Source organism: Nycticebus coucang, chromosome 1 (assembly GCF_027406575.1).
Source record: "Nycticebus coucang isolate mNycCou1 chromosome 1, mNycCou1.pri, whole genome shotgun sequence".
NCBI classification, from domain to species: Eukaryota; Metazoa; Chordata; class Mammalia; order Primates; family Lorisidae; genus Nycticebus; species Nycticebus coucang.
In genome coordinates this window covers 173,841,492-173,913,580 of record NC_069780.1, presented here as the reverse complement: position 1 = coordinate 173,913,580, position 72,089 = coordinate 173,841,492, and positions in this window count along the sequence as shown.

The following is a 72,089-nucleotide window of genomic DNA, read 5'->3' as shown; positions in this document are numbered from 1 at the left end:
CCCCTCGGACTCCTGCTAGAGGACATCGCAGCCACTCTGCAGATCCTGGTCTTAAGGGACTGTGAGATCACAGACATCCAACTGGGATACCTCCTGCCCGGCTTGAGCCGCTCCCACCAGCTGGTGACCTTAGACTTCTGTGGGAACCACCTCCACGCGGACTCCCTGGCCAGCCTGCTGCGCCACACCTGCGTGCTACACCAGCTCTGCTTGGAGATCTATCCTATCCCTCGGGACTATCTCGGGGATATCTATCCTATTCCTCGGGTGCGTCTCGGGTATGAGCATCCTCCTCCCGACGTTCATTATGTATCCTGGGAGTCATTTCTCAAGTGGCGGGTTGAGCTGATGGACATGCTGAGGAACTGGAGGACACCCAAGAAGGTCGTGTTCAAAACCCACTGCTGCTCCTTCTGTGGCGCGAGAGTGACCTGGGACCTGGACCGGATGCCCCATCCGTGCCTCTGTGGGTGAGTTAAAAATTAAGGGACCATCAGTGAAAAAAAAAAAAAAAATTGGAACTAGGAAATAGGACTCCTTGAATAGGGAAGAGCTCCTCAGTCAAATCTCTCACAAAGTGTAACATTTCCTCTGGTAGAAAACTTCAACCTTTAAGCTGAAGTTCTATTGATTTATTACAGCCATGTAAGATAATTTTTGTACTTGTTAAAGAAAGGTGAATTCCACATTCACCCCTATATGACATACATTTTATCCTGTACCACAAATCCGGCTGCGTCAGAATTGGAAAAACGGAAGTCAGTGAACAATTTATACTCAGTATAAGTTACAAAATTTTGGTAACCTCAAGACCTATTACACTGATTGACCACGAGAATTCATATAAAATGATACCGTCAGGGAACGGTTTGTGATGCGCATAGTGAAAATATGTGAAGTAAAAAGCTGGGCCATGTTAATTTCACGCATATTTTTATTTCTGTTTCAGATTACCTCAGACTTCAGGTTACAAGAACAACTATGTGGATGAGATACAAGTTGAACAGTAAGACCTAAGTGTTAAATTTGGGGGTTGCGTTTAGTTGAACATTTTTGGATGACTTTATAAATATTTGGGATGTGTGTATAGAGGTCACAGCCTCTGACGCTGTGAACTAACCGTGCGGCAAGGACAGGAAAGCTGTGTGCTTTATGGCCACGTGGCTCCTACTCCTGGGTGAGAACTTGGTCAAAAATTCAAACTCTTGGGCCCCTATTGAATTGAAAACAGGCCTAATAATGTGTGTGATGAGACACTTTTCAAGGGATTCTGGTCTGATGCACACTTAAAATTTTGGGAACAGGGGTTTCTAGGGTGGGGTTGTTGAATGACACATAGGGAGTTAATGTACGTCTTATAATTAGCGATAAAAAAAAAAGGAACACAACAAAACCCGTATAACTATACAATTATGTCAGTGAGAAGAAATCACGGAAGACAGGTTTAGGCAATCCTTAGCGTATTAAAGATCATGGTTTGTTTAACCATTGTACTTGAAGCCCAGGCGTATGATGAAGGACCTAGGGCTTTTTTCGTTGGAATAAGGCATTAAAGTGAATGTGCCAAATTTAATCAAAATGCACCCTTCCTGATTTTCATTGAGTACGGAAATATTTTGAAAATGTTAGCCAACCTGCTGACCATGTAATAAGTATACAAGAATGAAAATTGTGCTATTGAGAAAAACTGATGACTGATGGATATCTTAAGTAATGTCGGTATTGTTGGTCACTTCTGAATTGAGCTGGAAAAAGATCATGACCAGGAGACTATTTATAGCACCAACCTAGTAATGTGTTTGCTCTTTCATTAAAACAAGAACAACTAAATATGCTTATATTAATAAATATTTTAGTGGTTTAAATGGTTTTGTTTCAGTTATATAAATGTAGAATACAAAGCTAATTTTTTTCCATGTGGTAAAGACCAAGTCTGTATATAGTTTTATTTTTAACCCAGCATGTATCAGTGGATACAGACATATTTCAGTTTTCTAGTTCTTATATACTTAAATGAGTGCATTTACACATTTATTTGGGATTCTAAGTATTTATTCCTTGCTAAAAAGGTAGCAAGTTGAATAATGTGTTTCACATACTAATTTGAGAAATAATGCTTTTTGTTATTTATCAAAGTATGTGTAAGTCATAGATAAAAATTCCCCTGGGGCCATGGCTATTGATTCATAGTTAGAGTCTGATGTTTTAGTAATTTGAAGTACATCTCAGATTTTGAAAACTTAACATGAAAAATGAAAAATTTTCAATAAAATATTTTTGATACATTCAACTGAAAATAAAATATTAAAATTAAATAAACAATGTTTTGATAACTTTGTGATGGCTTACATATGGTAATCAAGTTATCATGTTAATATATCTCTCTGAATATAAAATTTTATTGATGACATTATATCCACCTGTATAATTTGTATACAATTTTTTAAAATCCATTTCAGAGGTTAAAGCATCTCAGAAAACAGGTGCTAAGTGTTTGAATTGGTCATATCTTATAAATGTTATACTAGTGGTAAAACCTTTATTATTTTGTCTTAGTTGATTTGCACTACTCTAACAAAATATCACACACTGGTTAATTTATTAGGATTAGAAATTTATTTCACACACTGGTTAATTTATTAGGATTAGAAATTTATTTCTCACTGTTTGGGGGGTTGAGACGTTCTTGAGAAGTTCAAGGTCAAGGAACTAGCTACTCCGTACCTGGTAAGGGCTGCTCTCTGCTTGCAAGATGTTGCCTTGTTGCAGCATCTTCTGGAGGAGATAAAGAATTGTGCTCTCATGTTACAAAAGGAACAAAGGTCAAGAGAACACTTGCTTTGACCTTAATTCCTTTTTTAAGGACACTAACCTGATTGATGAAAGTGAAGGCATTGTGACTTAGTCACATCTCAAAGTATATACCTTTTAATACTGTTGCATTGAGAGTTGATTTTAAATACAAATTTTGGAGCAGACATCATCATTTTAACCAGAGCAATAGGCATCATTTTTTTCTTGAGTCTTTCATTGAAAAAATCAAAAGTTTCCATGACCATTTACATTCAACTTGGACTTGGATTTCTCTTTAAGTATGTCCCTGTTAATGAGGGCATTAGGCTGTAACGCTAAGTCTTCATTCCATGGATAGTGTCTCCCAGCATTGACAATTCCTGTTAATCTCATATGAACATTCCGGACAAAAACAGAATTACCTGAGAAATCTCAGATCAGGTAAAAACTCATTTTTAATCAAGATATTTTAAATTTCTTCCTTTGGACAATATAATCTGCATTGTTTTAGCGCTGGAAATGCCATTTGACAAGGAAGTTTCTATATCCTTCATTAAAATACTTTATTCCTGCACATTTTATTGTATTATTTGAGCTCATAGAGACTGTTGTAAAGAAAGGGGACTCTGCCCTGAGAGAGTTAGTGCCAGGTTACTAAAAATATCCTCATGGAAATGAGGAAGAACAAAGCACATGAGCTGCAAGACTGTCAGGTGTCGGGGATTCCTGATTCGGATCCCCAATTGATTTACCACATTTTTCTCATGTTTAACTTGCTTCCCCAAAGTAGATCCTTTGGTTCCTTACTCCAGCTCTGCCTTAATCACTCTGTTTTTGATTCCTCAGCTTATGCTTGTCTGTGTTCAGTCCCCTTTTGAAGTGAATAACTTTATCTATTCTTTAATGTTGCTACTACGTGATCATGGCTTTCATGACCTGTGACCACTGAGGATGGCCTGTCAGTATCTGAGTTTGTGTGGTTCTGTGCACTCTGATCTGCACGTTTTATATACTCAGACTTCTGGAAGAGAGACTTAAAACTAATGCAGATTCTACCTGTTTTTCAGTTCTTCATGATAGTATATCTCAAATTATGTTCATAAGAAAATACATAAGAAAATATTGGAGCACATAAGCATTTCCAGTGAAGTACATATTTAACTTCAGATTCAACTTTAAAAATGGCAATGTAGCATTTTAACATATACTTAGAAATCAAAGATACTACGTGCAAAGTAAAATGCAAGAAGTAGAAAATGTTAAGGATGAAATAATATTAATTAAATATAAACTTATTCCTGTCTTTGAGTCTTAGCGTGTTACCAGAGTTAAATCATCTACCAAGCAAAACCTTCATTATCAAAAGGAAACATTAACATTAAATAAATATATCAGGGAAGATATTTTATAGGTATCATACTTGATGTTTTTAATTTGATTATTTCTTTGAAACTTCAATAAAAAATGGCAATTTTATGAAGGATTGAGCATGATAGAGCCTAAACATTACTCATTTTCACTGGGCATGGTAGAATTAACAAAAATGTTCTGGCAGTGTTTATGAGATAGTCTGGATGATTTTAGGATTTTAATGAACCGTGATTTCCTGCTGCTTCAACACCTCTTGTATCAAATCATAATTAGTGTGTGTCAAGATACATTTATTTCTATGTCTGCCAAGAGCATCTGACTGTAGAAAACAGTGTCATACAGTAAAAAAAGCATGTGTTTGGGATTTGAAATAAATTAGATTTGAATTCAGGCACTCACAGGCTACTCAGTCTTTCTCTCAAGCAAACCTGTTTGTTTTATTTTGGTTACCAGACATTTCTTGCACACAGCAACTATTTCGTGTCACTTAAAAATAATGTTTGAAAACATGCTTATTGCATTTCCTCTGCTCAGTCTGTGTTAACCTTAAGTATACCATCACCTCCAACAAGTATTTTAGAATTCGCTTGAGAAGAATAATGCCTACCTTCTCTATGTCACAACATTGTTCAAAGACACAAATGAGCCTCACTGCAGAGAAGAGAGAACCTTCAGATACATAATAGCAGTTCAACACTTAGAGCAAAAGCTGGTAGAGTCTCAGACAGGCAGAACCTTGAAACAGAAAGTCAGCAATAAAAAGAAAAGGCAAAAAGGAATTGAAGATTTTAAATGTAATTTCCCCCCTAATATTTATCAAAAATATAATGAGTATATATCTTGGTTGTAAATGAAAATTCTGGAGGACAAAAGTAGGAAAAAGTTGAAGTTGTTCATGGTAGAAAAATTAAAAAAAAAAAAAAAAGAGTAGGTGCATGTCAAAAAGTTACCTGTTAATTATTTTCAATAGACCTTAAAGAATTAGTCATTCAAATTTCAAAAAATAAGAAATGTGCTATGACATTCAGCAGCACACAGGGAAAAATGAAACAAATCACGAAAAAAGAAAAAAAAGAATATTCCCAATGTGTTGACTCCGTCGCTAGGTTGAACAAAAGATCTCCAAAGACCAATGAAAAACAGTTAAATTTTTGAAATACATTGTTGTATATTTAAAATTTGCATAAAAGTCAGAATAGCTGGTATTTGTGCAGGAGATTATGTACTATAAAAGCAACAGATACATAGAATTTGATAAGGAATGATAGTTAAGCTTTGAAAAATAGCCCACAAAGATAAAGTGTTATTTTAGTCCTAAAAAGCATTTCAAATAGATATTAAGAAGACATAGTTCCTGACAAATGAGAAAGCAAAATAAAATACAGTAAATTAGATAAAGTCAATGTTATAATTGAATGAACATCAAAGTAGTTATGCACTGAAAGAAAGTTGAGATATGATAAACATTTCTGATTTTTGCTGCCATCTAATATTAGTCTAGAGTGGAAAATAAAAGTGGGATATGAATAAACCTGGGAAGATGACGGATTTCTTTTTTTTAATAGGATGTTCAGTTAAACTACTTTCAGAGTTAGGTTAGAGTGGATATAGCACATATTTTGGATTTTCTGCACAGTCCTCTCTCTTCCAATTGCTAGCTTATTCCACATCTGAATATTAGGTGCTTTTAGGAGCTATTTTGTCTTGTGTGTTCCTTTGCCACATTTGAATGGAAAAAGTGCCAGCAGTCACATGATAGTTATGATTTCTTGTCTAAGGTGTCTGATATGAAGATTAAAGATTAATTTCTCCCACATGACTAATGTAAAGAGAAACTACCCAATTTTTTTTCTTACCTTCTAAGTGTTAAGGAGCTACGTCATGTGGAAAATTCTAGTCATAACTGAGAGAGTAGAAGGAAGAGAGAGAATGAAAAGAATGCCAGGGATTCTGCTGGATATTTGAATCTCTCATTTCTATGGCTTTGAATGAATTCCCATATCTCTTGTTATTTTTATTGTTTACTTGATTTTTGAGATGCCCTTATATCATAAGATTTTTTCATAATTTGGTTTATTGTTATTTTTTCTTCAGTGTAAATGTGTTTTGCTGTTGGTTTTGTCTTCCCAGCATTCATCCTCATCCCAGACATTTGATTCTGTGAAAACAGGATTTCATCCACTGGTCCTGAATACAACCTCTGACCTACTCTAAGCCAAGTTACACATTTTATATCCCTGCCACAGTGATTTATGACAGGAATAAGCTAGTAACCTGAGTCATTACAATTAGTGCTAATTATCTCTACTGGGACTAGAACAATACCCAGGACACCATCATGCTGGAGCAAAGGCCATTCTTGTTCAATGGGATAACGATAAACAAACATAAATGCTTCACAGTTTTGGGGAGTCCTGGTAGCTCTAAGGGGAGCCATGAATCTGATAGAAACAAGAAAGAGGAGAGAGAGACAGAAAGACTTGGTGGCAATGTTGAATCAATAGACCAAGGCTAAATCCTGCCCTGTTTTCAAGTTCGTGGGTCATTACTTATTTTTATTATTTAATACCATTTAAGTGGAGCTTTTTATTACTTACAATGTAATACATCTGAATTATATATTTATTCTGTGTTGGATTATACTCTCTGACAACAAAAATAACAATTGTAGGCTGTCCATAACCATTCTACATCAGTAGTTTTTTGGTGGGACATAAAATATTTTACATGGCACATACTTTGACATGGAATACATGGAATAATGACAAGAAAATTGATGTTTCAGGTAGGACCTCTTTGTAAAGCCAGTGTTGCATCCTACACTTGGCTTTGTATTGAGTCACACGGGCGTTTCCTTCTTGAGGTTGAGTTGTCAATTGCTGAGCCCAGTCTGGGAAGGTGAATACCTGTCTGAAGTTTACAAGATGTCTAGAGAGAACCAGCATTAAAATAGAGACATTCATATGCACTTATGTGGAAAAAAAGCACTTAATATGAATTAGAGAAAGTAATAAAGTTTACTGTGTGCAATATCATGAAAAATGTAAAAATAAATTTGCAAATAACTAAAAAGGAAAGAACACAGGGATTCCTAGGGATATTTATAGAAAGAAACTCTAAAATATTGAGAAAATCAAAATAAAATGAAATAAAAGCATTGGTTTATCAGTGATGTTATCCAGAACACCGGAACCAAGAGAACAAGAGGCTTTTGTTAAGGACTGTAGAGAATGGCAAGTCTGATATTTGCAGAGAAGGGTGGAAGTCTGGAAATAAGGCAGAACTTGATGCCATAGTCTTAAAGCAGAATATCTTCTGCTTCCAGAAACCTGTTTTGGTTTTTAAGCCTTCCACTGGTTGGATGAAGCCAATTTTTATTATCAAGGGTAATCTTTTTTCTTTCAATTCAACTGACTGTAGTAAAATACTACATCTACAACATACTTTTATTGCAACACCTATTAGTATTTGATCAAATAACTGAGTACTACAGCCCAGCCATACTGACATATAAAACTAATCATCACACTTGATAAAATACAAATGTAAAAGGTTGCATTCAGTGAAAACTGAGAACTTCACATTGATACATATGACTTTTTTTGTCACATTGTATATATTTACTTGGTGCCAACCAGATAAAGAGCAAAGTAAATGATCAAGGATAAGAACACAACAGGAACAATAAGAAGGAATGCAGAGCTCTGTCTCTGAAAACAGTGGAAGGCCACTGAAGTTTTTAGAAATAAATAGAACAAGTGATTTCAAACATATTTTCACATGACTACGTGGCTCTGTGCTTTCAAAAACCCATATAGGAATACTGAATTTCTCAGTGGGGGTTGGAGTCACAGTGGGTGAAGGGAGACAGGGGTGGGTTTGAAGGTAACCTTGTTTCCTGATGTATTGATCGTAGGTTGTGAGGGAAACAACGGAGTCAAGTACAAATCCAAGTTGATTGACCTCAGGGACAGCTGTGAGTGAAGGAGGTTAGAATGCACTTAGTATCCCCAGGATTTACCCTACTTCACCTACACTGCTCTCCTTTCTTCTCTATAGTTTTTAGGGCTGTGTAGATTCTTTACATCTGCTGGAAAATTCTTTCCTCGGTTATCTGCTGCTCAGTGAGAGCATCCTGGGCTTGATTGCTTACAGTTCATAATGCCTAGCACCTACATTCATCATCGCCCTTCCATGTCTCTTGATATTTTTTCCTAGCATTTATCTGTGGCAAAATGCAGCATTTCTTTTTTCTTTCTTTCTTTCTTTTTTTTGAGATAGAGTCTCAAGCTGTCACCCTGTGTAGAGTACTGTGACATCACAGCTTGCATCAACCTCCAACTCTTGGGCTCAAGTGATTCTCCTGCCTCTGCCACCCAAGTATCTGGGATTACAGGTGCCTGCCACAACACCTGGCTTTTTTTTTGGGGGGGGGTGCAGCCATCATTGTTGTTTGGTGGGCCCAGGCTGGATTTGAACCCGCCAGCTCAGGTGTATGTGGCTGGTGCCTTAGACACTTGAGCCACAGGCGCTGAGCCTGCAGCATTTCTTTTTAAGCTGTATATTGTTAGTAGAATCATAGAGCATACTGATTAAATTTGCTTGGGGTAGAATAATCCAACTTCCACTGCTTATAAATTGTACATTCCTGGATGAGTTTTTAAACCTTTCTCTACTTCAAATCTTACACATGTAAATTCGGGTTATTAACACTTAATAATGATGGTGTTGTTAAAAATGACTTAACTGTTGATTCATGTCAAACCTAACTAGCAAAGAGGGCTTAAAAAGAACTCAGAATAAAACGTTAAAAATCAAAGAAGGAAACTAAGAAGCTTGCAGCAAAGAAGTTGCAAATTTTGAAAATAATAACTCTAACTAAATATCCATGACAAGAATGGAGAAATGACGAAAATAAGGATAAAGTTTTAAATTTAACATTAGGGTTGAGCTGAGATTACAACATGGATCTTCTCCATAGGTCATACTCAGTAGCTGATCCACAGGGAAAAGAAGGCCTACATGGAGTCAGTGTTCAAAAAAAAAAAAAAAAAAAATCTTTAACACCTACTATGAGCCAGACGTAGTCTTAAACGCATTAAAGAAGAGGACTACGTTTTCTAGTCGCTCAATAACAGGACTGTAGGCATCATCACTACCAGTATGCAGATGATGAGACTGTTATTAGAGAAGGCAAATGATAGATAATTTGTATTCTTGTAGACTTGAAACTATCATTAGCCTAATCCCGAAGAGATTAACTTTATTTTATATAAGACTTCGTCAAATGAAATTGACTTGCATGCAGTTTTTCAACCTCTTATTTGTTGATGTTGGAATAATGTGAAATGTAAAGAAGTAAATCCCCTTATTGGTATTCTCAGAAATACAGGAAACGAAAGACGTGAAAGCAAATGGTACTGAAGAAATGTAAACACTCCTCTTCCTATTTTGCATATCATGAAAACAAGATTGTCACATGTGGAGGGCCCTTATACAATGTATTGATCAGGCACAAAAACAGGATGGCGGAGGCGTACTTTAGGAAACCTGCTTGCAGGCTGCACCCTGGCAACAACCTTGCCGCCCAGTGCCCTTTGCGCTCATTGGAGAGATATCTAAGTCAAGAAACTGACAACAGGAAGTGTCCTAGAGTATATATACAGAGTGCTGTAAACAAGGTTAGAGAGAGCTTTGCCATCCTGCTCTCCCCGGACAAGGTTAGGGCTTTTTCATCCTGCTCTCCCCGGACAAGGTTAGGGAGCTTTGCCATCCTGCTCTCCCTGGACAAGGTAGAGAGCTTTTCCATCCTGCTCTCCCCGAACAAGCTGCTTGTACCTGATAATAAACCTGCTGAAAGCTGTCTGCGTTGGTGTGTTCGTCCCTGCTGGTCGGCGGCCGAGCGACACCGACAGTCACATTATTTTATATTTTTTTCAAGCACAGAATTTATAATTAAGATAATGCTGGGAAAACACTGTGAGAATATTGAAGGATATTGAATTGGGGGAGGGGATTCGTGTTCTTTTAATTGAGGACCCTAAAGAAAAAACAAAAACTGACATTTAAAATTTGTAGCCTTAAGGCCAAAAGTTAATAAATGTGTTCTAAATGTTACTGACATTAAATACATTAAATATTTAATCTCAGAATTGAATGCAATCGGCACTTATCCTGAAAGATGTTTTAATTTAAGTCTTAATTTGGTCATTATCAAGTCACTTGTAAATATTTGGATCATGTCAATATAAAAGAAAATAACAAACTTTTATGCAAAAGTTATAGACTCATTTATATTAGTATTTCTATCTGGAAATATATTTTACAGTTTTTCTACCAACAAAGTTTTTAATATTTTGGAGGAAACTTAAACAAATTATATTAACTTTACTAAATGCAGCTAAGACCATACGTATTCTTTAAACAATACTCTTTTTCTTTTTTTTTTTTTTTTTTTTTGAGACAGAGTCTCACTATGTCACCCTCGGTAGAGTGCTATGGTGTCACAGCTCACAGAAACCTCACACTCTTGGGTTTAAGTGATTCTCTTGCCTCAGCCTCCCAACTAGCTGGGACTACAGGCGCCCACTAATTTTTTGTTGCTTGGTAGGCCTGGGCTGTGTTCGAACCCACCAGCTTTGGTGTACGTGGCTGATGCCCTAGCCAGTAAGCCACAGGCGCTGAGCCTAAACGCTACTTTTTAAATATACCCTGGATATTAAAATGGAGGTATATCTCTGAAAATCTCTTCCATAAAGTCAATAAAATAATTCAGAAAGATTTGTCTACATCAATCTTTTTAGAATTCCAAGAATTTACCAAAGGCTTCAAAAAATCCACAGAGTGTTTATTCAAGAAAAACTGAACCTTGGAATAAAATGGTGAGCTATGTGGTGTTTTCACATGCCCTATTTCCATCTCTCTCTCCTCAACTCCACAACAGCATTAAAAACCAAGAGCACTACATTCACAGTGAGATCCAGGCTGCTGGAGGACACAGAATGTATTAAAGAACAAGGTAACTAGAAGAGAAGAAGCTATATAAGATCAAATGTTTTATAAAATATGAAAAGTAAATTGGTATTAATATAAACTAGGTCCCTATAAGTTAATGTTAATTGTAATCTCTAAATTAACCTCTAAGAGATCGTCTAAAACATATGTGCGTATTAAACTTGACTACACCAAAATGAAATTAACAGCACAACTCAACATACAATATCATGGAAACATTTACAAACTTTAGAAAAAATTTCAACCAAAGAATTGAAAATCTTTTACTCCAAACCATGAAACATTATTGAAATTTAAAACATTACTATTGCTTCCCAAATTTATCTACAGATTCAAAGTTATCCCTGTCAAAATCCCAGGTGCCAGGTTTAATTTTTGCAGAAATTGACAAGCTGAAATTCCTTGTTCCTTTCTTCTCTCTCACTTTCTCTCGAATTTTTCATTTATAATTGACATATAATGATTGTACATATATATAAGGTACAAAATGATGTTTGAACTCACTTATACATAGTTAATGATGTAATTAGAATAACTCCGCATTTTATACATTTATCATTTCTTTCTGGTGACAACATTCAAAATATTCCTCTCTAGCTATGATGAAATGTATACTCTATGTTATTTGTTATAGGCACCCTTTTGTGTAATAGACACCGAAGCTTATTCTTCCTAACTGTAACTTTGTATCCACTGACCCCTCCTTTAAAGGTGGTATAACTATTTTTTCCCCAATTTTATTGGGTGCATTAAGTTTCTTTGTTCCAATATGTTTTCTTATGTACAAATTATATATCCCTTCGTGTTGCTTCAGAAATGAAAACTAAGTTTTAAGTTTAATATTTATTGTATAAATATTTTGGGTAGTATAAGTATATCCAGATGCTTATTTCAAGTTTTGGTAAGTAAATGAATGCAAATCTTCCAACTAGCAAAAGACCCTCTGATGTACCGTTCTCAGCTTCACTGCATCTGCCACCTGTTCAGTAGGCAGTTTTTGTGAAGGTCAATCTTATTGTGACCCCAGGATCAACATCCTTCTATTCACGCGTTGATACTTAAAGTTCCTCCAATTGTTTGCAAGTGCAAATCTCTATGAAGAAAAATTCCTATTTGAATAATTCTAAAAAAGAAATAGCTTCTTTATTGAACTGACGGAAAGCATTTAATATTCATTTCCCAAATAATATAAATAAAATCTAGTTTTACTTCTTTCGATCAATAACTTGTGAACTTTTATATTTCATATTGAATGCCTACTTAAAATGATGAAGGGATTGCCACTTAGAGGCCAGTTAAAACGAGAATAAGGAGATGATATATTCCAAACACTAAAATTCCATTTCTATATGCCATAAAGGCAAAATGATTTGCAATGTGACCTCTTTAGTACTTCTTTAGAATTCAGTATTTTAAATGTTGTAGATGGAGATGCACTAAAAAATGTGCATACTTTGCAGTCAAGTATATTTTTGTTTGGTTCTAATATTATGATTTCTCTGTATAAATATGTACTTATATTTTCTTTTTAGATTACCTTATACTTAGAGATTAACTTTAAAACAATTGTTCAAAATTTTAAATTATATATTCCTAACATAAAATGCTTTATAACACAGATAACCCTAAAGATGAGTACAATTTTGACCTTCTTCTGTCTTTAGGTAATTTTTATATTAGGGAAGAGTCTATAGCTCTGATATAAGATTAAAGAAAAATGAGGTGGTGAATGTACGTAATCCTAGCTCTCCTCACCTCCCTAGCTAATCTTAAATTACCTTAAGGTTTTCTATGATGAGTATGTGAGATCTCATGGTTTTCCTCCTAAATGATTCTTTACCTGCTTGAGTATCTTAGCTTTTAATGTTCTTAACTCATAAAATCATAAATATTATTACCAATTATTTAATTAATTAATTAATTTATTTATTTATTTTTGGTGACACAGATTTGCAGTCTGTTGCCCTGGCTACTGGCACCAGCCTAGCTCATAGCAACCTCAGACTCCTGGGTTCAAGCAATCCTCCATCCTCAGCCTCCCAAGTATATGGGACTACAGGTGCCCACCATGACACCCAGTTAACTTTTTATTTTTAGCAGGGACAGAGCACTCACTCTTGCTCAGGCTAGTTTTGAACTTCTGAGCTCAATGGATTCTCCCACCATTGCCAGGATTACATGCAGGAGCTACCACACCTGGCTGCCTTAAGTTATTTTCATTTCAACAATATTAAATATATGTACATTTTAAACTAGACATAAACCATTTATGCTAATAATTTGTACAATTTTTATGGCATTAAACTACCAAATAATGTCAAACTAATATAATAATATCAATTTTCTGTAAAAAATATATCTGAGAATTTCAAAAATTAATTTTTTATCTTAATATTAATGTGATATTGATGCATACATAAATAGTAAGTTTGACATATCTATTAAACCATCAATTACTTGCACAATTCAAAAATTTTCAATCATATTTATTTATTAATTAATATTATGTTATATGATTTTCCCCTTAACTCAAATAATAAGTTACTACTTACTGCAACTCAGTTATAAAATAAGACAAATACTTCAGCAATTGGGTAAGAGAATATGTTACAAATTTGTACGAGGTTGTATATAGATAAAATAAATTATTTTTTTAATTACATTTAAATCAAAATAGGCATATACCTCATAATTATATGCTCTGGTATTCAACAATGATAGGCACTATGATTGTTATTATCACATTAACATGAAAAGCTATCTTGTCAATAAGCATTCCTTTAATAATATTAACTTGAAAAATTTTTTTCTATCTACCTAGCATAATATGACAATAAAGTTAAAAATCCTTAACAGTGTTCAACAGCCCTTCAAATGATACAGTGAGAGAGATATTTTATTTAGGGATGTCTGTTATGTCATTGACATCACCCTGGAGCAATTGTGCAAATTCTCCACATAGCTAATTCTACATTAAGCATAGTAAGTATACACACTTCACTGTCTGGATGCACATCTTTTAAATATACAATTTTTATACCTACCCAAAATTTCATTTTTGTGGAAATAGGCAGCTATGTTGAAGTACAAAAACTCCATTTGCTATTTTGGCATATTTTATAAGGCAACCATAATTACATACATTAATATTTTTTAGAGCATCAGAAATGCTATCTATGACTTTATTTGTAGAACTCATATATGATAAATAGTGGAAAAATTTTGGTTTCAGAGGCTCATGGTTACAATGCCATCTAGTACCTACTTTGCAAATAATGTTTCTCAATTTTACTAGGATTATATTTTAATGTTTATGATTTATATGGAACATCTACACAGCCTACATCTAATTGAATATTATTATGGAACATTGTCTACTTATGCCTAACAATCAAATATTTTAAGATTAAATTGAAGTTTGGGTATAATGTCACTCTTTAAAGTAATTTGCACCCATGCTGGAGTTACTTAACAATTTAAAATATAACAGATTCATTTATTTGTGATGAAGTCCAGCTTGTACAGAACATTTCCAAAAGAACCTGGAAAATCTGTAGAAAATATTGTGAAAATTATTCCTGAAAGCATCAGAAGGCTCAAAAGCCAGTGTGGACTTGAAAGACTATGCTGACTGACTATAATTCCTGTGTCAAAAAAAGCCCAGAAATGGGAGTCCAACATTTGATGTCCATTTCCTCTGTTACAAAATTGCTAAGTCTAAATTGGAGGAAACCAGCCAGAGAAATTCAAAGGTTTGCAGACACAGGAGCACCAAAATCAAAGGTCAGGTCATATAGAGAAAGAATGCACCCTGGTAATGGTCTTTTAAAAATAGTTACATACACAAATACAGCAAAGCTGAGAGTCAAATAAAGAATTTATTTATAAAATCTGCAAAGATAATTAAATACCTAGGAATATGCCTAAGCAGGTAGGTGAAAGATCTCTACAAGGAGAACTACAAGGGAATGATGAAAGAAATCACATACCAAACAAAGAAAGGGAAAACACCTCATACTTATGGATTAGGAAAAATAATATTGCAATAATGACCATATTTCCCCCCAAATCTACAGATTCAATGCGTATTCTAATGAAATATCAATATAATTTCTCATAGAATTGGGGAACAAGCCTAACATTCATATGCAGCAACAAGAAAGAAAGCTCAAATAATCATGCAATCCAAATCATCAGGAACAAAGCTGGAAGCATCACATTACTTGACTTCAAATTATACTACAAAGCTACAGCTATGAAAACAGCATGGTACTCGTGTAAAAGTAGACACACAGACCAATGGAACAGAATAGAAAACTCACAAATACAGCCAAATACCTACAACCAACTGATCTTCTACATAGCAGACAAAAACCTACCCTGAGGAAAGGAAACCACATGCAGAAGAGCCACATGGAGAAGAATGAGACCGGTCCTTTTTCTCACTGTATACAAAAATTAACTTAACATGGGCTAAAGACCTGATGTAAGATTTGAAACCATAAAAATGCTAGGGAAAAACCTAAGAAAAACTCTCCTGGACATTGGCTTCTGTAAAATATCTGGTCAAGTCCCCAAAAGCAAATGTGACAAAACAAACAAACAAAAAATAAGTATGACTTAAACTAAAACATTTCTGCACAGAAAAAAGGTAACTCTAAGTCTTTCAAAGGACAATAACTAGAACATATAAGTAACTCAAATCAGCAAGAAAAACAACAAATAATCTCATTATAAAGTGGGCAAAACATATGAAAAAATGTTTTTCAAAAGAAGATTCACAAATAACCAACAAACATATGAAAAAAAAATACTCAACATCCCTAATCATCAGACAAATGCAAATTAAAACCACAATAAGATACCACTTTATTATCATAGTCAAGGTGGCCATTATTAAAACTTAAAAAACATAGATGCTGGTATCGATGCCATGAAAAGGGACCACTTGTTGTGATCAGCAGGAATGTAAATTAATACAACCTTTATAGAAATCAGTATCAAGATTCCTCAAAGAACTAAGAGAAGAAATACAATGCAATCCAGAAATCTCACTACTGCGTATCTATCCAAAGAAAAAGAAGTAAGTCTATTAAAAAGACACTTACATCTGAATATTTATCACAATGCAATTCACAATTTCAAAAATATGGAATCAACCATAGTTCCCATCAACTGATAAGCAGATAAAGGCAAATATGAGGTATCTATCTATCTATCTATCTATCTATCATCTATACACACACACACACACACACACACACACACACACACACACAGAAACACCATGGGCTACTACTTAGCCATAGAAGAGAAAGAAATAATGTCTTTTACAGTAACTTCGATGGAACTAAGGACCATTATCATAACTGAAAACAAATACCCTGTGTTCACACTCACAAGTGGGATTGGACCATGGGAAAGTATGATCCTACAACTTGCTATTTGGAAACTAAGAAGGGTGGAGGTTAGGAGGGCAGTGGGGGTTTAACAATTACTTATTGAATACAATGTACATCATTTAGATTATGAGTATCCTAAAAGCCCTGACTTCACCACATTACAATGCATCCACATAACAAAAAACAAACCAAAAAACACATGTATCCCCTAAATTTATTTAAATAAATAAATTTATTTAAATAAATAAATAAATTTATTTAAATAAATAAATAAATAAATTTATTTAAATAAATAAATTTAAAGAGTAATTACTTAAGACTACCTAGAAACAGAAGCAAGGACTCAAATCATTGTAATAATATAATCTTCCATCTTTACTATTACTCATAAGCAAGATGCATTCTCTCTTGAGATAGATAAAATTATCAAAATCTTATCAATAAAATATTCCATGCAAAATAAAAGGTAATAAAACACGATTAGTTTTTAACAGGCTTGACATACAACCTTAGGTAAAATTAGATGAAATAATAAATTGGTGCTACAATATGTGTGATTCGTATGTCCAAAAGGATTTTAGAACAGAAAATTAAAGCAGCTTATTCAGTAACACAAATTCATAATATGATGAGAATTTCAGAAATTCAAAAAATTCAGTAAATAGAATTAAAACTATAAATATTGGTTTAAGAACCCCTAAACAAATAATTAATGAACTGGAAAATTTATCAGAAAAGCCAGATTGAATCAAAAAGAGACAGAAATTTGGAAATTAGCCAGTAGTGTGTAAGAGATGTTGGAGTCAAATTATGAATAATCCTTTATTACTATAAAAGCACTCAAGTTATAAGCATAGCCACTAAGTTACCCACTTTATTTTTGAAACATTGAAATAGTGAATTTCACCCTGAAATATGATATCTCATCCCACTCCAGACCCAATCTTTGCATATCTTAGAACAAGTCATTAAAGAGACCTGTGCCTTCATGTCATCACTTGTATTGGTAATAAGAGAAAGTTGCTTGTAACTCCAAAATGTATTACCATAAGGCAAATTTTGTTTTGCATTTTGCCTTTTTAATAAGTTGCTTGGTTGGTATGGTGTTTTATATCCATTTATATATGTTTGCTATAATAAAATTGAACATTTAGTACTTCAACTTGCAAGGTATAAATTATAAAACTAAGTGAGCCACTCACTAAAAAAACAAATTATCTTTTTGATAACTGTTTATTTGTATCACCTGTAATTACTTACACGAGTGTCAGTATAAAAGCAAGCAGTACATTAACTCTAGGTAGAAAAGGTTTTTCAAAATCACAATTTGTATTTTGTGACTTGACAACTGTTACTGTGCTGACAGAAGATGTTGCCTGAAGATGAATTATGGCATCTGAAGCTTGATATCGTCTATGATAATGTCCAAAATGAAGGAACATTACATACCAGGTTTCTTATTGGAAGTGATGGCTTCCAACTTTTCTGAATCTAATTAGGATTATAGCTAGAACCAAAACTAATAAAAAGAGAAATCTCTCCGTTTCCATAAAATAATTACCAATGTATACCCAAGAGTAATGATAATCCAAAAAAAAATCCTTGTAAAATTTATAAAATATAAGCTATCAATCAACAAAAATCCAATAATACCTGGAAGTTTCTACCTCTGAAAATTTAAAGGAAAACATAATGCTAGAAATCACTCAACTGTCAACCACTCTGACTTTTAGATATCAACTTTTGAGTCATAGTGTTATTTTTAACCAGAAATGTTAACACAAAACCTTGAGATGGTTTTGAATTTGAAACCTACATTTATTTTGACCAACCCTAAAGTTGAAGCGTGAGATTCTACTTTAATAAACTGAAGAATATTTCATAGACGTGGCTTATTTTTTACTGATTATTCTGGTAACACCACAGTTTTGAATAAAATTTAAGCCTGTACTGGGTGGGAAAAAATAAACGAACAAATGCAATAAGAATACTATAATGACTTCAAGAGCATTGTACATTGTAAGTATATTGTACTTTCCAATTTAGAATTATCTGGTATTTGTTTTAAATATTATTAGTTAAGTGATTTTTTTTAAAGCTTTTCATGTGTCTGTTTACCCTGACTACTGTATTGGTGCTGGTTTGATACAGATCACAAATGGACCCTAAGAGTGTTATGCCAGAAATGGTGATGAAGGCTTGGCGCCTGTGGCTCAGCAGCTAGGGCGCCAGCCATATCCACCAGAGGTGGCGGGTTCGAACCCAGCCCAGGCCTGTCAAAACAATAATGACAACTACAACAAAAACACAGCTGGGAGTTGTAGCAGGTGCCTGTAGTCCCAGCTACTTGAGAGGCTGAGGCAGAAGAATCGCTTCAGGCCAAGAGTTTAAGGTTGCTGTGAGCTGTGATGCCATGGCAATCTACCGAGGGCAATATAGTGAGACTGTTCAAAAAAAAATAATAATAATAATAAAAAGAAAGAAATGGTGATTGAATCTTAAAAATAAAACAGGAAAAGGTATAGAATTTGAGACATAAAATTGTGTACAAAAGGCTAGATTGCTAAAACTATTGACCAAATATGAGTTTTTATTCTACACAATAACCTGCATATAAGCAATGCAAATCATAATTCAGGGATAAGATGATTAGACTTAAAATATTCCTGAGAAAGATCCAAATTTGTTTTATAATTCTGTAAGTAATGTATCTACAATTTATACCAAATTTTATCAGCACTTATTTTGCACACTGAATTTGTGTAACATTCAGTGTTGAAGAGCTTTTATTATCTACAAAGGTTGATAAGTCAATTACTCAAAGATATAAATAATTTAGTAATGATTTTAAATAACATGTTAGAGTTGAAATAGCTTAGTTGATTTTAAGGACACAGATGCCACATAATCCTAATGAGAAGAATGAGTGAATCAGGGTTTAGCAATTCATTGTCATGAAAATAGAATAATAAAGAATCCCAGATGCCTATCCTCTAGCACAGAGATATTTGACCCACTTTTATGAGAGTCTAATGTGATTGTAGCAGATATTGTTGATGTAATCCTTATATATTACTTACCTCTGAGTTCACCTACGGGGGTACGTTACATATTCTGGAAGGCAGACAGCTCCAAGTTTATTAAAGCATGTTTCTACTTTTCTCCTTGTGTATTTTCTCTGGCAACAAAGTAACTGGTGGTAGAAAATGCAACCTGGAAATCCAGAAGAGGCGATGATCTAAGGGTAACTAGCCCTCAACAGTGTGAGACAAGAGCTAAGTTGATAAATCTCCCAATCTCCTCATCTTAAAATAAGAATACTCTGTAAAGTGTCCTTCATGGTTTTTCAGAAGGCCCCTAACAGAGTTATGTCCAAATAACTCCCCTTCTCATTCCTGTCTCCTTATCTTATACCTCCTGAGATTACCTCTTAACAATCTTCATCCAAATCTTTGTTGTAGAGTCTACTTCAGAGAATTCAAATTAAGAAAGTATGGTTTGTATACAAAGGAAGGATTCACTTGTTTTGTTTCTTTGTTTTCATCAGTGCAATTAAGAGGTAGGAAAAAGTGGGAAATAATAGTATGTAATGAAAGGATTTTTTTTTTTTTTTACAACAACAGAAAAATATCTGGGCATTGTGGTGGGCACCTGTAGTCCCAAATACTTGGGAGGCTATATAGCAAGGGAATTTCTTGAGCCCGAGAGTTTAAGGTTGCTGTGAGCTATGATGCTATAGCACTCTACAGAAGGTGACATAGTGAGACTCTGTCTCAAAAAAAAAAAGACAAATAAAAACGAAATATTCTCAGCTTATATTTTATTTGAAAGCATAAGCATGTGTACATAAATTCAAAATGTGTGTTGTAAAGAAGTTTTGGGTATTTTTTTTAATGTTTATTTCAAAATATTGAGGGGTACAAGTGTTTTTGCTACATGGGTGAATTGTATAGTTCTCATGTAAGGGTTTCTAATGTGCCTGTCAGCAGAATAGTGTCCATTGTACCAGATAAGTAAGGTTTTATTCCCCATCCCCATCCTAACATCCCCTCTTTTTAGTTTCCAATGTCCTTTACATGATGTTAGGACCATGTGCACACGTCCTTTAGCTCCCACTCATTATTGAGAATATGTGGTATTTGTTTTATGATTTCAGATACTTCACTTAGAGTAATGTTCTCCAGATACATTCATGTTGCTGCAACTAATGTTATTTCTCCCTTTTTGTCCCTGAGTAGTACTCCACGGTCTATTTGTGTGTATGAGCACGTGTGTTGTGTGTGTGTGTGTGTATGTATGTGACTTTATTAGGTCAGATAATTAAGTTCATGGAGTCATCCTAGAAAACGTGTTACATGCTTCCTTGTTGAATATCACTACAGTCTCCTTTGAAGTATTCCCCTTGGCCATCTGGTGACCACAGTAATATTCAACAATGAGATCTGTAGCACTTTGGGAGGGATAAGTTTGCAAACTTAACTGTCAGACCTTGTATGACTTCAGCTCCGATGGCCAATCCAGAAGAGTTCCAAAACTGCTTTGAAGGGTGGATTAGGTGCTGGTGTCAGTACATCATTTCTCAAGGGGATTATGTACGTACACACATACCATCAACTGGCACTTAGGGGCTGATGGCCTATCTTTGCAGTTGTAAATTTTGCTGCAGTAAACATCCAGGTACAAGTGTCTTTTTGACTTCTGTTCCTATGTATAGATTGCCAATAGTGCAATTGTTCCAGTGAATGGTAGGTCTACCTTTAGTTCCTTGAGGCATCTTTATATTGTTCCTTACAGAGGTAAAACTAATTTACAGTTTCATTGACAGTGTATAAGTGTTCCCTTTTCATCATGTTCATTACAACACATATTGTTTTTCAACATTTTAATAATGACCATCCTGGGTAGGATATTGATTTAAACTTGTATTTTCTTTTGATGTTGAGCATTTTTTCATATGTGTTTTGGCCATTTGTCTATCTTCTTTAAAAACAACAACAACAAAATAAACTCTGTACATGTATTTTTTCCCTTCTTAATTAAGGTTGTTTTCTTTTTTTAACTTGCTGATTTAATTGCATTAATTGAGATATTTGTAGATCCTGGATAGTAATTCTTTGTTAGACTTATAGTTTGCAAACATTTCTTCCTTTCTGAAGGTTTTCTATTTATTCTATTGATTATTTCTCATGTGATGCAGAGACTTTTTAATTTAATTAAGTCCTATGTATTTATTTTGTTGTTGCTGTATTAGCCTTTGGAGTCTTAGTTATAAATAATTTGCCTATGCTATTGTCTAGAAGAGCTTTCCCTAGGAATTATTCTCAAATTTTTATGATGACAGCTCTTATATTAATATTTTAGTGAATTTTGTGTTGATCTTTCTATTTTGTGGGAGATAGGTATCTTGTTTTATTTTTTCTAAATGAGGTTCTTCAATTTGCCCAACATTTATTATTAGGGCATATTTTCCCCAGTGTATGTTTTCCTTTGCTTTGTCAAAAGTCAATTAAGAGTTAGCCAAGCCATGTGATTGAATCAGTAAATGATATAAGGGGCTATATGAGTTGTCCTCCCTGACAGTAAGTTGTATTTGAAGGAAAGAGCCAGCTACACTGATTTTTGTGGAACTGCTTCTGGCTTTAGTCCATTAGGAGAAAAACACAGATGTCCCACATGGTGGTGGGGCCCTAGAGCTCCCAGTGGACCTTTTGTTCTCCACTAACTGCTGAAGTGGTTGGTGGGATGAGACTGGGTGGGATGGGTCAGGAGAGCCTGTGTTTAGACTCCACAGTGGCGGGTGCATGAGCTGTCTCAGCAGGGGCTATGGGTCAAGTTCCAGGATTCTGGAGAAAGCCAGCAGGGAAGGGCTGAAATAGCTCTACTGAGCCAAAATGGTGGCCATGGGTTCATTCTTTGAATCTCCAAGACCAAGGACCTACTGAAGAACGAAATTCCAGTACCATATTTGAGGGCTTGTCCGGGATTGAAGATATGTGGTAAGCAATGGGACCACTTACCTTTATCCTGCTTTTCTCTATAGCTATAATAATGGAGACTAATAATTTTGATGCCCTTCAGCCAGTAAATGTGCATAGTGTGACTGCTGACCTCCTGGTCATGGGCAAGAGACTGGAAAGGAACTTTCAAATTGCCCTTGGCTCCAGAAGAAAGGAGTGGAAGGGAATGTTAGAAGGCTTGAGAGCCAAACAAGTAGAAGTAGCTCCCAGAGGTCCTGGAGTACTTACCAATGGTTCTGACCCCGTGGCATGGGACAGCCTTTGGAAAATCATGCTCTCCCAGCTCTAACTATCTTCTCTCCTCTTCCATGGCCCCAAACTTTTCCTATTTATCTCTATAGACCTCTTCTGCTTTTCTCTCTCTCCTTGTAGTTTACATGTTTGGTTTGAACATTGGTAAAGCATTACTTTATATACTAGTTAAGTTTGTATGGGCTCATTCTGGTATTTTTCAAATGTTATAAGTGTGCTTTGGATGTTGTAGGCATGTCATAAGGTCGGTTTACTGCCTTTCATTGTAGAATTAAATTCAATTGGCTCTCCATATATTTGAGAAAAAGCTGAACTATGTTAACAGAGGCCAAGAAGCTGGCTCCAAACAAAGAGCAAAATAACTCCTCTAAATGGCTTCTCTGGGTGACTAGGAGCCTATGAACGGAAGCCTGGGGGTAACTTCCCAAGGCAAGACTGGCCCTAAAACCTTGGCTACAGTCCAGTCTCTTGAAAATTAAGAAAGGCAGGAAAAATGACCCCAGCTATTTGATTTTCTGGTCTATTGGCATAAATGAAAGAGTTCAAAGTCATTCTGGGTTTCTCTAAGACTTCTCTTTTGCCTACTTATAGCTGGTTATAATGCAAATTTTAAAATGTCTCTCAATCCTCAGTTAAATTATTGTTGTTCTTCCAACTTTTTGGGAAAGAAAGGGAGGTTGGAAAGCACAGCATTTAAGACCTGCTCATGATAAAAAGCCTATTTTCCTTTGTTACTGGGAATTTAGAAGAAGCTTGTAGAAATAATGAAAGGTTAAATGTGCAAACAGTGCATATCCATTTTCTCCATGGCAGGGCTCATCCCCACTTTGATTGATACTCCAGAGCAGGTTCAGAAAGGGTCAAAACTTGCATCAGGTGGTACCAGGCTCCCTGATAACTGATTTCTCAGGCTGTGCTACCAGCAAGTAATAAGCACAGGAGAACCAGTAGGTACTAAGCACTACACTGGTAAGAGTGGCTAATTCTAGACAAGCAAGGGGCTGAGGAGGCCACTCTCCTCAGGAATTCTTTCCCAAGCATTAGAAGGATGCTTCCTTTCATTTGGCCAGAAGGTCTTTTTTGGGTTCGTCAGAGGATGCTTTGACAATCCAAGATTACTGGGTGGGATTGATTAATACACTGGACGTCTGTTCTTTCCCACATATGGGTAATGTTTTCTCTCTGAGAACACCCAGGTAACAAGTTCTCTTTCCAAGAGAACTGTCATCAGGTGGGACCAGGCTCCCAGATAGCTGAAATTTCGTCCTGTGCTGCCAGAATACTCTGCTGGGCTATGTTGGGACATGTAGGTCTGCAGACGTTAAAAAAAGAATGTATCGGAGGGAGGGGGGTTGGGCCTTAGTGTGTGTCACACTTTATGGGGGCAAGACATGATTGCAAGAGGGACTTTACCTAACAATTGCAATCAGTGTAACCTGGCTTACTGTACCCTCAATGAATCCCCAACAATAAAAAATAATAATAATGATGAAAAAAAAAAAAAAAGAATGTATCGATTTCTTCTGCACCCAGGCCTGGCCTCAGTATCAACTGTCCACTGGTGAACAATGGCCACCAAAGGGTACTGTAAATTATAACACCATTTTTCAGTTAGATATTTTTTGTAAACAAGAAGGAAAGTCGTCTGAAGTGCCATGTGTGCAAGCTTTCTTTTTCCTCAGGGACAACTCCCAACTGTGTAAGACCTGTCAGATAGATTCACCTCTCCTGGCTGTAGTAACTTCCCCAAATGGTCAGGGATTCCCTAGTGAGATGCTGTCACCAGCATAGTTCAAACCACCATCTACTTCTCCCACACCTTGCTCTGGGCATTCAGAAAACCCCAGGAGGGAGGCTGTTTCCAGAGTTTTTTCTGGTCCTACTGGGACCCCCAGAAGGCAACCATATTCTTCTTTGTGTCCCTTGGTTGAGACTGTGGATGGGAAAGGGGAAGTGCATGAGTATACACTCTTTTTTCTCTGGTAGATTTAAAGCAAATTAAGATTGAGTTAGGCAAGTTTTCTGATGACCCAGATAGGTATACAGATGTTATTCAGGGATTAGGACAAAGTTTTGACCTCTCTTGAAGAAATGTAATGCTACTACTAGACAAAACTTTAACTTTTAATGAGAAAAATGAAGTCTTAGATGAAGCTAGAAAGTAGGGTGATTTATGGTTCATGTCCAATACTGATGGCAGTATGTCTCCAGAAGAAAGGGACAGATATCCCATGGGAAGACTGGCAGTTCCCTTTGAGGATCCTGAATGGGACCCTGAGAATCAAGGTGACTGGTGGCATAAACTTTTTCTAACATGTATCCTGGAAGGTTTATGTTGATCCAAAGAAAAAACTATGAAATATTCTAAGTTGTCTACCATTTACCAGGAACAAAATGAGAGTCCAGCAGCCTTTCTTAAGCGGCTTAGGGAAGTGTTGAGAAAGCACACTCATTGACACTTGATTCCTTAGAGGGCCAGTTTATTTTAAAAGATAAATTTATCACTCAGGTGGCCTCAGACATTTGAAGAAAATTCCAGAAATTGGCTCTGGGGCCCAGATCAAAACCTGGATAATCTTCTTTACATGGCCACTGTGGTCTTTTATAACAGACAGCAGGAGAAAGAGAATGAAAAAAAGAGAAGGGATAAAAGAAGAATGACAGCTCTAGTAATGGCACTCCAACAAACAGGCAGCATTCAGGGGCAGCGGGAAGCCAAAGGAGCTAAGAACAAGTGCTTCCAATGTGGTCAGACTGGCCACTTCAGGAAAGACTGCTTCCAGCAGAACCGCCTGTAGGGCAAGCCACCGGGCTCCTGTCCAGAATGCAAGGGTGACCATTGAAGGGTAGCCTGTCCCCAGAGGCAAAGGCTACTCTCAGCCCCCATCAGCACCCAAACTGGAGTGAGGGTGCCCAGGGTAGATTGTCATGGCTCCAGCTTGTGTAATCACACCTCAGGAGCCCCGGTTTGCCTCATAGTGGAGGGCCAGGAGACGGAATTTATTCTGGATACTGGAGCAACCTTTTCTGTACTTCTCTCTAACCCTGGTCTTTTATCCCCTAAATCTTTAATTATACAGGGGTGTTCTGGAAAGCTAGTTACCAAATTTTTCTCTCAGACTTTAAGCTGCAATTAGCTTGACTGGCTGTTGTCTCATGCTTTCCTAATCATGCCTGAAAGTTCTGCCCCCTTTTTGGAGAGGGACATATCAACTAAAACGGGAACAACTGTTTATATGAATATGGGACAGGAACCTATACTATACCTTCCCTTTTATTAGTGACAAAAATTAACCCCCAAGTGTGGGCTACTGAGGGACAGGTGGGAAGAGCAAAATTAAATTCCCAATACCTTTTTGCTTTTGAAGACCCTTCTGACTCCAACACCCACCTCACATGGCCTGTGGTACCCCAGGGATTGAGGGACAGCCCTCACTTATTTGTACAAGCCCTAGCCAAAGACTTGAGTTGTTTTTCACATCCTACAGTGATTCTTATTCCGTATGTAATGACATTCTTTTAGGAGCTGCAGATTCAAAGGAATGTCGCAAAGCTACCCAAGCTCTATTAAACTTTCTAGCTGATTGTGGGTAAAATGTTTCCAAGGTTAAAGCACAATTATGTGTACCTGAAGTTTACTATTCAGGTCTCCATTTTTCACAGAGGAAGAGAGTCTTGGGCAAAGAAAGAGTAAGACCAATATTGGTTCACACTAAACTTCAAACTCTCAAACAGCTTCAAGGCTTCTTGGAATTATAGGCTTTTACAGACTCTGGAAAGCGGCCGTGGCACAATGAAGGTGAAGGCCCATGCTCTCACCAGCTGAGGGGGGATCCCAAGGTCTCTCCAGTCCACTGAGGGCACAACACTGGCCCGTCTTGCCCGTCTGGCCAGGGAGGTGGAGCACAGGCACACATGTTACAAGTCTAACATGTGCGCGAGTCTGGGGCTCACCTGACTCTTCCCTCTAATTCACCTTCCCTAACACCAACTTGGGAAGGTGCTTTTCTGTTATCTTGTCTTATACAGCTGTTAAGTTATGGGACTAGATTCCTGGATACATCGTTCATGAGTAAAATCCTGAAACCAACACCTCCTACAGAAGGAGACCAAGAAGAGAATAAACTACAGTCCATCTACACTTGTGAGCCTAAAGAAAATTTGACAGCAAGAAAAGTGTCAATACAGTTTTCTCCCAAAATCAACCCCCTCCCTCACTGTTCTAACCTTGCTTTTTAATGTACTAATCGGATTTATGTCTTTCAGAGATAATATCATCAAACCACAAACAGTGAAAAGGGTTTCAGCCCAGACCTGACTCTATTGTGGACCCCTGGATCACCACTCATCTGAAGAGACCCTAACTGTCCCCTTTTATTGATACAGGGTTTCCTCATTCCAGCCTAGACAAGAGACCCCAATTTTCTGGGCCTGAGCGATTTCATGAAGAGAATACACCACAATTTTACCCCAAGCTAGAAGAATCAATCTAAATTTCCATTTACTGTGAATCCTGGATCAACCTCCTCTGAGGAACCTCTGACTACTCCCCCATATCACTGTCCATCTTCAGCAAGAAGCAGTTTGGAGTAGTCAATGCCCTTTTCCCTAACAGCAGTTAGAGCTTCTTTTAGGAGAGGGAGGATTAATACAGGATTCCACCACTTAGGGCTAGACAGGGAGCCCTCCATTCTCTAGGCCCAGGTGAGCTCAGAGGTCAGACCCCCATTTCCAGACACAAGTAGACTGTCTTCTTTGGGACACAAACTCTGGGTTCTGATAAGATCATGAAAAAAGCAGCCTATGGTGGTTTTTTGGGTGGTTCCACCTTAGGTAGGAGCACACACCCTAATCCCTTCTCAGGGACAAAGACTGTAAAGGACCTGATAACCTTGCCCTAGTGATGAAGGAACTACATTCATTCATCTGTTAATGCAATCATTAACTTTGAAAAGATGTTTTTCCATCTACCAACTGCCAGTCATGTATAATCCTCTAGACTTAAGACCCCTAGATAAAAGAACCCATGTGGAGACTCCTGAGTGAGTTCTTCAGGTCTTCCCCCTTCCAGAAGCTCTGGTCTTTTTACTTCTTCTGTGTTCCTTTCTAACTTCTAATAAAAGTCCTATCTTACCACTGATCTGTGGTTCCTGGGTTCATTCTTTGAATTCAGTAGCAAGGACCTACTAAGAGTGAAATTCTGATATCACTAATGTGCCCTCCCTGGCTTGCTGCATTATCCTCTGTCATGAAGGCAGCCCATCCTGCATGTCCAAGCTCTGGGATCACATAGTTCCTCAGGACCCACCAACCCCCCTATGACCACTGCAGTCTGGGCAGATATTAGAATATGTTTGTGGTCCAGTGATAAGAAAATGGAAGGGCTGAAGCTTCCTAGGCAGGACAAAGACACACAATGGCTGGAAAAGCAGTATGCTTTCTACCACCTTGTCTTGAGTCTGTGTGAGGAGGGCTCTGCAAGGGGTTGGTAGCCTGGTGCTCTGTTCCAAGAAGCTCCCAGTTCACTGGTGGCAGAGTGTTTAGAGTCTTGAGGAGACAGATCTTCAACAGTTTGGAAGCCTGCAGTCTGTAGAGGTGTGAGGGGAGGAGAAACAAACCCCCATGCATCATTTCCATGGGGCTCCTGATTCCTGGGGGGCTGATCTCTGCTCAAATCTTGCTTCTTCTTGTTCTGCTCCTCAACTTCTTCCTGTGCAATCTCTGATAGGTTCTTGAACTGGCCCTTCATAATTATACCAAAAAATTCTTTGGCTAAATTAACTATCAAAATCCTTTTTAATTTCCAATTTTTCCAGGCAAGAAAGAATATTTTTCCTTCTCTGTGAGGCCATTAGGCTACTGACTGTTGGCTCTATTCAGCTGTTTTGCCTCCAAGCACCAATTATTTTTTGTCTTTCATGAACGATACCCACCATACAAAATTTTAGGGTTAAACTGAAAAGACCTTTTTTAAGATGTTAGTACAACAATTCAAAATATGGAGATATCATCCAGTCACTTCAAAGAGACATAGCACTGTTACAAAAACATTTAAATATAGTGCTTTGAGCGAAAGACCATAGAATGTTGGTCTTGTGCTTTACACTCAATGATTCTGTCAATGACGGATGACAAATTATCTGGCTAAGCATCTCTTCATATTCATAAATGTATAAGCCAAAGAGAATTTCTACTGTCTTGCTAAAAAAATTGTTAGTGTTAAAAGAGGTCAAGTGAGTCTTCAGAAGAGGCTACTTCATGGGTCACTTCACATCTGAGAAAAAGAAAAGGAAAAGAAGATCAAGTGGAAATAACTGTGGTAACTTGATATGATAAATAACTTAGAAGTAAAATTAGAAAACAAATATTTGCTCACAGTAGCTAAAAAAATTCTTTGGCTAAAATAACTATCAAAATCCTTTTTAATTTTCAATTTTTCCAGGTAAGAAAGAATATAATAATACAAGAAGCTTTTAAGAGCTTTCATTATTATGAGAACTCAAGGTAATTGACTTAAGGGGATTCTCTAAGAGCATTAATAACTATTAATGTAACTATTATTATTAATGACCATGAATTAAGTTCCTCACAATTAGGAAGGTATTGTGATGAATAAGTTATAAACAATAATTTATTTAATGCTCAGAATTAGGGAAGTAATGTTATGGTTTCTATTTAGCCTATGTAGAAACTAGAACTTAGATCCTTAACAGGCATTATCTAAAGTTATATACTTGGAAAATTAATAAGCAGTGTTCTAATAAAAGAGTTAGAGTGTGTGTTATTTAGGTGATACCAGAGCTAATTTTTTTTGGTAAATATATCTACTTCTATCTATATATTATGGGTAGGTCTATGCATCTGTTTATTGTCTATCACTATCATTGTAGTTATCTGTTTATCATCTACCTATCTATTAACCTCTATCTACTTATGTATTTGTACATTTTCCTAAACAGCAAAGTTTCAACAGTGTGCAACCACCTCTTCTTATCTACTTATTGGTAGACCTAGAAAATATGATTCAATGAACTTTTGGCACAATAACATGTGGGCAGAACAACACAAAATCCTGGGTATCTCACCTCTCATTGGAAAGTGCATTTAACTGCATCACATTGAACAAGAGTTCTCTGAGTCTTAAAATATTCTGTGGTGTCTAACAGGGACTCCTGCAACCAGTGAGGTTCTGGTCCTTCTTCTACAAGGAAGATCTGTAAAAGGGAAATTGTTTCAGAGCTTGGATTTTAGCAAAGAGTGTTTTTTTGTTTGTTTTTCTCTCTGATTTTTAGATTTCTTAGTCACCAGAAGAGGCACAATAATTGTATTACTATATCATGTGCTACATACGAGAGAGATTGTAACAAGGATATTGGGAAGGATGGAAAGTTGCAGCATGAGACAAGAATAGCCGGAATTTTGCTTAACATACTGGAGAAAATTAAAGTTGCTGTGACTGATGGGAATCTTCAATATACTTGGATTATTAGCAGTGATCAGATGTCAAAACAATGTGCAGGTTCTGCTACATTTGTTATTATTTTTAGTGATGATGGTGAGGAATTTTGTTTGTTTTTGGCTCGTGTGTATTGATTTGTTTAATTCATTGTTTTGCTTTTCGTACATCTTCTCAAGATGCTTGTCTTTTTTATACATTCTCTAGCAAAATATTCCTTTGAACAAATTTCTGGTGAGTAAGAACCCTATAAATGTACTTTTTGCTTGTTTTGTTCTGTTTTGTTTTTAAAAGAAAAGTTAGATGAATTGGGAGCTTGATTTTGAAAGCTTGTTTAACAAGTCACATCCAGTGTATACTTTAAACCAATCTCTATTCATTAATGAAAACCTTGATGGTCTGCTGTAGTCTTAAAAAAAAAAAAAAAGAAAAAAAGAAAGAAAGAAAGAAAGAAAGAAAGAAAGAAAGAAAGAAAGAAAGAAAGAAAGAAAGAAAGAAAGAAAGAAAGAAAGAAAGAAAGAAAGAAAGAAAAGGTGTGTTCTCAATTGAAATCTCTGTATTGTAGTTTATTATGTACTAGTTACACATTTCTACTGGACTATGAGGCCCTCAAAGTTAGGGATCATGTAATTGGTCATAAATACGCTAAGTATTTGCTGACTTCGAATGGCTTATCTACTTCTTTGTCTGAATGACAGATTATCACTGTTTTTAATTAGGTCAAAAGCATGGATACATTTAGCTTTATTTTAAAATATACACAGAAAAAATCAACAACTGTAATTAAAGATAGTTGACAAAACTTCAAGGATTATGTTTAAAGCCTATCTTGACTTTATAATTAGGCTAACCTGCATTTATTATTATGTAGAAGCCTCAAGTAGACCACTTAATTTGGGAAGGACTAGATAGATAATAAATACCATGCATTTTAGGGAATATGATTTCTGACAGAAAAATTGGAGTGCATGAGATGCTAGTAAAGCACCAGTGTTATCATCTCTTAGTGATTCTGATACTGGTTGCCCAAGTCCCATGTTTTGTAAATATAAATATCAGTCAAAGTGCAGATGTTTACCAATAGCTGCTACCAGACCAACTGAATGCCAGTGTCACCATTTTCACTTGCTTAATATGTGGAATCTAGTCACACTTAATTTCCCTAACCTTGGTCACCTACTTACCATTTTACAAGGTTAATATTAAAAGAGGAAAAAAACATATATAACAGAATAAAGGAAAAAGTGAAATGAAATTAAAGTTTGTGAAACAGTCTAAAGCTCAAAAATATAAAGTTTAGATAGAATAAGATTTTTTGAAATTAATTTGTATATTAAAAGAAACCTATATATTGTAAATATAGAAGCAAGTTAGGAACAAAATAATTCTCTTCAAGGAAGATGATTTCTTAAAAAACAAAGATGAATATCAGCTATAATCTGTAGAGCAGTACTCCATGGCAGAAGAGAAGATGGGCTCTATGGACAGCTGTACTGAAGTTTAAGTCGCTGGACTCCAAATATTCAACTCTTCTTGACTTAGAAAACTCTGCCTTAATGTACTGAATCCATCTCCTCCTAAGTAAAGTAGCGGTAAATGTTACAGTGTGTGCTAGTTGTCAGTTAAGGAAGATAGTTGCCTTGCAAAATTTCTTGAATTTTTCACTAGCAAAAATTGCAAACAAGAACTAAATGAACATTAATTTTCCTCAAGTTGTAACTCATAGACAACAAATTGAAAATCTGTTGATATTATAAGGAAATCCTATTTACATGCTCATATTGTTGTCATAATAATTACTGTTGCTTTTAACTTGCCCTGAGGGGGAGTTGAAACTATAAAGAGAGTAGTGAATAATTTTCAATGAATCTAAAACAAGGACATTGAATATTTGGGGGACAATTTTTTGTTTAAAATGCTGGCATAATTTATCTTTTCATTTCAATTTAATAATAGAAGTATTTCCTAAGAAGTTGTTATGACAATTGCATGCAACTATTTCCTTTGAGCACAGATTTCACTTAATCTGTAATGCAGTTGACATTTTGATTACTCAATTTGTCACTGTTATCTTTGCAGTCAATTATGATTATACCAAGAGATGCAGAATTCAACTGGAAATATTAAAAAATCTCTGATTTTTGCACTTATCACAAACTCATTAAATTTTTGTTAATAAGCAAAACAGTATTATTGCTTGCTTACAACAATTATAACTTTGCCTTACAATAAATTTGCCCAAGATTTCTTCCATCTTATAAAAGCATTTTAAAAATCACTTTAAATTTAAAAAATTTTTGAATCATGAGGAAAACAAAAAGACAAGATTTTAATTACAAACATAATGTTCTTTTCTCATAGATTTTAAATTGAATTGGAACCCCTTGTACATTTTTCTTCCTAAGAAGAAAATCAATTTAAAAATCTGCTTCTTACAATTGGAGACGAACCAGTTAGTTGTTCTCCTATACACATAAAGAAGTGAAGGATAAATATAAACTTAAAATACAACTGAGGACATTAGTGTGTTACCCACCCATTTATGACTTATGATGGTAAAATGGAGAAAAGAAGGTAAATTCAGAGAGGTGAGTCTGTATTGGCACCATATTCAAAGTAGCATTGGAGAACCTGAGAAGCTAATCAGAGCTAAAGAATCTCAGGGCTGGAGTTTGAAATTAGTTTAGAATCTTTGTGAACCAGGGAGCTTGGTGAACCCTCTCGGATGCTTTGGGTAATCCAGGTAAGCCAAAACCTGAGATATAATTTAAATAGAAATAGGTCATGTTTGAAAGAAGTAAAACTTTTTAAATTGTGTAAATTCCTGATTAAAGATATTAATTAAATATTTTGTGTAGGACTAAAATTAAATATAGCATTCAAACGATCTTCAATTTATTTCTGAGTATGAAAGTTTTAGAACCTAGTTTCTCTAAAAAGATACAGTGCTACTTTAAGGCATCCTATTAATCATTTTGTTAATTTATTAATTAATCATGAATCATAGTGTTAATAATTTCTGAGAAATTAATTCTCTGAATCATAATTCACACTACTATATATTACATATAGTTTTAATATATTACAAATTTAATTTTCATCCTTTCCTTATTTATTTATTTGTTTATTTTTGTGAGACAGGGTCTCACTCTGTCCCCCTGGGTAGAGCATTGTGGCATTATACTTTACAGCAATCTCAAACTCCTGGGCTCAAGTGATTCTTCTGATTGGCCTCCCAAGTAGCTTGGACTACAGGTGCCCACCAACACCCAGCTGATTTTTTGTATTTTTAGTAAAGATCAGGTCTTGATCTTACTCAGGCTGATCTGGAACTCCTGAGCAAAAGCAATCCACCCATCTCAGCCTTCCAGAATGCTAGGATTACAGGTGTGAGCCACTGTGCTTGGTCCTTAATTTTTATAATTTTAGTTACATTTGCATTTTATCAATTTACCTATCATTTCAACTACATTTAATTTTTTCTGACTTTTACTCTTTAATTTTGTTAAATATACTCAGTTTTTCATTTTTTATATTAACATATTAAATGGAAGGTAGATTACATATATGTTAATACAAGCATCAAGGTATTTCAAAATCTATATCTTAATCCAAAATAGTTCATTTCTTGATGTGATTTCAGTAAGCTATCATGATGTTTGTTTGCTGGCTGTCCCTTTTTGGTTATTTTATCTCTCACTGCTTTTTCTCTGTCTTTTTCGGGAGATTCCGAAAATATTTTTACTAATCTTTTTATTTTCTCCATGTAGTATTAACATTCAGGTGTGTGCACTGCCATTTTAGTGACACATATGTAGTTCTGGTGATTATCATATGTGCCATTATGTTAGAATAGCCTATGTAGACATACTCTATCTCGTGACACTTAATATAAAATGTTACAATTTAGAACAGGATTGTCTAAATTCTCATACTTTGTAGTATTATTATCACATTTTACCTATACACGGCAACAAACCATATAACACATTATAATTTTTGCTTTAAAAACATTTCTTTACAGAAATTTGGAAAACACAGATCAGTCTTTTACATTTACCCACATACGTTCAACGTCTGATGCTCTTGCTTTTTCCTGTATAGGTTTCCGTCAACTTTCTTTTCTGGGGGCGGCACCTGTGGCTCAGTCGGTAAGGCACCGGCCCCATATACCAAGGGTTCAAACCCGGCTCCGGCTGAACTGCAACCAAAAAATAGCTGGGCGTTGTGGCGGGCGCCTGTAGTCCCAGCTACTCGGGAGTCTGAGGCAAGAGAATCGCTTAAGCCCAGGAGTTGGAGGTTGCTGTGAGCTGTGTGAGGCCACGGCACTCTACCGAGGGCCATAAAGTGAGACTCTGTCTCTACAAAAAAATAAATAAATAAACTTTCTTTTCTGTTTAGCCTGATGAGCATCCTTCATCATTTCTTATGCTTATATCATTCTCATTTTAAAATAAATAAAATAAAAAATTGGGGAATATCAAATGTGATTTTATATTTTTTTCAGAAATTTAAATAAAGGTGTTTTATTGATTCCAACGAGAAGTATCTGCCATTCATAACAGTGTTCTATGGTGTGTAATGTGCTCTCTTATTGCTGCTGGTTACTATTAATATCTTAAATTTTAATGTTTTCTTTTTAACATTTGTAGTGATTCTTTGGCTATGAGTTGGCCATATATATAGATGCATGTGGTATGTGTGTGTGTGTTTTGGATTTATATGGTTTGGATTCCTAAGCTTGGAAATAGAATTGCTTTCTTTTTTTCTTTTTAATCTTATCACATTCAGGAAACGTTAAACATAATGGCTTCAAATATTCTCCCTACTAAGTGCTCAATGGAAGGAGAAAGGAGCCCAATATACCAAATAACTATATGAGTAAGAATATGGCAATTTCTACAGCAGCAATAAAAACACAGGGTTTACAGAGAGTGAATTTTAGATGTGTTAATAGTTCTGACAGGGACTATTCTGGAAGTACTTTATGGGGAAAAAAACACACATTTATTCTGGCCTATGAAGTGTAAAAAATATACACATAAAAATCCATGAAGAAGTGGTCCTGGCTCTTACCGTTAAAAGACTTTCTGACTCATGAAAACTTGTCCATATAATAAAGTTCTTGTATTCTGTCAATTGCAGCTTCTGTGACTTGAGGAAAACAGTCATTCTGTAACTTAAATATGTATTTTTGGAATAAGAAATGTGGCACCTGTGTCCACTTTGAGGCTCACAGGAACTATCTTACAAAATGTCCACATCTTTTGATGGATGTGTTCAGCTCTGGGCAGCTGACACATCTCCAGATGCTATGTGTCAAGGACTAGGTAGCTAAATACTGCAGTTGAGAAGCTTTATCTCTAAAATTTGATTTTACAAGATGAAAGAGGCGGCCCTCTCCCCCCAAATTTCTGCAGCCTAAATAGTTAGTTAACACTAGTATAAATTATTTATTATTAGCAAAGAAGATCTGACACAGGACAGACATAATCTTGTTTCTAGCAAAATGAACACTGGTCAACAGCAGAAAAGTCCATAGACAGCAACTTGTCTCTGAAAGCAATTTATCTTTGAAATAAAAATATCATACAATAAATCAGACAATGAAACAAGTAGGCAAACCTTCTAAAACCCAACTAATCTCTTTAGCCTTATTTACAATGTGAAGTGATAAAGCAAGCATAGGCAGTGATATCACAGAAAACAGCTCCAATCGGAAATTCACGCATCTAGAGGAATTCTTGATCTGTGGTAGAATTCTGAAACTTCATGATGGACATCGAGAAACAGAGATGTACATTAAAGTATGGTTTTATTCACTGTGAAGCATCGGCATGAATCCATTATGAATATATAAAATATAAAAGAGCCCTTCCATGTCTTTTGGTGGCCTCATATTCAGTATGACAGCTTCTTCCATGCCATGGTCTGGGGTAGGCACCCCAACTGTCTTTTGCCCCCACTAGTCATAGTTTGTGTCAAAGAGTAATAGTTATATATATAAAATTATTGATTGGACAGGCATGACAATCGATATTGAGGGTTGGAAGGATTTGTTTCACCATCACCAGCAAATATTGAAATGTGTGTTAGTAATATTTGCATGTACATGAGTTTGTAGCATAATACTATCCACATCCCCAAATATGCTGTAAGCCATTTCCAGGTTAATTAGAATACCTAATACCATGTAAATTCTGTGTAAGGGGCTGTTATACTGTATTGCCTAGGAAATGGCAAGAAAAAGTCTGACCGTGTGTAGTACAGACAGCCATTCTTTTTTATTTCCTGAATATTTTCCACCCAATGTAGATTGAGTCCATGGATGTAGAAGTTATGGTTACAAAGGACCGACTGAGCTTACATTGATGAATAAACATTAATTTTTTCTTGATGCATAATAATTTTATATATTTATGGGGTACTTATGAAATTTTGATGCATCCATATTTTGTGTAATTATCAAATTATGGTATCTAGAATATCCATCACCTCAAACATTTACCATTTCTTTGGGTTGGAACAATTTCAATTTTTTTTCTTCTAGCTATTTTTAAATATACAATAAATTGTTGTTAACTATAGTCGACTTACTATGCAATCAAACAATAAAACTTATTTTTTTCTATCTAATTATATGTTTGATTCTATGAACCAAGCTCTCTTTATCCCCTGCCCAACACACATGCTTCTCAGTAACTATCATGCTACTGTCTACCCCATGAGATTATCCTTTGTAGCTCTCATATATGAGTGACAAGATACAGTATATGTCTTTCTATGTCTTTCCCATAACCTAATCACCTTCAGTTCCATTCACATTGCTGCAAATGACATTATTATTTAATAATTCATTATTAAATGTCTATTAAATTAAATAATTTCATTATTTTTAATGTCTGAATAGTAGTATTTTATTGTGCATATAGACCACATGTTCTTTATCCATTTATGCTCTGGTAGACACTTCAGTTGATTCCTTCTATTGTGAATAGTGCTGCAGATAAAAAGAAGGGTGAAGATATTTCTTTAATATACTAGTTTCCTTTCTTTTGAATAAAATCCAGTATTTGGATTGCTGAATCTTATGTAGTTATATTTTTAATATTAATTAACCTAAAATTCTACAACGTTTTCTCAATTTTTCCTTCTATTAAAAGTACCATCAATACACCTATTATGCTTATATTTTCTTTGTCTGTACATCTTCACAAAGAACATTTTGTTTAATAATAAATTAATCTTTAATCTCCCAACAGGTGTATATAGAATACCATTACTATTATTAGCCAGTTTAGTCACCATGGAGGATCTGAAATGCTTACTGATACTTTTGATATACCACACTGGTATTCTAAGCAAAAGAATTAAGCTGAACATCTCTACAACTGAACAAGGTGTATATTATTGGGGACCACAGTCTAGTTCTTTGGCATATGTGTTAGACACAAATGTACTAGAACTTGAACAGCGGCTATCTGTGAGCCTCTGAAGTACGCAAGCTCTTTCAAAGGTATTCTATTGTCCTTTGCTTTCTCATATGCCCTTCAACCTGGCACTCAACAAACCATCTTCAAACCCAGAATGCATAAGCATCTAAAACCTTTAGAAGGTACTTTTTATTAAATACATAATCATCCTTCTTGAAGTAAGGAAAAAATAAAATACTTACAATAATATAGACAATAATAATAACTATTGACAAACTACTGAAGTCTACTAAATGCACAAATTTTTTCTTTGAGTGGTATTTATTTATTCATTCGTTCATTTATTTAAATTATAACTAGACCAATGTTTAAGTGCATGTCAATTAAGTGTAGGATAGTACATAAAAGCAGTTCAGGAGATGCAAGAGGCAATAAAAATGTAAGTCCACATGTATTAAGGGTTTCCACAAATTTGAGGGTGAACTCCCACAGTAGCTTAAATAATTTTCTCCAGATCAGTGGCATTAAAGCATATATTGAGATGATATACATTTGCTAGATTCTAGATTGTAATGGACTGGAACAATGGCATCAGACCTGACTGATTTCTGAACCTAGAAAGTTCATTATTCACAATATAATTCCATGAACCATTTTTTCAAAAAGATGCATTCCAGAGGTCTTTGTCAACTTAGACCTATCAATGGTGAGGAAATTAATCCCAAGACAAATGGAACTTGGCATCTGTGGATAAACGATGCCTGGTTTGATTTAGCAGCTTCCTCTCAACCCATGTATGACCTAAGACAATGCAAATCCACCCAGGGTTGCCTTCTGTTTTCTCCAAGCATCCCCTGACTTTGCACTCTTCTCTTATTTCTACTACTTTTCAATTTAAATTTTTCATCCCTCTCTTTCAATACTATGCTTTAAAATTCTCCTTTTCCAGATGGCTCATATGAATAATATATTTTTTCAGATTTTTTTTTTTCTCTTGATCTTATTTAACTCTGGCCTTATGTACACTAGGACCATTGACATGTACTGTCTGGGTGTAACATAAAGTTAAAATTTTTAAATTCTTTTCCTAACTCTGGCTCAATATGCCAAGCCCAATTTCTCTAGAAAGTCTGATGGTCACACTAGCTAAATACTGGTTTCAGCTAAAATTTGAAAATAACTATTTACAAAAGTAGATGGATGCCTAAAAACTTTTATATTGTAAATTTATTTCACAATAAACAGGATGTTCTAAATCATGTTTTGAAAACTCAGAATTTGAATATTGTATCCGTCATCTGTGAATCTAATGGTTATACATTGTTTTAATGAAATATCCAATTAAAATTTTGAGGTTTGTCCCATATATATGAAAATAATAATCACCAATTCCATAGTTTCATTTTAATGAGTTGGTTTGTATGCTAATTGCATTCTAATTACATAATCTTTTGTTACATTTAATCCTGAACTTTACAAATTTTTCATCTGTAAAATTCTCATGAAATATCTGCATAATTAAGGTATTGTGAAGATAAGATAGGATAATAATAACAGTGTAGAACAAAGGTCATTAATATGCTCATTTACTGTTATTGGGGTATAAAGTTTGTTCTTTTATACTTAAGGTAAGATAAAAAATAATTATTTAAAGCTATATGTTAAATAAATCCCTCAGTGAAATTTCAACATCATTTTTATTGTGAAAATGATATTGGAAATAACATCACTTTAAATTATAAATAATAGCAAAAGTGTTTTTGGCTTTTTTATGATTTAGGCAGATGGTTTTCAAGAATTTTTATTATCCATTTCTTTTTTTATAACTTAAAGAAATTGTTCTATAGTTGCTCTTCAACCCATAGCTGAGCTGAAAATGCTGTTTCTACATCACTGCTTTGGCTACTATAATATGGATTATCAGGATTTACTCTGAAGCTGAAAACCAGGGTCAATTAACTACCCCAGTGCACTAACGCCTCTATTATTGTCAGAGTTCTGTTGGATTCCCTCAGTTCCACACGATGCCTTCACTGCTTCCCACATTATTCTCTTGACATTGATGCTTCTGCTTTTTGATTCTCTGGCCAAGATAGAGCTTAGCTTTTTAAATTAAAACTCTACTACAAAATAGGGAATAACAGAAAGTCTGCAAATACAAGCAAGGATGTTCAATAAATAACCATCAAGAGAAGGAAAGGGAACCAGAGACAGAGACAAAGAGAGGAGAGATTCAACTATAACAAAATCAAAACTATACTTTTGTAATTTTATGATGTTTCTGTAACCAAAATTTAGCAGAGTGATAGCAGGGTTTCCACTGTCCTGAACTCATCTCATTCTCAGGACACCGACAGAATAAACCTACTAAATTTGATGTTGTGAGAGGCTGTAAATTTGTATATAATGCCATTGGTACAATTTTTCGCCATATGATATTTTCTATCATTGTTTTGAAATATCTGATTTCTGTATTTCAAGTTTCAATATGCTTGTATTTTTCATCTAAATACATTCGTCAGCCTTTTGAACATAGATCCTACAGGCCACATTCTCAAACACTTGTCTTGTTTGGTCAACCACCACTGATGCTTTTTTTATAGTAAAAAAGTGATTCATTCATCTTCAGTAAATCAAGAACATTACACATTCATGCTGAATTTACTAGATATGTTATAATTTCTAAAAAATGACTATAAATCTCCTTAATATGTTACCCAGTTATCAGTTAATATGGTTAGAGTATCAGGTAAAATACCTCAATTATGTTTGTTTTTAAACTTTGCATACTCATAAAGTGATTTCTGAAGATAAAAAAGAACGTACAAAATAATTTACCAAGAATAAATTATATAAGTTTGTAACTGAACATTTAGCCTTTAGAATCACCTTTAATCTGCAGTAAACATTTTTCTTAAGGACAGAGAGGGAGGCACAAGGCAGCCAGGCCGAGTGGTAGAAAACAGGGACAAAAATGAGAAAGCAAGAGAGGAAAAACAGAAGGAAGAAGAAAAGGAACATCAGCTCTCTCACTTAAATATTTTCCAGAGGGAATAAGGTGAAAACAATAAAATTTCAAAACAGATATAATTTTCTTCATGTGTAACAGCTATGGACATAGTCAAGTATTTTGTTTGTTTCCAGCAAAAATACAAAATATTTTAGGTATATGCATGTATCAGTTATGAAAATTGAAATTTTTACTGCAATTTTGTCTTTCCTCTATATTTGTTTTGTAAAATTTGAAAATTAGAAATCTTTTACAATCTTACTGTGAAATAACATTTTTGAAAATATACCCATCATTCCCTGGCATAGTTCTCTTGATAGTGAACCAAGTAAGTAGAACCAAACTGAACCAAACTGTTTTGTTTAAAAATAAAATGCAAGGCCATCAAAGCCTTCTAGTGCTACTCTTCACTTTGCTATACATAACATTATACAGAAATAATTTTCAGAAATAGAAAGTTAAACTCAATCAAAACTTCAACAAGTAACTTCCTTTTTAACATACTTTGAGGCAATTTTTAACATCTTGCTTTTGTTATGAGAATAGTTTTACACACACAAGCTGAATTGTAGATTAAGAATCAAATTAACTAGTCAGTACTTTTAATGATACTGTGTGGAACCTTCTAGAAAGACTAAGATATGAATGTATCATATACAAAAAAAATATTTTATGCCTCTCATAGAAAGTGTGATTCACCCACACACAAATAAATTGCTTACCTTAGTGTTTTAGTTTGTTCTGGCTGCTATAATAAAAATGACACAAATTGAGTGGCTGATTAAACAATAGAATTTGATTTTTCTGAGTATTTGGAGGCTAGGCACGGGCACATTTGGAAGAGATGAAGGGTTTCTTTGTGTTCTCTTTTATAAGGCCTCCCATCCTATGCATGGGAGCTCAGCCTCCATCAATTTGTCACCTCTCAGAGGCCCCATATCCTCCTAGCATTATGTTGAGTATAAATATTTGGGCATATGAATTTTGGGGAGACATAAAAATTCAGCCCTTTCACTTAGGTCAAGGAATACTTCCTCAAAGTGTCTATTTAAAATCATACATGAGGGCTCTAAAGGTAATGTTCAAATCAAAGCAAATAATGCATATAAAATCATCAGGGTAAGAAAATACTACAAAGAAGATGAAGTAAAATGTGACCAAGAGTTATTAAAGGGAGAGTAGTGTATGAAAATAATAGGTTCAATGTGCAGTCATTAGAATGTCATGCTGAGGAGAGAGGCGTTACTACACCCCCATGTACTTAAAAATATTTTTTTAAAACTCAGTGAAAAAAAGATGGAATAATTATGTGAATAAAAAAACGAATATACTGAGATATAATAGATAAATTCCCTATGTAAGAAAATTCAAATAATTTGTTGAAATATTATTCCCTCAAACAAGTGGAGCATAATTTCCCATTTCTTAGATTTTAGTTTGCCCATATTGACTTTATTCCATAAAATGTGTGCCATAAAATGGGGAGGATATAAAATATTGTATTTAAAACTTTTAAAAAATTGAAAAAGAATAAATTTTAATGAAAAAAACTGGAGAACACTACCTTGTGTTTATTATATGATTATTATAAATAGTGATTTATAATAAATAGTATTATTTATTATAAATAGTATTGTCATTTAGAAAATGATTATTATAAATAGTATTGTCATTTAGAAAATATGTACCCTTGACATGATGTGAAGAAGGAGAGTGACACTCACTCTGGTACCCTGTACCATCATGAGGAAATACTAGCTATTCCCAAGTGAAGAGCATTCTACAAAATACCTAATCAGCACTATTCAAAACTCTTAAGTCCATTAAAAAAGAAACTGTGATCACCAAAAGGACAATACGAAAACAGGACTACTAAATGTAGTGTAATTCATCTTACAGGAGATTCTGGAAGAGGAAAAGCACATTAGGTGAAAACTAAAGAAAGCTGAATAAATGGACATTAGTTAACAATAATATATCAGTATTGGCTGATTATTTTTGATGAAAGTACCACACTACTATCAGATATTAATAATGGAGAAAGCTAGGTGAGAGGTAAATACAAATCCTTTCTACTATCTTGACAACATTTTATCTTAATCAAAAACAGTTTTAAATTAAATTATTTCTTTCAAAAAATAGAGAAAAAAGAGGCAAGATCGAAGTATGCCTTTTACATTTCATAATTTCATTGAGAATAACAGATTACATTTAGTGTCCATGTATTTCTAATCTCCTGTTAACTGACAGGTCCTCATATTTCCCTTGTTTTTGAGGACATTGTTAGCTTTGCGGTATTGTTGCACTCGACTGATAATGCATATAATTCCAGTTTTAGTTGCTAGTAAGGGTGGTGGAAGATTGTCAAGAGAACAGACTATGTGAAAATATCACGTAAGAGAGTTGAAAAAACAAAGAGTATGTTAGAATGTGTAGAGGAGAGAAAATGTGCTTTGTGAAAAATGTGGGATTTAAATAAGTTTATGCAGAAATGAAAAAGGAGACATTACAACAGATGCCACTGAAATACAAAAGATCACCTGAGTCTAATATCAACACTACCATTCGACAAAATCAGAATATTTAGAGGTAAGGGATAAAATCCTAGAATCATATACCCCTCTAAGCTTCTATCAGGAAAAAAAAGAAATCCTGAACAGACTAATAATGACTAGTGAGATTGAATTGCTAATAAAAAATTTCCTAAGAAACTAGAGCCAAGGAGTAGATGGATCACAGCTGAATTCTACTAGACATTCAGAGACCTGATGACACTCAGTCCTGCTGAAATCATAAAAGATTGATAAAGAAGGAATGCTCAATAACTGATTCCATGCAGCCAGTACTATCCTGACACCAAAGCCAGGAAAAGACACACAAGGAACAAAAAACTACGGACCAATATGACTAAGAAACAAAGATGCAAATATCCTCAATGACATACAAACAACTCAAATCCAATAATTCACAGAAACAATAATTCACCAGGATCAAGTGGGTTTTATCCCAAGAATTCAATGATGATTTATCATGCACAAGATAAAAGTATGATTCATTAGATAAACAGAACTAAAAATGGAAAAACATATGTTTAAATGAATAGGTGCAGAAAAAGCATTAAATGAATTCCAGGATCTCTTCCTAACAACTCTTAGCAAACTAGGTATAAAAGAAACACACCTTAAAGTAATGAAATCCATATATGACTAACCCACAGGCAACATTATATCAAATGGGGACAAGCTGAAAGCATTCCACCTCAGAACTAGAACAAGCAAAAATGCCTATTTTCTCCAGTATTATTCGACATAATATTGGAAGTCCTAGCCAGTCAAATCAGGCAAGAGAAACAAATAAACACCTCCAGATTTGAAAAAAGCAAATGAAACTATCTGCATTTGCTGAAGATATAATTTATAGCCAAAAACCCCCACAATTTCTCCTCCAAAAGACTCCTGGATTTGATAAATGTATTCAGTAAAGTCTCAGGTTACAAAATCAATATATGCAAATCAATAGCACTGACTGTCCCCTGATGACAATTAGGCTGGAGTGAGAGATGTCATCCTAAGTGAAGCAGTTCAGTGATAGAGCATCAGCACCATGCGTCATCTCTTGTTACTGGGATCTCAGCTATGGATGGACAGAGCTGAACAACAAAGTGAAGATTCAGAAGTTTGGTGGCTGGAAGGGAGCTGAAGGATGAGAAATTACCTCTAGATTGAAATTTTGGATAACGAGTACACTAAAACCGTAGACTTCCCATCACGCAATTTATCTATGCAATTTCTACCCTTAAATATATTGAAATTAAAAAGAGGAATCTTTCATCAGATTGAGAATCTGACTTCATATATCAACTTATAACAGACTGATATGATTATATTACTTGATGGGAGAACATAGGGAAGAAACACAACCCATGATATTCAACAATATTAATGGAATGTAAATTTTCTGGGAGACCTCCATAGCCTAGCAATTAATTACAAGTGACCCATTTTGCTTCAGTAAAAGACAATGAAGTAACAAAATAAAAAGTGATTGTGACTTAATTTTGAGAATTTTTAGGAAGTAAAATTACAACTGCAAAAAAAAAAAATTCCAACTGCAAGGTGACATAGTGAAAATTAGTCAAAAGAATGTCTTACTTTGATGAAACTGAGTAGGCTGATGACTATGCGTAGAGATTAATGAAAGAGTAGTGATTGCTGGCTTCATTCGAAAACCATCAAATCAAAGGAGCTCCGTGTGTGTGTGTGTGTGTGTTGGTCTTAGAAAAGTAAAATGAATCTAGGATAATTGGGAGGTATATAACATGTGTAGATTAAAGTCTGGCTGAGAGTGCTATGGGAAGACTAGAAAAAAATTGATTAAAAACCTGCCTAAACGCTCAGCAACCCTGGAATGGATAAACAAGCTGTGATCTATGTATACAATAACATACTATTCAGCCATAAAAGATGAAGACTACATCTTTTGTATTAACCTGGATGGAGGTGGAACACGTTCTTCTTAGTAAATCTTTACAAGAATGGAGAAGCAAGAATCCAATGTACCAATTCTAATATGAAGGCAGTTGATGATCTAGTATAAGGTGGAGAGGAGGTGAGGGATCAGGGGGATGGTGGGTCACAGCGTATGACACACCTCTTGAGAGGGGACACAACTACAAGAGGGACTTTACCTAACAAATGCAATCAGTGTAACCTAATTCTTTGTACCCTCAATGAATCACAAACAATAAAAAAAAATAAATAAATAAAATAAAAAATAAAAACCTGCATGGTCTCTCTACCTAGGGTAACAGAGTAAGCCCCCCCAACAAAAACCGGCATGATGTTAAAGGGGAAAAAATAAAAGAATGGTCTGAGAGGAGGATGTTAGAGATGAATGTATGTAGTTGAAGCAGTAGCAGCTTCCAGAAGAGTTTTTATCACTGGACCTTTAGAGCAGCATTGGGTGTTGGTCGCTGGGATTGAGGAACACACTAGTCTGTATGATCAACATTGTATGCTAAAAAATTTACAAAAATAAGATTTTGAGGTGTGAAATCTAAGTTTCACAAGATTGACACACATAGAGAAGAATCACTCTAAGCCATATCTGTGGGTACTAATACTGAATAAGAAGTTTTTTTTGTTTTTTGGCTGGGGCTGGGGTTGAACCTGTCATCTCCAGTATATGGGGCTGGCGCCCTACTCCTTTGAGCCACAGGTGCTGCCCCAGAAGTTTTTATTTTATTTATTTTTTTCTAATTAAGAATTTTTTTATTAAATCATAACTGTGTACATTGATACATTTCTGGGGTTCAGTGTACTGATTTGATAGACAATGTGAAATGCTTACATTGAACCGATGAACACATCCATCACCTCACCTACTTATTTGTTGTAGTGAGACAATTATGCTCTTTTCTTAGTAGTTTTGAAATATACCATTGCATTATGTGCAGCAGGTGAGTTCCCCACAAATATTCTTGCTTCAAAAATGGCATTTAGAAGACTGAAAAATACTGTGTCCTACCTCTGCACCATTGTACTATCTGAATATAAATCTCTTAAATATTTATATGTGTGCACTTAATGGATGTATATATAAAAATACATATTATAGTTGAGTATCCTTTATCTAAAATTCCTAGAAGTATTTTCAGATATTTTTTTTCAGATTTTTGAACATTTACATTATATTGGTTGAAAATCTCAAGTCCAAAAAATCCCAAATCTGGAATGCTTCAATGAGCATTTCCTTTCAGCAACAAGTTGGTTCTTACTAAAATTTTCAAATGTTCAGACTTGTGCTGCTCAACCTGATTTTTATATGTAAGTATACAGAGAGATGAAATTTGAAGCTTAAAAATAAAATCTAATTATGCCTTAACAATGAAAAATTGTCATAGTCCATAGATGAAAATTAAAACATCATTTAATATAACATTTAAATCTATTAGATCATGTAGAGGTCATTTTATGTTTTAAGTTTTACAATATGATAAAATATCTCCTGTAGTTAGGCAAAAACTGTATGGTAGTGGCAGTTTTATGAATTAGAGACATTAATGCTATCTAGACTTCTAAATATATAACAACATTTCTTGAATTAAAATAATAACTTTATAATTAAAATAGTAATCAGTTGGGATATTTCTACTTTTATGGTCACTTATATAATAATTGCCAATATTTATTTCATGTCAGGCTTTGTTCTAAACACGTTTCATGTACCAATACGTTTACTTTTCAGCAAAATCCTCTGAGTTAAACACTAATATCATCTTTATGTTAGAGATGATAAGAATGTGATATGGTAAAGTTTCATAAATTGTTCAAGTTTACAGATTTTTTCAACTGAGGCATCGAGATTCAAAGTTAGATGGAATAATTCGGAACTTGTTTCTCAAACACTGCACTGTGGGTGTCATCCATCAGATACGCATTAACCCAGGGTTTGTCAGTTCTACTCATTAAAAAAAAAATGAATGTAAGCCATTTAGAGATCAGATTCCACATACATATTTATTTTGGTTGTATCACATGTTTTATAGTGACAGCTTTCTAATAAATAAATATTACTTAAGCTGACCTTTGGTGATTTTTCAACATCTTCCATATGAACACATTTTAAATGTCTTTAAAGATTGATATAGAAGTTAACAAAGATAAAACATATTTTTAAATGATGTGCAATCTTTGTGCAATGCTGTTTGTGCAAGTCATTAAACAAATTTGACAAATTTAGCATGTAGCAAGTTGAAACACTGAAATATCTCTCGGGTAATGGTAGATACAAAGTAAATGTCTGAGCTATTTACTTTGTTTTAAATGGAAACATTTAAAACATTTACATTTCAATTATCTTTATATTTATCCTTGTTTTTATTTAGGTTCACTCAGTCATTGGGAGTCCAAAACTCCATTCTCTCTCTCTCTTCTCATTTCTTAATGTTGTACTGTTTATCTCAACTCTGGTTAGAAATAAAAAGAAAATATTTGGATATATCAAATCATTTAATTTTTATGTAAATTTCTTGGATTATCTTCTTCTTCTTTTTTTTTTTTTTTTTGTAGAGACAGAGTTTCACTTTATGGCCCTTGGTAGAGTGCCGTGGCCTCACACAGCTCACAGCAACCTCCAACTCCTGGGCTTAAGTATTCTCTTGCCTCAGCCTCCCGAGCAGCTGGGACTACAGGCGCCCGCCACAACGCCCGGCTATTTTTTTGTTGCAGTTCAGCCAGGGCCGGTTTTGAACCCGCCACCCTCGGTACATGGGGCCGGCGCCTTACCAACCGAGCCACAGGTGCCACCCGATATCTTGGATTATCTTCTACTTCCAAATTCCACTTAATCTTATGTTTCAAAATTAGGAATCTTGGGAATTTCACAAAACATACGTATTCATGAGTGAGTGTGTGTATGTGTGCGACATAATATTCTTCTGTTTCTCAAGGAGCTAATAATCTTGGGACATTCATCATTTTTGTCATAAATTGTGATGAATAATAAATAGATATCATGGATAAAATATGTAGTCCATTATCAAGATGTTGTAATCTCCAAAAAATAGTTATTATTAACTCTAAAAATATTAAGTCTAAAAAAGTCATCAGTTTTAGCCTAACCATGTTTTAATAAACATAAAGAGATTTCATCTTATTGCATTTGCTGATTACTTAGCTCTCATATTACTTCTCCGTTGCAACAATTGTAATGAGAATCTATTTTTTCCATAATTTTAATACATCACTAAGATAAAAATATCAATAAAAGTAACAGGTTAAGTTATAATAGTAATAGGTTAAATTTGAAAAGTAATTCAATGTTTTTCTATGACTTGGTATAGAGCTTTTATGTTCTCAGCCTTCACCTGTGGATACATTAAGTAAAACCAAGACCCATTTCAACATACTATATTTGTGTTTTATACAAACTCCCATGTAAAATAGGTCCAATGATGTCCTTTAAATTTATATATAATTTGTTTCTTGGGTGTAAACTTTCAGTTTTATAAGATGAAAATAGTTTCAGAGATGCAATGTTGTGGTGGTTGCAGAACGTTATAATTCTATAGGTTCTACATTTCAAAATGGTTAAGATAATAAATTTTGCACTATATATTTTATCACAATACAAAAAAAGTAATAACTGAATTTTAAATAATAAACTATATAAATGCTATCAGGTTTCTGTATATAAGTGTCGTCAATCTATTTTCAGATGGAGTTTATTGGAGACTCCTTTGCAAACACCTTCAAGGAAAGGAAACACTGTCGGAAGAGTAGATTGAAAGAGGAAAGTCAATCAGGAAATATGTGGACTGGTGGAGGAGAAAGTGTACATGGACAGTGATTAATTTAACTATTTTAAACCAAAGGAGAAAAATATCAGCATGGTGCAATCGATGGGCTTTCTATTCCATGTTAAAATTGATATTTTGTGACTAGTTCAATTTAATAAAACAAAGCAAACTCAAAACTATTTTGTGACTAGTTCAATTTAATAAAACAAAGTAAATCTCTAAGAGGAATTTCTTTCTTCCTTTTTTTTTATTGAGAAAAAGTCTCACTATTTTGCCCTCGATAGAGTGCTATAGCATCACAGCTCACAGCATTGTCAAACTCTTGGGCTTGAGAAATTCTCTTGCCTCAGCCTCGTAAGGAGCTAAAACTGCAGGCACTGGCCACAATGCCCGGCTATTTTTGTTGTTGTTATAGTTGTCATTGTTGATTGTCAGGCCCCGGCCAGGTTCCAACCTGCCAGCCTCGGTGTATGTGGCCGGTGCCCTGGACGCTGAGCTACAGTCGCTGAGCCTCTAAGAGGAAATTTTTGTTTCACCTTAAAAGTAAAGTTATTGAATAATAAATGTCACATGACTAGCAAGTGATTAAATTAAGTTTTTATATATTATCCAAAATCTTTTGAGATTGTAAAATAACAAAGTCAGATCAGTGTAACTCGGCTTTAGACCCGTATGGAATCAGAGACCTTCACTCTTCCTGCTGTGGCTACTCTTGTATTCAGGAATGGGGCTGATAAGTCTAACATATGGAGTATCATTGGTAATTAGTGCCCACATTTAGGAGAAATTCTTAGTTTGCATTAAAAACCATAGACAATAAAATAGGAGAAAACATGTCTTATCTATGTAATTAGAAATAATAAATGTAATTTATCTCTCTCTACAAAACTGGAGGAACTAAACCTGACAAAGAAATTATGGGGTGCATATTATAACATAATCACCCACATATAATGGCATGTCTAATTACATCTCTTATGAATGAAATCTAGAGAAATGCATCAACTCTTACTATAATACAGCAGAACCTCTGTAAGTTTACATCCCAAGGAACTGTAACAAAGGAGTCAATATATGGATGTGGTCAAGATACAGAACGTCCATTGAGTACATGGAGTGCATGTCCGGTCTGTGAAAATTAGGTTAACATAAGGAGGAGATCAATGTAGGGAGGTGGTCCATCCTGGAGGTTCTGCTGCATTTCAATACTTACTTTTATCTCCAGATGGCACTAGACATTTTCCAGTGTATAACTGGAAAAAATATGTATATAAAATTTTATGCCAGTTCAAAAAGTATAAAGTATATCACAAAGTACAAATCAATTGATCCTCAGCACAGACACCTTAAAATGGAAAGAAAAAAGAGTTAACAAGAAATGATACTATTATAAACATTCTCCTCCTTAAATATATAATTGTATTAAATTTAGAAATTATTAAATTTTGCTAATCTTAAAAAGAGATTTTGTATTAAAATGGAAATATACCAAAAGCCAGAAACTGCATTGAGGGATATCATCAAGTTAGAAATGCAAACACCCAGGAAAAACAACTAAAAAGAACAGCTACCGAGTAATTGAAAAACAATGCTTTCGATTTTCCTGTATATAATGAATGAGATATCTAAAACATTATATACTCTGTGTTGCTGGGACATCAGGTAAAATACGTGTTAATGACAAGTTAATGCCATTTTGGGGACTGAATAGCCAAAGTCTTTCAATGTAGCCTGGCACATGAACTGAAGCTTTATTCATGAATAGAATGCGTAAATCTTTTTTGTCTTCTTTCTATAGAATTTGGAGTGTTTGAAATGTTTATACTCAATTTAAAAGATATTTAGTTTATTATTTCTTTCTCAGTATTTATTCTTTTTTTTTTTTTTTGAGACAGAGTCTCAAACTGTCGCCCTGGATAAAGTGCTGTGGCATCATAGCTCACAGCAACCTCAGACTCCTAGGCTTACCATGGTTCTCAACCTGTGGGTCATGACCCCTTTGTAACAATGAAAATAAATCCTATATATCATATATTTACATTATGATTCATAACAGTAGCAAAATTACAGTATGAAGTAGCAATGAAAATAATTTTATGGTTGGGGGTCACCACAACATGAGGAACTGTATTAAAGAGTCATGGCATCAGGAGGCCTTAGGAAGGGTGAGAACCACTGGAAACGATTCTCTTGCCTCAGCTGCCAATGTAGCAGGGACTACAGGTGCCTGCCACCATGTCCGGCTATTTTTTGGTTGCAGTTGTCATTATTGTTTAGCTGGCCCAGGCCGGGTTCAAACCAGCCAGCTTCCATGTATGTGGCCAGCACCCTATCCACTCAAACTACAGGTGCTGCTCTTAGTATTTATTTTTAAAAATTAAAAAAATAATAATTACAGGAAGCAATGTGAATGAAGACCAATCATATGATAGATACTCTATTTCTTCTGCCAAACATCGGATTAAGTGATTGGCAAAGAAATTTCTCTTATTCTCTTATTGAACTTGCTGAAAAAAGGAAAGGTAATATTTTTGTTATTTTTCTTACTTTATTTGATATGATTATAATTTTATTTTATTACATTGGGATCAAGGTTAAAATTATAAGCCCTTGTATTAAAAGAAAACATTTCTTATTAGAATGTATAAGTATTGGATAAATTTTTGGTGTTCAACTAAATGAATATAATCTTATACATTTTTCTCCTAGGAAAAAGATAAATCAGTACTTAGCATTAGTATATCTGTTCAGTAAATGTGTGCATGCAATGGAAAGTTTTTATTTAAAGAATGGAAATGTGTTGTGTAACATATGATTTCCAGTAAATAAGAAATTGATTATTTAGAGATTGTATTGTCTAAGTATCAGGTAAATTGTGACATTCTCATTGTTAACAGCTAGAAGAAAACAATAGTAAAATAAATGTGAGTTTTGAATGGCATATTACATATGTTTTTAGATGTTGATTTGGTTTATTTAATATCATGGAAACATATTTTTTTGATTTTCTTGAAGAGATATAAAAGACTAATTTTTTAGTATGATTTAATGTTGTCTAGTCTGAGCAAAAAAGATTAAGTAATACATTTTCTGCCACTTTATTTTCATATTTAGTTCCATTGACTACTGAAGAATTTATTCCTAAATAGTAATTGAACATCTGTAGTTACATAAACAGGGTCACTTCAAGATCAGAGAATTATTACAGTCATTTCTCAATATCTGTAGGGGATTGGTTCTAGAACACCTAGGATACCAAAATCCAGGAAAGCTCAATTCTCCTCTATAAAATGACATCATATTTGTATATAACCTATGCACATCCTCCTGTATATTTTAAATCATCTCGAAATTACTTATAATACCTAATGAAATATAAGTGCTATGTAAGTATTTGTTACACTGGTTATTCAGAGAATAATGCTAAAAAAATATTCTGTACATGAGTACGTATAGATGCAGCCATCCTTTTTTATCTTCCCTGAATATTTTCAGTCTTCAGTTGGTTGAATTCATGAATGTGGGATACAAGAATACTGAGGGCCAACCTTATATTTCCACTTTTGAATGTACTACATTGTTACAAAGCTTAAAAGTTGAAATACATAAAACAAGCATGCGTTCCAATGAAAAAATTGGTGACTTTCTTTCAAGAGTCCATATATTTTACTTACTTGTAGTTCCATGCAGTCATTTCTAGCATTCTAGATATTTGCGTTCTTATTTTTAAAACAATTCCTCATTCCAAATGCCATTAATATTTTCACTTTAAATATTATTTCTGATAAACTTCCGTTACTTAATACTTAAGTGAATATCAAACCAAAAATATTCTAAATATTCTATTCTTTTAATCACTTTATTTAGAGTATTCAAAAAGGCAGAGCATAAGTACGAAACACAGAGACATATTTAACTGTATTTTCTTGTTTTCTTAGCAGACTATTTAATTAGGAATACATCGGGGTAGAAGAATAACTTTAAAGTTGTATATTGAAATACAATTTCATGATAGATTTAAAGCTGTGTACTTTTCTCAATTTTGCGCATTTCATACAGTCTAATTACCTAATGTATACTAATGTTTACTTTTTCTCTAGACAAAAACACACATATACTTTAGTAAAATGGGAAACAAATTCAATTCTTGGATTACTTAGCCAATTAACTGATGAAACAATTATGTAATCAGTAAATACGTAGATGTTACTAATTGTGATTTATTTTTCCATAGAAGAAAAATAGTAAATTTCTTATTAACGTACAATTCTGACAAAATGCTACTCCCGCTGAATATTTTACGAAGCTACAGTTTGGCTTGTTAGCAGACTCAAAGGAAAAATAAGATCAATACTTGTCACAGTAGGAGATACTTTACTGTCAGTGGAATGCTATACTATAACTCAGAGGATGTAAAAAAACACACCAACACTTTTCAGCTTGGTCTTATGTAATGAGCAGGCTTCTATTAAGAAAACGAAATCACTTTTCCTGAGAACTTAATGCACAGATCAAAAGGCTTAAGTGTCACTTTGTAGTTTCATTTCCATGGTTAGTCCATTTTATAAACTACGTGTATAAAATATGCCAAACTTTCGATGGGCATATGACAATTGGCCTATACATTATGTATATTGTTTAAGCAATTCTTAGTGGTAGAAAAGAAACTCAGCAACCCTAAAAATTTTAAGTTTCTGTATGTTAATGCCTTATAGACATATAGCCTTTTATTTTTTTTCCCTCTGTCTTTACTTCCTTCCTTTAAAGATTATATTTCTATTTTCCACATTTCCCCTTACTGCTTAAAAATAACTCTGAATACTAGTACATATATATGCAATTTGTGGACCACTAAAAAAAAAAAAAAAAAACTTGTTTTTTTCCCCCCACATGCATTTTAAATTGTCTTTGAAAATAACAATAATAGTTAGTGCTCAGGCCACACTACTAGGTAATTTACCCGTCCATCAGATAAGGTAACTGAAGATGGACAGTCCAGGAGGGGAGTGATGAATATCAAACATGGCCCCACAAACAGCTGTGGAAGCTGTTCTGTTCTTCAGTCATACTCCTAATTGTCTTCTTGGTGTTTTCCAGGCAGCAGACTAGCGGAATCCGAGCAAAGCTCATCTCAAAGGTATGAGGTAGATCCAAGGGGTGTAAGGAATTGTGTTTTGGACACAGAGCTACGCATTCAGTTCGCCTTGCAAGGAAGGAGTTGCTGCCCAGGTGTTGGAAGTGCTCTCTCTCCACAGGAGCTGTCAGTTCCTTTAGGGTTTTCCTTCCTGCAGACAACTGACTTGACTGAAAGCACTTCCTTCCTGGTGTGACCTATATCCAAAAATTGATGGTAACAAGCGCATAAGTCACCTGTCATGCTGGCTGACTACAGAATGACTCCGTGTGACAAACATAGGGAGGCCCCTCAAGACTTTGTTGGGCTCACAGCACGGTGTCACCTCCGTGATGCACGCTCTGGTTTCTCCTTCTCCCTTCCACATAGATTAATCACTGATCGCCTCACTACATACCAAAATTTTTAGCGTGTAGCTCTCCACCTAGCCAGATCCCTGTTAGTTTGACAGCTTAGTGGGTTTTACTTTCCAGCCAGCCCAAATAAGCCGATTACTTCCTCATGCAGGAACCAGGGGGCATCTCCCTTCTTGTTACTGCAAAGTCTTCTTCACAAACCCTTACTTGCTCTCTCTTCTCAAAGGCAGCCCCTAAGGGGTCCCATAAGGTGCAGGCTCCTCCCCCCCTAGGGTTACAAATTCATAACCAAGAAACTGCTGTTGATCTTATCAGTGCTAATGAAAAAACGTGCATTCTGACTATTTATATACACACATGTTACTATGAAAGTTTAGAGAGGGACTGTGCTATGATCTGTGATATCACTCGCAAGAAACACAGCCAACAACAGCATTTCTGGTTCACCTGTGCAAGTTTCAACTCAATTTATCGGTGTTGCTGGAAGTCTTCATTCATTTCTATCTGCACAGATTTTGTTTATGGATTTTTATGCATGTCAAAACTTTTACAATGGCATATGTATAATATTATCCCATTGATCAGGAAAATAAATTAACACAATGTGAAGCTGACTAAACTGTATGATATGACAGACCATTATACCCTGGAGCTGGTATTTTATTAAGTAACATGAAGATATGGAAGCCCTTGCTCTTAATCACAGCACAGCTATAATACTACCTGAGTACACCACTGGTGTGATGGAACTTCCATATTATGAAAATGTATTTTAAAAGCTAATGTTTGATTATGAAGTATATTTTCACAATCATTTCTTCCATATTGGGGACTAGAGTATGCAGTTACTAATGAAGAAATAATTGAGCTTCCTGGGTATTTGTGAGACAAAAGAACACTCCTCATTTTATTTGGTAAAAATGTGTTGCCGCACATTAGCAGTGGTCATTCCGTCCTTCTAATTCTTGGCTGCCAGTTTTCACTATGTTGTGGACACTGTGGGAGCTGGAAACATGTGATTCGTTGTCACACAGTAACAGACTCGATCCATTGTGAACCCTTTAAAAAGTACGGTTGAAAAATGAAATATTAACTGGAGCCCTTTTCTCACACTAAGAATAAAAATATGGCAATAACGTAAATGGTTTCTGAGAGGAAACAGGGACATAGGCAAGTAAATACTAGATGTTTTCTGGGAAAATTTAAAGTTAAAAATTAAAAGTTAAACATTTGTGTTTTGCTGAAATACGAGCAGGAAATAAAAAGAAAGAAATTAAAGTAAAAGAAAGACTGAAAAAAGAGTGGGGAAAAAAAAAAAACCCATAAATAGCCTGCCATTTAGCTGTAGGAATCTGACATATATACTTGTTGAATAATTGATTTGGAGCAATTTTTAATGCTTAAGCAAAAAGTGTCTGAGGAATAAAATAGAAGCTGTGAGTCCAGAATAGGGGTGAAATGCCTGTGTCCCCAGTTAACAAATACGCCATTGAAGGCTTGGCATTTCAGCATGTGGTTCACAGACTGTTCTATATCAACCCACTGAAAGCTGAAGAGGTGAATTTGAAACTTATACAAAGGTTTTCACAGTGACAGGAACTCAGCAGATGTAAGGCAGCAAGAATTAGACTATGGGCATTTTCACTCTTTTAACTATGCTAAGAATTTCAAAAAAAGGAGGCCAAATAATGATGGAGAACAAGAATCCAGAAATATTATTTTGTGAAAAGTCTCCTAGTCTATTTCTAAGAGGAAAATGTGACAGCTACCAAATCAGGGTATGAAATTATCTCCTTAGTTTAAATTTTTAGAAACACTGTATCCCTAGTCCCTGGAGGTTTCTGCCACCAGAGTCAAAAGTCTTATGCCTTATAATAAAAGGAAATCTTAAGGCAGAATATATAAATAAATTTATGAAAAGACATGCACAGATACAGGAGGAAAACTTGTGACTATCCTAAGGCGTATGCTTATTGCCTTAGTTTTTAATGACTGGATCTTCCATACTGTGCAATTAAAGTAATACTTTTTGATGGAACAATTGCCATTTTGAACAGTCAAACATGAGCTAAATGTGAATTTCTTGTCATCCTTTTTGCCAGGCAGTTTTCGACCTATAGATTTTGAATGCACAAATAACATAAAGAGGGGAAAATTCTCACTGTAAATAAATACATGAACTATGTGATTCTCAGATTTTTTTTTTTTTTTTTTTTGAGACAAAGCCTCAAGCTGTCACCCTGTGGCATCACAGCTCACAGCAACCTCCAGTTCCTGGGCCCAAGCCATTCTCCTGCCTCTGCCTCCCAAGTAGCTGGGACTACAGGCGCCTGCCACAAGGACCGGCTATTTTTTGGTTGCAGCCGTCATTGGTGGGCCAGGGCTGGATTCAAACCTGTCAAGCTCAGGTGTATGTGGCTGGCACCTTAGCCGCTTGAGCCACAGGCGCCAAGCCAAATCTTTTCTTTTCTTTTCTCTTTCTTTTTTTTTTTTTGGTGCAGTTTTTGGCCAGGGCCAGTTTTGAACCCACCACCTTCAGTATATGGGGCCAGCACCCTACTCCTTGAGCCACAGGTGCTGCCCTCTCAGATCTTTTATAAACACTCCAATGTCACTTTTTAAAAGAAGAGCTCCTTTGAGTGATGCAGCAGTTTGTGTTATTATGTGTAGATATGGATTTTGTTGAAATATGACATTGCTAAAATGTTCAAGAAGAATACACTTTTTATAGATAGAGGATTAGAGAGCACTTTTCTTTAACTCCCTTGATTTGCAGTTGAGGAAACTCAAGTTCATAATTATTACAAAATTACCTAGTGGCAGAGACTAGAACATTTCTAATTGTTCTAAAGTAGCACATTCAAATATGTTCTTTTTTTTTTTTGCAGTTTCTGGCCGGGACTGGGTTTGAACCCGCCACCTCCGGCATATGGGGCTGGAGCCCTACCCATTTGAGCCACAGGCACTGCCCCAGATTCTTTTTTTTTTTTTTTGTAGTTTTGGGGCTGGGTTTGAACCCACCACCTCTGGTATATGGGGCCGGTGTCCTACTCCTTGAGCCACAGGCACTTCCCTCAAATATGTTTTTATAATTATGTGTAGAGGCATACTTTCTTAAGAAAAATATGATTCTAAGACAATTTTGGAGATAATATATTGATTAAGACCTACACATCAAGTTTTTCTCTCTAACTAAAATTAAAAAAAGTTAAAAAGGCAGCAGAAACTCCATATGTTAAAAAAAATCATGTGGGCTCCGTGTTTATATTGCAAAGCTCTCTGATGGGGGCATTGTATAATCAAATAGATATAATGTTATCTTGGCTGTCTTATGTTGGCTCAATGTAGAGTCCAACTAGATTAGTTCAAAATATAAGTATTGCATATATCAATGTTCCAAACCCATTTTGGGTCATAAGAAAGAAAAAGAAAAGAAAAAATGAGAGATGATGGCTCCCTTTAAAGTCATTGAGAAAGGCTGAAATATTTTCTTCCTGGCATGAAGCCTACATAATGCTCAGAAAGTCTTTCTCGTTGTGAACATTCTGCGATTATTCTTCAATTCACTGGCATTTCTTATTCCTTAAACTTAGAACTCCACAAGTCTGGTTTCATAAAACCATAGGGGTCTCACCATAAAGGTTATCTCTGGAGCCGATCCTTGCTTCCAATCAAAGATTCCTCCCTTAAGTTTAATTACTCCACCTGATTAAGCTTCAGTTTCTGAAATTATCATTTTCACGTATTTGGTAACTCTATGCTCTGCCCACCTGGAACTGATTAGAATTCTAGCTAAAACGTGGGTGTGCCGTTCACTAGTGTCTCAGCACGAACATAATCCGATACAGAGTAAGTCCTCAGTAAACACTAGTGAATACAATAGATGGATGTTTCTAAGAAGTTTATGAGAAGAAGAAGGACTGAAAGGGTAATGTATGAACTTGTTTCAATTCATCATTTTGTATTTTTGGGATTCTGAGATGTGCCAGACACTGTGTTAGGTACAAGAGAGAATAGAAGTGTATATGAATGGAAAGGTGACTGCAGGTCATTTCCTACACCATGAGTGAGAAATACAAGTGGACATGTACTTACTATTTAAGTACACAGAACTGGTAATGTAGGAAAAACAATTCATCGGAACAGGGAGAAAAAAATATAGGACAGTGGGCATGAACCTTAAAAATTAACTGGTATTTTGATAGGCAGATAGAGGGATAAGAAGAATGTGAGGAAAAAAGCAACATGGATACTTTATGTATTTTAAAATGAATACATTATACAAAGCTTAATTACATCCCCCAAATTCTATTTGGCATGTAATATAATGTATTTGTAGGCACAACACCATGAATTGAAAAATCCTGAGAGACTACAACTCTGTTCTTAAAAACTCCAGAAAAATCCCAGATTTCTGGTCATTTGCCATGTGATAATCCTCTCCTGCAAGGGATGGATTGAATACACCAACACTAAGAAAATAAGACCGCATGGTTTCCCGTGGTTCTCAACCTTCCCAATGCCTCCTAATGCCGCAACCCTTTAATACAGTTCCTCATGTTGTGGTGACCCCCAACCATGAAATTATTTTTGTTGCTACTTCATAACTGTAATTTTGCTACTGCTGTGAACCATAATGTAAATATCTGATATGCAGAATGTATTTTCGTTGTTACCAAGTGGTCGTGACCCACAGGTTGAGAACTGCTGGTTTAAACTATTCCATTTCTCAGGGAAATTTTACATAATTTTTAAAAATGAATGAGAAGATTAAAATATGAAGTTTTAACTAAAATCTTGAAATTTGTCATGCCATACGTTATAATGGAGCAAATTGAAATAGTTTTATTATTAGAATAGAAGGCATCTACCTCGGAGGGTCCATGTCAAAAAAAAGTTATAACTCAATGTTTCTCTTATTCAACATTTTTTTTTATCAAAAAGAAGATTAAAGCTCTTTTTCCAAAGGGAGCCCCAAATTTCTTTTTGTTCACCTAATCTGAGAAATTGTGGATAGATAGGATAATTTTACTTTTTGAATTTTCATAAAAATCAAGGATGAGAATTAGATCATGGTCTCAGAGCATTCTTAAAATTAATCTGAGAATAAAATAAACGCTGGTAAAAATTACTTGGCAATATAGGTTGCCTGGAATTATAAGTATCATTTAATGATTTTGTTTAAACATAATTTAATCAAGACCAACAAGATACAGTCTGCATCACTGAATTTTGTCCAGGGAAGTCTCGAAATCAAAGAGCTAAATTAGTGAATATGAATGATATTATTTGGCATTAAGGAGCTGACCCATGGGAAGAGACCCGACAATGAAAATGGGTGAAAATGAAACTGCCAGAGTTGCCCAACTTGTGGCCTGCACATCGCATGCAGAATATTTGAAGCCTGTTTTGATGATCTGTGGTATCAGATATTATGAAAATTATACACAGACTTTGTTTTACTAATCAGCTCTCATTAGGGTTTGTGCAGTCAATGAGTGGGATAAGACAACTCTTTGTCTTCCAACGGTTGGACACCCCAGAGCCTATGGAAAAATAGTTATATTTAGTCTCTATTAAATGAGGAGTCTTCCAAATTATTCAAGTAATATGGATATGACCAAATTTATATTGGAGAAGGAAAGGAGGATATTAATTGAGGAGAGAGAAGAAACCAAATTCTTTCATTTATGTTGTGTTTTGTTGAAGAAAAATGTAATGGAGAAAAGTAAAACGTTATATTGGTAGCCCACAAAAGGAAAGGTAATAATCCAATATAAAGGTCACTTGAACTACACAAAATTATATATGATTTTTCAATTGATAGGGATTGAAGAAGAGGGATTATTGAAGGCATCTAGGGAGATGGTCAATAGCACCGTGTAAAAGTTTTTTTTTTTTTTTTAATTTTTTTATTAAATCATAACTGTATACAATGATATGATTATGGGGCATCATACACTCACTTCATAAACCATTTGACACATTTTTATCACAGTGGTTAACATAGCCTTTCCGGCGTTATCTCAGTTACTGTGCCAAAACATTTACATTCTACATTTACCAAGTTTCGCAAATACCCCTGTAATATGCACCACAGGTGTGATCCCACCGATTCCCCTCCCTCTACCCGCCCCTTTCCCACTTCCCCCTATTGTTAAGTTGTAGCTGGGTTATAGCTTTCATGTGAGAGTCCCAAATTAGTTTCATAGTAGGGCTGTGTACATTGGGTATTTTTTCTTCCATTCTTGGGATACTTTACTAAGAAGAATATGTTCCAGCTCCATCCATGTAAACATGAAAGAGGTAAAGTCTCCATCTTTCTTTAAGGCTGCATAGTATTCCATGGTATACATATACCACAATTTATTAATCCATTCGTGGATCGATGGGCACTTGGGCTTTTTCCATGACTTAGCTATTATGAATTGGGCTGCAATAAACATTCTGGTACAAATATCTTTGTTATGTTGTGATTTTTGGTCTTCTGGGTATATGCCCAGCAGAGGAATTACAGGATTGAATGGCAGATCTATTTTTAGATCTCTGAGTGTTCTCCATATATCTTTCCAAAAGGAATGTATTAATTTGCATTCCCACCAGCAGTGCAGAAGTGTTCCCTTTTCTCCGCATCCACGCCAACATCTCTGGTCTTGAGATTTTGTGATATAGGCTAGTCTCATTGGAGACTAGCCGTGTAAAAGTTAATCAAGAATACTTGCTGGAGGAGGGGTTCAATGTCAGTGGAAAAGGTGTTAGACTTGGTGAGAATGAAGATAGTAAATTTATTCTAGAAATGTTCAATTGTAGAATTTGAGTAATATAAGAAAAATCTTAGTTCTGTGGGCCATTGTAAATTTTCATAAACTATGAAGGAAGAACCCAGACTCTGTATTCCTTATAGCTTAAAAGGCATATTCAAATAATTAAGATGACAGTGTCACTTAGATTTAAACCACTCACTATTTAAAAGTTCTAGATATTAACATATGAGAATTCCATCTTCATTTCTCTTTAAGTCAATAAGTAGGGATATGACCCAATAGATTTTTTTTTGTTGCTGTTCTCTAAAGATGTTTGCTGTAGAAGTGTAGACAGGTGGAAAAAACGTAAAGATACTGACAAAACAAAACAAAAGTCTATTCTCTTATGAAAGCATTACATTATGTTTGTGAGTATATGCTGGTAGTGGTGATGGGTAGAATTGTTTAAATTTTGAGAAGAGAAAATAATAGTGTTTGTCCAAATCAAGTTGGACGATGTGGTGTGTACTTGCAGTTGTAACTACTCAAGAGGATTCTTTATACCTAACAGAATTTAAGGCTGTAGTGTGCTATAATCATGTCTTTGAATAGCATTGCATTCCAGCCTGGGCAATGTAGCCAGATACATTCTATTCTACACACACACACACACACACACACACACACACACACACACACACAAAGACACTATAGGAAAGCACAGGGAGAAACTTGGTGGTTCAAATAATTCTTTTAAAAATTAGATAAATTTCCACCATATTTTAAAAAAATTAAAATTAGGAAATACATGTATTTTACTTCTGATATTACCAGACTAAGGAAATAAAGTACTCAGTTTCAACTTTTCACAAAGTTTGAGGGCAGACTTTGAAGCAAAGATTTTTTTCTATAATTTTAAAGGAAAGTGTGAAAAAAATCTGTTTTGCTCACTGTGGATAATGATGATTTTTAAAAGGTGCCACATTAACAAATGGTGACTCCACTGTAAAGGAGTAGACAACAACTTTAATTACAAAACAAACCTATTTCTCTTCTCCATTCTACAGGGAGTCCCAAAGGTTGCCATGCAAACATACACAAGGAAAATTGGAAACTATAGCTCCATGTGCTTTTATTAAAAAAATATTCATTGGACAATTTTATAAAATATTTATAAAATATTTCTCTATACTGATACATGAACATAAAATATTAAAAATATAAAATATAGTAAGAGTTTGTAAATGTTTCCTGTGTGTGGTGACCTGTGGGATATCCTGTATTATATCTTACAAGAATTAATGGATTTTAACATTATAATAATGTAATCAAGCACATCTTTCAAAAGACTAACATATGAAAGTTAAAGAAATAAAGTTCAGAAATCTATAGTGATCATGTAACTATGTGTTTATCTGAGGAGGTTAAGAGAATATTACAGTAAAATTATAGGGGTAGCTTTCTATCCAACATTATTTTTCTTTAACAAAAGGCCCTCAGGGAATGTCCACTGGGCTATCCAAAGGCCAACTCAGTAAATTATTAAATTGTTTGACACAGAGTTTAGTTTTCGGTTCATTATTAGGTTAAGCTGTCAAGTTCTCTAGGTAGTCCTGTAGTCATCATGTTGAAAACATATTTCTTCATTTGAGAAATTTTATAGACAGTTATTATTTATCAGTGCAGTCTGGTTTTTGACAAGATGGGTCATGATTAATTAAAAAAAAACATGACAGTAAATATTCAGGACTTGGGGGTATAATATATATATCAGGGCAATATAGCCTAAATTTTGGTAATATTTGTTAGTTTAATTTTGCATATTTACTTCTGCTTTTTAATCATACTTGAAAGGAAATACCATATTTCACTTCAGGGGATCAAGCTGATCATTAGTTCATCCTTGATACCAAATACTTTTGAAGCTATTTGGAGAAAAAAAAAAAGAAAAAGCTAACCTGGGCTATAGACTCAATTAGATTGAGTTTTTCATAATCACACTTCCTATTGTTTAGGATTTATCACTCAAATTTTGGCAAAAATTCTCATGTAAGCCAAAGTAGGGCCTTATGGTTGGGACCGTGTGTGCATATTCAAATTCGTTAAGTCTTTGTCAGTTTTCCCATGAAAGGATGATGATCAGACTTTCATCCATTTAGGGCATGGTCTATCCTGGAAGTAGGGACAGAAAGTCTGTTTTTTCCCCTTAGGTTCTAGGGTCATTGTGGTCTTGTATCATGAGCACACTACTTAGCTTACTTCTGATTGTAGTAACAGGTGTGTCCCAGGCTTCCTCTGACATTTTTTTTTAATTTATTTTTTTATATTTTGTAGAGACAGAGTCTCACTTTGTCACCCTCGGTAGAGTGCCGTGGCATCTCAGCTCACAGCAACCTCCAACTCCCGGGCTTAGGTGATTCTCTTGCCTCAGCCTCCCAAGTAGCTGGGACTACAGGCACCTGCCACAATGCCTGGCTATTTTTTTATTGCAGTTTGGCTGGGGCTGGGTTTGAATCCACCACCCTCGGTATATGGGGCCGGTGCCATAACCACTGAGCCACAGGCACTGCCCCTCCTCTGACATTTTAAATGCAGTGATTAAAGGCAAAGTGTCTTGAAAAGGAGCCCTATAATTCTGTAAGCTTCTGTAATAATTTTAAATCATTTTGTGCTATCCTTTACTTCTTATCACCAGTGAGGTTTTATTAAAAGTAATTTAATCCATTTTTTAGATTTACTATTGTCTTCATTATGTTGTGTGAAAGAAATAACTCATGCTTTGTATTGTATAGGAAAACACATCTCTTTCCTCATAAGCACTTCATGATGCCATGTAAAAGGTAATTTTAATGACAGAGGAAGTCACACATTAAATTCATGAGTGAAAGGCTTTCGTATATCATAGTACACACTAATTTAAAAAAAGATGAGAATAAATATTCAGGGCTTGGGGGTCTAATATATCAAGGCAATACAACCTAAATTTTGGTAATATTTATTATTTATAGGTTTCCATAAAAATCAAAAAAGTATATAATCATATGTCAGGCCAAAATTACATGAATAAAGACAATGATGTCTCATTCTTCCAAGTTTGAATTAAGATGGCAAATGGTTGTCTATTTATATATTGTTCGCTGTGCTTTTATGAAATATTGGAAATAAAACAGAAAGTTTCACTACAACTTTTGAATTTAGCATAGACTTTATTTGGAACAATATTTCCAGCTGATAAAGGCATTATAAATTATTTTTCTAGATTTTGAGGTTTCTCATTAAATATTAATGGACTGAGTCTGTGTTAACCAGTAGTTTTCTTAAACTGATGCTTTGAGTCCATTTTTTCTATAATTTTAACAAAATTTTATATAATTTATATAATTCTTATAAATTCACCCTTATAATTACAAAGAATATGTTTAATTTTAACAAATTGAAAGTTGTGTATTATAAATTTGAAATATTTAGATTCTGACACTTCTTTCTTATTTTTGCAACTCAAAGAAATTTGAATAGGACACATATGGCAGCTCATTCAGAGTCCCCACCTCCTAAATCATAACATTCAGTTCTATTTACAGTGTGGAAACACACCATATTAGTCATTTGGACAAATAGAAATTTGCTTAATTATGTGTTAAATCAGAATATTGTATGTATACTGTTGTCTCCAACAACAAAAAAAAAATGGATGGAAACTGCTTAAAGAGCTATTCCTTCCTGCATGAGGAGGAGGCCTGGCTATACCACAGAGATCCATTTTCAAGTCTAACCTCAATAAGGAAGTGCTTTTCTCTGTCAGAGATAGTGAAATTTAGTCCTTCTCTTGGCCACAATGTGACCAAGAAATGCTAGTGCATAGGCCTAGACAAACCAATAACACTCAAGTTAGAGAGAGAAGCTTTTCTGAGGTTAAACAGAAAAACCTCCAGTTAGCATTTAGCAAAGCATATAGGAGGAAAGCCAGCTCCCCACAGAAATGAAGTCCCATGGCCGGACTTAAAACAAACATCAAACAATTACATGATTAAAGGCAGAGCAGAGGGTAGCGGCAGGACTTTGGCAGACTTCAAATTCAGATATGCAGACATGTTACAGTATTTTCATACAACTATATTTAATTTGTATCAAAACTCACTTTTGAATGATAATAGAAACCCTCATAACTTGCAAACAAACTCTTTCCAATGTAATCATTTTATTATACTGAACACAGTGAATCTGAGGAGTCAGTACTTTCAGTGTCCCCCACTATTTCTCAAACTGACCCTCTACAACACTGAATGACCTTGGCCTCAGTTTGTGCCATGCCGGTGAGGATGGCTGTCTGGCTGGTGGGCACACATGGTCCTATGCTACGATTTACTTGAGTACTCAATTTGTGTGGCCTCACGCAGATGCTTCCCTAACATTGTCATCCACAAAATATGTCCCACTTTGTAGCTTGTGTCCAGCCCTTCCTGTCTTGTCCTGTTCCGTGCTTGCTTCTGTAAGATTTGGTGGCATTTCATTGTCAGGTTAGAGTAAGTTCCTATCCACAAACTGCATTAGTGAACTTAGTACCTCTTAGTGGTTAATACCAGCACCCCTTAATCCCAAGGCAGCCAGGACCACTCCGTCCTAGTCTGTAGAGGTCAGAGATCTCTGCAGTCTTTACTGCTTCCCACAGGCAATTCAGCATGAAAAGCTTTCAACTCCACAATCCCCATTGTCCTTTGGATTCTTAGTATTTTGTCCCTCCCCTAAGTTACTTTGTGGTAGATGTAAGGTTTTAAGGGATATTGCTTTTTTCTGATGACTCTCATCACAAAGTCATGCTTTTTGTTCCATTTTATTTTTCTCTCTTGTTTTGCCATACTTAAGGACAGGATGGAGAAGAAGGTATTGCACAAGAGCCGAAAAGCCTTGCTCAGTAAGAAGCTGCTGCCAGATCTTTCTCTACTTCTCCTAAATATTCTTTCTTACCCTCCAAATCAGAGTGTGATGTCTCCTTTTCACTAATTTTGCGTCTATTCACTCCTTTATATGTAACAATAATTCCTTCTGAAAGAATAAAGAAATGACAAAATGTAAATTGTTGAAAATGATAACAAAAGATGGAAAATATTTACTGTTACCTCCACAATGGTAACAAGAGTTTGAGGTTGCTGTGAACTGTGACGCCAGAGCACTCTACAGAGGGTGACCTAGTGAGGCTCTGCCTCAAAAAAAAAAAAAAATTAAAAAATGGAAAGAGAGGAAAATGAAGACGGAAAGGAAGGGAAAGAGGAGAGGAAGAACTGAGGGGGAAGAGAAAGAGGAAAATGCTACAGAGGAGTAAAACCTCGCGGAAACCCAAAGCAACAAGAATAAACCTCAATATACGCAAACTTTAAACGATCATCTAAGAAGCTGAGGGACCCCAGGATGAAATGTGGAATGTGACAGAACAGTCATGGCAAGGTCTGAAACAACTTCACAGAAGTAAAGAAGAAGGGGCAAAAGGACCACGCTGGCCTGAGCAGCTTTGGAAACGGCCTTTGTAAGGTAAACACTAAAAGAAGCTGTGCGTGATTGCGGTGTGTGTCAGTGAAGTACTCTCCCCCAAGGTACAGACGCGAACTCTGATGCTGATGTACGTGTACACTAGAACTGAACAATTAATGAAATGGATAGAGGGTGGCGGGGGAGTTTAGAGATAAAGGGGGGAGAAGTGTAGAATGATCCTTTTTAAATTCATATATATCTTAATATAGATACAAGATGATTACATAAGTGTATACTTAGCATATACACTTATGAGGTCAGACAATTAAGTTCATGAACTCGTCCTAGAAAAAATGCTGCAAACCTCGTTGCTGAATTCAGAACTATGGTCCCTTTGGAAGTTCTCCCCTGGGAAGCTATGCGCTGACACCAGCATCTATTCTGCCTTTCTTTCGAAGCATTTTTGGACGTTCTTTCTGGAATGGCTGATACTATATTAATCTTGATTTCCTGAATGTCTTCAAAATGTCTTCCTTTCAATATTTCCTTTATCTTTACGTGAAGAAAAAAGTCACCAGTAGCTATATAAGGTGAGTAGGGAGGGTGTTTCAATACAGTTATTTATTTACTGGCTAACGACATCCTTAAAGATAACGTCCTGTGGCCTGGTGCCTTGTGATGCTAGAGCCATGAGTTGTGGGCAGAAAGTTGAGGTCATATTTTTTTTTCCACTTTTCCATGCAGCCTTTTCAGAACTTCCAAATAGTAAACTTGGTTGACTGTCCAGTTGGTATAAATACATAATGAACATTCCATCTGATATCAAAAAGTGCTTTGAGGATGGATTCGGAGGTAGTGTTGGTGCATGGCTTTACAAGGGGAGTACTTCAAAAGTGATCATGGCAGGCAGTGCCTGTGCTCAAAGGAGGAGGTTACCGGCCCCATATGCCAGAGGTGGCAGGTCCAAACCCAGCCCTGGACAAAAACTGCAAAAAAAAAAAAAGTGATCATAGCAATGTTCAGCAATGAGGTCGGTAGCACTTTTTCTAGGATGAATCCCCAAACTTAATTGTCCAACCTCCTCTATTTCCTTCCTCTGTCAGAGGAGAGGGCCTGGAAGCAAGGACGTCTCAATAGCGAGGAGCGTCACTAGTTCCAGCGCTTGATTCTGATACTATTCTACCATGAAAAAAGAAAAATGGGACTTCCGTGGAAAATTGTCTAATTATAAGACTGGGCCCCAAAATATACAAGATGGGTCTGGAGTACATTGTGGAAGGAAGTCCTTAAAAAAATGGCACATGGGTGCCAACTGAGATGGTGAAAAAGGAGATACACTCTGAGCTGCAAAATAAATAATTATTGGTTTATAATTTAAAAATAAAACCATTTGTTTCTGTGAGTCCATTCAGAAACAAATCTTTTAATACAGAAATAATGGAGGAGGTAGTGAAATCTTCCATGCGTAAGAATTCCAATGAATTTTTGTACATCTTCCATCGTCAAGAACGTGAAGCCTAACTCTCTACCCCTTAAGCATAGGCTGGGCATAGTGACTTCCTTACAAAGACTGGTAAGGAGAAAAAGTTAGTAGTTTCCACGAGAAAGCTGACAGACGCTGCCCTAGCCAGATGATCAAGGATAACACCAACAGTGATATAAAGCTGTACTCCTGATACGAGTAGTGAATTGATACAGGGCAGTGCACCCCAGCTGAGGTGAGGCTGGGGTGCCTTCTGTATCGGAGCCTCAGGCATCTTGGTGAGGCAGGACGCAGGGAGGCAAGGGCTGGAGAACCAAGTGCACAGAGAGGGCTAAGCATGAAGGAAGCCCAGGGCTCCATGGTTAGGTGTCGGGGACCGTGGCACAGCCTGCACTGCTGCTCATACAACCTCTACCTTCCCCTGTTTGGGGGTGCAGTGCTGCAGGTGTGAGGCTGCCCTCTGGGGCACCCACAGAGCTTCTAGGGCTGGGGGCTGTACAGGGCTCCCCCATTCAGGGCTGAAAGGGGGAACTCCCCATTTCCTAGGCCCGGTCAATGTCATGTAAGTTTTCTAGGCCTGGGAAATTTCAAGAGATTGCACTGACGTTTTGCCCCCAGTGGAAGGGACTATTCATTTATCAACACATTCATTCACCTTGCCTCAACAAAGGGACTACGTCGATTCATTTGTTAAGCTAAATATATATCCCCCAGACAAAGGACCCAGGCGGAGATTTTCTGACTCGAGTCTTTCCCTCTGCCAGGAGCAATGGTGCTTTTTCTGTATTCTCTGCAATAAACCCTGTCCTACCACTGAACGGTGGTCCATGGGTTCATTCTTTGAATCCCTGAGACCAAAGACCTACTGAAGAAAGAAATTCCAGTAGCAAAATGACATTTATCTCCATGGCCTTCCTCCAAATACACCTATTTCATCTAATCATGAAAAGAAAAAACAAAAACGAAAAACACTGAAATTCTAATAAAAGGCAAGTCCCTGACCAGTACTCCTCACAACCCTCAAGGTCGTCAGAAACAAAGAAAATCCAAAGAACTCTCACAGCCAAGAGGATCCTAAAATATATATAAAGAGTAAATGCAATGTGGTATGCTGGATGCAATTCTGGAACAGAAAAAGGAAAGGAAGTTAAACTAAGAAACTCTGAACGAAGTACGGTTGTGTGTTAATCATAATGCATCAATATCAGTTCATTAATAGTACCAAATAGACTCTCTCACTATGAGATGCCAATGATAAGGAAGGCTGGTTGTGGGGTGATGCTCAGCACTGTCTTCAGAATTTTTCTGTAAATAAAAAGTTCACTATTTAAAAAGGAAACAAATGACAGAAGAGAAGGAGGAAGGCAGGGAGACCTGTGAGAAGCCAGACAAGAAACTCCTGTTGATTTTTAAGCCACGTCAATTAGCAGTATTTCACTGAGGCTATAGATTTTCTCATGCAGACGTCTGGTAGTTGGTGAATTGTCATGACCTGCTCTAATTAGGGTCCCATGGGGATTCTCTCCTCGCCTTTTTCTGCTGATCACATTGTCCACTGGGTTTTTCCATCTGTTTTAGGCACAGATAGCCATGCTGCTGTTTTCCAGGTTTTGTCAGAATTACGAATTCAGTTATACCTCCAAACATACATGTGTGTTTTAAATACACATTAGCTGCACTGTATTAAAATAGTTTTAAGGGCGGCGCCTGTGGCTCAGTGAGTAGGGCGCCAGTCCCATATGCCAGAGGTGGCGGGTTCAAACCCAGCCCCGGCCAAAAACATACAAAAAAATTAAAAAAAAAAAAAAAACTCATTAAAATAGTTTTAAAACTATCATGCGGCATCCTTTTGCTATATAGCTACTCTTTATCAACGCTCATGGACAATTATTCTTACAAGTTTTTAGATCAAATTGTTTTCATAACATGCGTTGTCTCCTTACTCATTGCTGAAAATATTTTTTTTCCTATTTCTTTAAATGTTATATTAGATTTTACTAAATGTTACTCTAAGATGTTCCAATTGTTCACGTATTTTCAAAGACAAAGACATTCTTTTTTTTGTTTGTTTGTTTTTGAGACAGAACCTCAAGCTGTCACCCTGGGTAGAGTGCCGTGGCATCACAGCTCACAGCAATCTCTAACTCCTGGGCTCAAGTGATTCTCCTGCTTCTGCCTCCCAAGTAGCTGGGACTACAGGTGCCTGTCACAACGCCCGACTATTTTTTTGGTTGTAGCCGTCATTGTTGTTTGGCAGGCCCGGGCTGGATTTGAACCCACCAGCTCAGGTGTATGAGGCTGGCGCCTTAGCCGCTTGAGCCACAGGTGCCGAGGGACAGACATTCTTCAATTAAAAATTAAATATATTTATTCATCATATAAGTCTGTTGTAAATCTTCTCTTTTCAATCCTTTGTGCTTATAAAAAACCCTGTGTTTTTTAGAAACCTTTATGTCTCTAAGTTGATAAAGTTGTTGTGTTAACACAATCGACAATTATTTGGTATGGGGAGGATCTAATTAGATTTTATGTCACTCAGTAAAATTAGAAATTAAATTCAAATATAAATCATAGCCAGATGGGAATATGGGAAATGAAAGAGCATCTGCTGAGATGTTGGACTTTGGGTTTTACATTATTTTCATTTTTAAAAAATTTCTTTGGGTTTGTTTGAAATAGAACCTTAGTTTCTATATATATAATATATACTGCATATATATATATATTGTATACATTCAAATATTGTTGTATATAATACAAAAATATATTATATACATTCAAACTGTATATAATATATATTGCATATATTATATATCATATTAGGATTTTATACTGAATGTTCAAGTTGATTGGGGACATTATTTCAGGGCATAGTCTGCTTCCATCTGCTATAAACAAAGAAACAGATTCTAACAAATAATTTAACTCTAGGTTTCCTCTGGTCTTATTGGGTATTATATGAACAATTGTCTGTCTTCCTCAGTTGTGATGAAAACAGCACCACCTCCATGTATACACCAGAAAGAACTCCCTCATCATACTGGAGAACCTTCTCACACATGTATGTCATTGCATCTAAAGTAAGCTCATGGAGGAGAAATTCTAGAACACACAGATTAAAAGTGAACAAAAAATTAGTCTTTCATTATTTTGAATCTATGTGGTTGAAATCTATCTCATTTCTATCTACAAGAAATGAGATGGTCATCATAAAGTTTAGTGTAAGGCAGTATCGATGAATTGCATAAAAAAGCAAAATAAAATCATTTCTTCAATGCAATCCATAATTTTAGCAAATGAAATAAGACTGTGCTCTAGAAAAATAAATCTCTTGTTATGGAATTAATAGGTTTCAAACTATTCTTTTTTCTTAAAAATGATTTCAAAATAGAAACAGATTACTTTTTCCAAACCCTTCAGTATAACAATCAGAGGTGTATAGGTATTTATGGGTGTATTTATATTTATAGCTTTTATCTTACAAAAAGGACTTATATCAAATGATTTGCTGAATTTGTGTTTCTTTTTCCTCTCTAGGCGTACATTTATAATGAAACTTGGGCCTTCCAAATTACATTTCTCACAGCACATGTATTATTCTGTCAACCTTTTATATTATTTTTCAGAAATATCTATATTTCTTTTCCTCAAATTATGGGCCTGAAAGCCTGAAAATTACTGAGTTTTAGGGACCAAAGACAACAGCCAAGTCTTTGAGGGTTGCCTTTACTGGTTGACCAGTGCCTAAGCTTGAAATATGAACGACCTGCACAGATAGAGAGAGGGCACCATGGAAAAGCAAACCCAGGGGCTGCAGCCAGACTGAATGCCCACCAGTAACATCTTCACACGTGCTCACC